The sequence below is a fragment of the Eptesicus fuscus genome, chromosome 10 (genome assembly GCF_027574615.1).
Source record: "Eptesicus fuscus isolate TK198812 chromosome 10, DD_ASM_mEF_20220401, whole genome shotgun sequence".
Classification (NCBI taxonomy): Eukaryota; Metazoa; Chordata; class Mammalia; order Chiroptera; family Vespertilionidae; genus Eptesicus; species Eptesicus fuscus.
In genome coordinates, this window is record NC_072482.1 from 6418601 (window position 1) to 6489389 (window position 70789).

At 49.2% G+C, this 70789-nt stretch overlaps 1 protein-coding gene and 1 long non-coding RNA gene across 2 annotated transcripts in view; both read left to right on the forward strand.

The window, feature by feature from the left end:
- The first annotated feature begins 12494 nt into the window (after positions 1-12494).
- Positions 12495-49538, forward strand: BRPF3 (bromodomain and PHD finger containing 3). Its single transcript, XM_028161229.2, has 13 exons — positions 12495-12545; positions 15857-17333; positions 20031-20187; positions 22881-23012; positions 25972-26100; positions 26391-26703; positions 27420-27722; positions 29906-30412; positions 33636-33729; positions 37295-37392; positions 40835-40932; positions 44645-44799; positions 47386-49538. Exons 2-13 carry the CDS (start codon positions 15883-15885, stop codon positions 47567-47569), a joined length of 3621 nt encoding a protein of 1206 aa, XP_028017030.2. The 5' UTR covers positions 12495-12545; positions 15857-15882; the 3' UTR covers positions 47570-49538.
- A 19732-nt stretch (positions 49539-69270) lies between these two features.
- Positions 69271-70789, forward strand: part of LOC129150559 (uncharacterized) — a 3193-nt gene continuing 1674 nt past the window's right edge. Inside the window, exon 1 of the long non-coding RNA XR_008557270.1 lies at positions 69271-69324. This is a non-coding gene — a long non-coding RNA (uncharacterized LOC129150559). The remainder of the gene's footprint in view (positions 69325-70789) is intronic.

The following is a 70789-nucleotide window of genomic DNA, read 5'->3' on the forward strand; positions in this document are numbered from 1 at the left end:
CCCACCTTGGCTAGCAGCCTGGCGCTGCCCGCTGACCAGCCCCACCCCCCGCTGCCGCTGCCAGTCTCCTTCCTCTCGGGGGACAGACGCTCAATGCAGGAGCTGCCCCCACTGCATTGAGTGTCTGCCCCCTGGTGGTCAGTGCGCATAATAGCAACTGGTTGTTCCACCATTCGATTTATTTGCATATTAGGGTTTTATTATATAAGATGTATATGTTTACAAGAACTATTAAAAAGTAACAACTGGCCCAAAATGGAGTCACTTGTGCTAAGCCCCACATCAGTAAACCAAGACTTAGTTCCTAACCTAAGTGTAGTTTCAGCCTCTCAAGAAATGTACCCTTCAACCAGTTAACCTGGAATTACCTGGTCAGTATTAGAGAGGTACTAATCCCCAATGAGAACCCTTCTGTCCCCCATAGGCAGGTTCCCTAAGCCTAAAACAATCGACTCTTTGCTAGTAAACTTCCTTTTCCTGCCTCCTCCCTGCTTTAACCCTTTGCACTCGCTTGCTTTTTTCTCGATTCCTTTATTCTACTCGGGATTTAATTTTTTAAATACCCCAGATTTTACTAAGTGCGGCAGTAGAATAAAAAACTGGAATTTCTTTTCATACAAACTTATTTATTTGGATTTTTTTATATTTAAAATTATTGATACATTCAAAGAGTAATTTTAATCTCGATGCTAACTGTGTCGAGTCACACTCGACATCCGAGTGCAAAAGGTTAAAAACCGTTCCTTTGCTGTAGCCCTTTGGAGCACCTTTCTATTTGCTACGTGGGATGATGCCTAATTTATGTACCATTGAATAAAGCAAATTTAATCTTTAAGTATACTTAGTTGAATTTTTGTTATTTAACAGAACTGAAGGAAATCATGTCTAAATAACTAAAAGTATGAGAATGTCTCATTAAATAAAGAATATGAGTAAAGAGATCTATATATATAAAAGGCTAATATGCTAATTGTTCCTCCAACCATCCAACCGGTCGCTATGACACGCACTGACCACCAGGGGGCAGATGCTCAACACGGGAGCTGCTGTGACGCACACTGACCATTTACAAAGAAACAGCACTGCGGACCTGTTGCCCACAAAGCAACACTTGGCTCCCCCTAAGTGGGACACAAGTCCTGCCACCAACCTGGAGCGACACCCCACCAACTTGCAGCCAACACGACCAAGACCCCATGGTGCAAAATGTGGCCCACAGCCCAGCCCAGCCCAGAAATGGTTGCTGTGGGTGCTGGATAATGACATCATGCAGCAATGCCCAGCTTCATCTCCCTAGTGCAGTGATGGCGAACCTATGACATGCGTGTCAGCACTGACACATGTAGCCATTTCTGATGACACACGGCTGCTGAGGCGGCCGCATGCCGAGGATGAAACATTTGCGAAATAATGTTTTTTTCCTCAAAGTGACACACTACCCGAGTTATGCTCAGTTTTTTGGCGAAGTTTGACACACCAAGCTCAAAAGGTTGCCCATCACTGCCCTAGTGACTAGCCTCCTTGGAGTTTCTTCAGCCCAGGAACACAACTTACTTTATAGCCAGGTGCAAACATTTTACACTTTAATCAAATGTCTGTGAAGTGTTTTCCCGTGCCTCATCTCATTTGATCCTCACAGAAGTCCTGGAGTAGGTAGATAGGAGACTCGGTGGAATCCTTTTTTTGTTTTTTTCATTGGCTGGAAAACTAAGATTTCGAAAGCTTAGAAACTTGACCCAACTGAAAAGAAGTAAGAAATGGTAAACCTTGAAAACGACTACAGGTTTTCTCACTGTGCAGAATATAGTTAAATACTGCTGCAGTTAAATATTTTACTCTTTGTTCTCCCTGCGTGATCTACAATAATAATCTGCTTTGTGTTGATATTTATGGCTGTGTTGCTGACAATTACCTGAAAGAGAAGTTGGGGTGCTTCACTGGGCTGGAAAAAGTTTAGTTACATCAGAAAGCAGGTCCAATTAAGCAAGTTTATCTATATATATAAAGCTCTCCCTGGCGCCAATCGCACGTGTGTGTGTTTCCATCTGTCATTGTCGATGGTGAATTTGGTTGACATTTCTATTATAGAGAAAGGGCAAATAGCGATATTAAAGTATTTATTCTAATTAATTTCCTTTCAATGTGCATGGATTCGTGCACCAGGCCTCTAGTAAAATTATAAAAGAGAACCAAATAGAAATTCTGGAGTTGAAAGATTCAGTAACTGAAATTTTTTTAAAAATTACTAGGGGGACACCAACAAAGAGAGAAGAATCAGCAAACTTGGCAGGTCAATTGAGATTCTTCAGCTTGAGGAATAGAGAGAAAAAAGGAATAAAGAAAATGAACAGCTCTGGCCAGTGTGGCTCAGTTATTTGGAGCATTGTCCTGTGCACCAAAAGTTTCCCTGGTTCGATTCCTGGTCAGGGCACATGCCCAGGTTTTGGATTCAATCCCCAATCCGGGTGCCTGCAGGAGCAACTGATCAATGTTTCTCTGTCACATCGATGTTTCTCTCTCTCTTCCCCTTCCTCTCTCTCCAAATATCAATAAAAACAGTAAAATAAAAAAGAAAAATGAACAGAGCCTCAGAGACCTGTGAAACACAGTGAAGTGTACCAACATACATAATGGAAGTCCCAGAAGGAGAGGTAAGAAAGGAATAAAAAGAATATTTGAAGACATAATGGCCAAAAAACCTCCCAAATTGGGTGAAAACCATTAACCTATACACTCAAGAAGCTCAACACACTCCAAATAAGATAAACTCAAAGAGATCCATACCTAGACACATCATAAACAAACTGTCAAAAGCTAAGGACAAAGAGAGAATCTTGAAAGCAATAAGAGAAATGATTCCTCATATATAAGGGATCCTCAGTCAGATGAATAGTTGGATTCTCTTCAATGTCAATATCCTGGTTGTAATATTTTCTATCATTTTGCAAGATGTTACTACTAGGGGAAAATGAATAAAGTGTACATAAAATCCCTTTGTATTATTTCTTACAACTGCCTGTGAATCTACAATTATCTCAAAATTAAAAATAAACACACTTCAAAAGCAACAAGATAAATCATAATAGAAGTACAAAAATATTTAGAACTGAGCAATAATAATAATAATAATAACTATGTATCAAGACTTGAGAAACAAACAATAGTGGTAATGCAATGTAAACTTATAGACTTAAAGGCTTATATTAGAAATAAAGAAAGTCTGAAATTAAAGAACTAAGCACCCAACTTAAGTTAGAAAAATAATAGAATAAACTCACCAACAATGGAAGGAAGCAGATAAAAATTATTAGAACAACAATCAAGAAAATAGAATAGAAATCAACAAAGAAAAAATAAACTGGTTATCTGGGGGTAGACTAATAAAACTGATAGGGGTGAGGGGAGAGGGAAAAGAAAAGAGTGAGAAGAAAATATATTAGTCATGAAAAGGAGGACATTATAGATGCAGCAGAGATTTAAAGGATAATATTTTACAAAACTTAGATGAATAGATCCTAGAAAAATACAACTCAATAAATAAAGATCTCACATAATCCTATGCTCATTAAAGAAACTGAAGATAGTTTAAATTTCTTACAAAGAAACCATCAGGATTAAATAATTTATTAGGTGACTTCTACCAGCTTTTCAAGAAAGTTTATTTCAATCTTATACAAATTCTTCCAGAAAATAGAAAAAGGGGAAATGTTCTTAATTCATTATATGAGACTAGAGGCCTGATGCACGAATTTGTGCACGAATGGGGTTCAGCGGGGGGGGGGGGGGGGGGGGGGGGGCGGGCCAAAGGTGGTTGGCAGGCCAGCCCTGCCTCCAGGTCAAACTCCAGGACAAGGGGACAATTTGTATTTTAGCCTTTTATTGTATAGGATTAGAACTTAATTCCCCAAACAATCAAATTACAGTCAATCTCATTTGTGAACCTCGATGCAAATATATTAAAGTATTAGCAAACCAAATCAGTGATGTATAAAAGAGGCAATAAATCATGACAAAGTCAGGCTAATTCCAGGGATACAAGAATAGTTTAATATTAGAGAACCAATTCTCTAACAGTAAAGAAGAAAATCAATTATCACCCTAATAGATGCAGAAAAAGCAATTAATACAATTCAACACTAATTACGATAAAACAACTTTTAGCAGAGAAGGAATAGAAATGATCATTCTTAATCTGTTAAAGGCTGTCTAAATACTCCTAAAGCAAGCATCATTCTTAATAGGGAAATGTCAGAAGGATTCCCATTAAATTAGTAAGACAAGGATGGCTACTACATCTACTTCTATCTTGCTCAGATGAGAGAGAGAGAGAGAGAGAGAGAGAGAGAGAGAGAGAGGAGTCTAATGTTTGAAAAGGGAAGATCAGCCCTGCTGGTGTTGCTCAGTGGTTGAGCATCGACCCATGAACCAGGAGGTCACAGTTTGATTCTTGGTCAGGGCACATGCCCGGGTTGGGTTCTCCATCCCCTGTAGAGGGTGTGCAGGAGGCAGCCTGTCAATGATGTTTCTCTCTCATCGATGTTTCTGTATCTCTGTCTCTCTCCCTTCCTCTCTCTCTAAAAAGAAGAAAAGGGGAATATCAAAACTATTATTCACAGATAATATAATTATCTACAGATAAAACTCTTAAGAACCTACATAATTATTAGAAATAATAAGAAAGTTTAGCAAGTTGGCTAAATCTAAGATGAACATAAAACAATAATTTATATTTCCAATACTAGCAACTAAAAGAAAAACATTTTAAGATACTATGTACAATACAGGCTCTAGTGGCAATGACCTGGCTACATTATATTTGATTTCTAGCTTGCTTGCTCCTCCAGTCTCTTATCAATCTATGAGCCCTCCTTAAACCCTTCCAATAAATTCTCTTTTTGCCTAAGACAGCTGGAATTGGGTTTTGCTGCTTGCAAGCACACATTCTGTAATTACACTATTTTTAAAAACATATATTTATTTATTGATTTTAGAGAGGAAAGAAGAGGGAGAGAGAGATAGAAACATCAATGATGAGAGGGAATCACTGATCGGCTGCCTCCTGCACGCCCTCTACTGGGGACCGAGCCTGCAACCCAGGCATGTGCCCCGGCCGGAATTGAACCTGGGACCCTTCAGTCCGAAGGCCGATGCTCTAACCACTGAGAAAAACTGGCCAGGACTACATTACTATTTTAATTAAATATTTGAAGTAAAGTGTCAGGGCTCCGCAAGATCACTCCCAAATTCAATGATTCCCTAGAAGGAATCACAGGACTCAGCGTGCAGCCTTGTTTATTGTTATGACTTATTACAGTGAAAGAATACAGAACAAAGTCAGCAAAGAGAAAAGGCACATAGGGTGAAGTCTGGAGTAAACCAGGCCCAAGCTTCCAGAATCCTCTCCCAGTGGAGGCATGCAGGGAAACACAATTCCCTCAGCAATGAGATGCAATAACACGTGCCCAGTGTTTACCAGAGCAGCTCATTAGAGATTGTGCTCAGGGTTTTTATTGGGGGCTGGCTACATAGTCACCCTCTGCCTAGTGTGTACTCACATCCACCCTTCCAGAAGGAAAGCATAAACCATATCATTTGCACAAATAGTTTAGGCACAAGGAACCACTTTTATCAGTTGGTGAGAACCTTCTTGAAATTCAAGTTCCCAGATACCACCCACAGGCCAACCTCGTAAGCAGGCGTTTCAAAGGCTAGCAGTCAGGTCTGCTATGTTAATCCTTCTCTGCATAAGCTGCATTCTTTCTGCCACATTGACCTGGAAAGCTAATTTATCATAGCCACTTTTCATTCCCTTAGTTCTGGAATAATACCTTTTCACTTTAGTTTTCATATTAACTTTTATAGAACTACAGTTTTAAAAAGTCAATAAAACCATGAGGCTTAAAAATATATAACCATTGCCCTAACTGGTTTGGCTCAGTGGATAGAGCGTTGGACTGAAGGGTCCCAGGTACAATTCCTGTCAAGGGCACGTACCTTGGTTGCGGGCATATCCCCAGTGGGGGGTGTGCAGGAGGCAGCTGATCGATGTTTCTCTCTCATCGATGTTTCTAACTCTCTATCCCTCTCCCTTCCTCTCTGTAAAAAATCAATAATATATATATATATATATATATATATATATATATATATAAAACCAGAGATCCCCTGCTTCATCCCAACTCAGCTCCCCAATCCAAAAGCAACTATTTCAAACTCTTGAGTAGTTTCTTCCAGCGTTTATCTTTTATTTCTAAATAATGTGCTTTTACTGTTAGTTTTGTATTTTTCAATTTTATCTATCATCTACTTTCCTTCAACTATGATGACTTAATTTATATTGGCCACAACTCACCGCATATTCTCAATATTGTTTTATTATAATTTTTAGTTAAATCTCTATTTTGTCATTATCTCTATATATACAAGGCTAAGTGACCAGCCGACTATCCGACCAGCTGGTAGGTATGACATGCACTGACCACCAGGGGGCAGACGCTCAATGCAAGAGCTGCCAAGCTGCGGTGACTTGGCAGTGGCGGTTCTCGGGTGACGCACCCTGGAACCAGAGAGGAGGGAGCCTGATTTCTTGTAGGGCTGCGTGATTCCACCTTTGGCCCGGCCGTAGGTTATATTGTTGCTGGGACCGTGGGAGGTTGGCTCCAGGGCTTGTCGGGCCTGCCTTGCCCAGTCCCACCCCAACAGCCACCTTCTAATTAATTTCCTTTCAATGTGCATGAATCCGTGCACCAGGCCACTAGTTATGATTATAATGAAAAATAGATGTTTCCAAATGAGCCACATAGGTTCAACTGAAATTATACTTCTTTTTCCTGTGAGTTATTACATTTCCTAGATTTCATAATTGCCTATCTTAATATTTTCATCTTCTATGTACATATTATTAAATGAGATCTGATGAGATCTAACTGCCCTTTTTACAGATTTTTCAGCAATCCAACGTTCAAGGTCTATTCTCCATTCCTCACCTCCTTTTGAGAAGTACCTGCAGCCTCCTATTTCTAAGCTGGTCTTTGTGCAGGCTTGTTTACTTTTCTCTGATTTGTTCATCCATCAACTTCCATTCTCCAAAATTTGACAAATCTCATCTGCTGTTTTCTTTGCCCCATTCTCTTTGTTCTTATGAATCTTATCTTGTGTTTTTTAATCCTTTACTAACATATTAGTGAAGTTTAGGGGATAAATGCATGCTTAATCCACACATTTTAGCCATCTATCATCAAACTTTTCCAGAAATGTCTCTCTCATTATGACTACTACAGTGTACCATGTAGATTGAGTTTAAATCTGCCATCATTTCATTGCTTATCTACCTTTACTATGTTCCTTTTCTCTCTTGTCTTCTGACTTGTTTATTATTTCTTTTTCCTCTGTTTGTGAAATATCCTTTTTTTTTTTTTTTTTTTTTTTTTGGTTCTCTTAATGATCAGTCTAAAAATTACAGTCTTAGCTGGTTTGGCTCAGTGAATAGAGTGTTGGCCTGTGGACTGAAAGGTCCCGGGTTCCATTCCAGTCAAGGACACATGCTGGGGTTGTGGGCTCGATCCCCAGTAGGGGGTGTGCAGGAGGCAGCTGATCCATGATTCTCTCTCATCATCGATGTTTCTATCTCTCTTTCCCTCTCCCCTCCTCTTTTAAATAAATAAAAATATATTTTAAAAGATAAAAATTACAATAGGTATGCTCTTGTTATCAACTTAACTGTGGTATAATTTATGTAAAACAAATTACAGCTATCCAGTACTTCAATTACTTTTGACAAATGTATATACTGAAAGATGAGACAGAGGGCCGAAGACCAGGACACAGGCTTTATTAGAGGAGAAGAACCCTGCCTGGCTGCCTCCCAAAGGAAGAGAGCACATGTGCAGGGGTGAAGGTGCCTTTTGAGGGGAGGAAAGGGAAGGGATGGGGCTTAGGGTACTCGGCACACGCTGATTGGTGGTTTCATATAAGGCACATGATTAGGCACTTAGGGACGTAGGAATCGGGGGGGGGGGGGGGGGCTTAGGGTATTTGGCAGGTCCTGATTGGTGGTTCAATGTACAGTCCATATAAGGTGCCTGGTTAGGTGTTCAGGAATGTCTGTGCTGCAGGTGGAGTTTATGTCATTCTCCGTCCATCAGTTGGGGGAAGGGAGGATCTATCATATACCTTTTGCTTCTCCATACCAAAATCAACTGACAGAATTTTTCCATCATCCGAAAAGTTCTCTCATGCCCCTTCAGTCAGTCCTCTCCTCCACACCTCCAGACAACCACCAATCTGTTTTCTGTCACTATAGTTTGCATTTTCAAGAATTTCATAGAAATGGAATCACAGATTATGTTACAACAGGTATTGTTGACTAATCTAAAGCTAATGTTATCCCTAGAACTTTACCCTTTTCCCAGACAATGCAAGGATCTTAAAACACATTAATTCTGGAATTCTCTAATTATTCTCTAATCCACCACTTCTTAACTTTAATATGCAGGATTCTCCAAAGAAACATCTGTTGTAGATAAAATGTGTAGATTGAGCATTCACTTATCTCTCAATCTTCATGATATCTATAATGCAGATATTTATTATCGGAATTGATTCAAGCAATCATGGAGGCCATGAAGTCCTATGGTCTGTCATCTGCATGCTGGAGGACCAGGAAAGGAGGTGGTATAATTCAGTCCAAGGCAAAGACCTGGGAACCAGACACACCAATGTCCAAGAGCAGAAGATGGATGTCGCTGCTCAAACAGAGAGCAAATTCAAACCTCTTCTACTTTTTGTCCTGGTCAGGCCCTCAATGGATTGAATGATGCACATTGATGAGAGCCATCTTCTTTACTCCATTTATCCAAGCAAATGCTAGTCTCTTCCTGAAACACCCTCATAGACACATCCAGAAATGTTTTACTAGCTATCTGGGTAACTCCTAGGCCAGTCAAGTTGGAACATAAAATTAACCATCATACATCTGAATCACCTAGCTAGGGGAATCTTGTTAAAATGCAAGTTCTGTTTTGGGAGGTGCTAGTGTTTTTGTGTATTTTCTCTCTCTTTAGTCAAATTATACCAAATAGATGGCTACTTAGAAGGTCAGTCCTTTTGATAAAACACGGAAATAACATATCTTATGGTGTAACTTCACTTATGATTGAGTTTAGGATTTAATAGAAGTGATAATTATTTTTTAAAAACATATTTTATTGATTTTTTACAGAGAGGAAGAGAGAGGGATAGAGTTAGAAACATTGATGAGAGAGAAACATCAATCAGCTGCCTCCTGCACACCTCCTACTGGGGATGTGCCTACAACTAAGGTACATACCCTTGACTGGAATCGAACCTGGGACCCTTCAGTCCACAGGCTGACGCTCTATCCACCGAGCCAAACCGGCCAGGGCAGAAGTGCTAATTAAAAGTTGAAATGAAAAGACTTCAATTCAGGTTGAATAATTTACACTTGCCACTATTTACTTTCAGGCTTGTGGTATGTTCTAGCTAGAATACAAGTCCAAAGAGGATAATGTAAGCCATGCTAGATGGATAATATAAACCATGTTGTATCATGCTCTCTTGCCTGACTAGATCTCAGAACAAGGAACTAATCATTCCCCTGTTCCAAAAATCATCTGTGACACTGTCTCTTTGCATCCAGTTCCCTACCCAACAGCCCCATGCTCTGATTTTACTTTTTCATGCTTTTCTCTCACATCTCCCATTTGCAGGGGAGTAGGGGAGAGGACCAAATGGGGTTACCCACTGTTCCCTGAATCTACCTTAAAGGATGTTACACCTTCCTCTGCTCATGCTGGATCATCTAGCTCTAGGAGGTGTTTTTTTTGTGTGTGTGTGTGTTTTCCCCCCAGAAAACTTTAGCCAACTGCCCCGCAACTGATCCCTCAGAGGTTTCTTGCCTTGGTAAACTAAGTTAATAGCAAAGCATTGACAAAGCTATCCTGAGATGCTAATAGTAATAATAATACATTTTTTAAACGGGTAGGGGGGTGGTACTTTTTGTATTCATGTTTCCACTTTAGTTCTAAATGACAAAACATTCTCCTACTCCAATTAAGTTAGTTTCTACTTAGAAATGCAGGATTTTAAAACTATCTGGAATCAAAGGTCACTGCCTCTGTTAATTGAACTTAATTATTGTATGGTTTACTGGAAAGGCCAGGGACTGGTGAATTTAAACTCTTTAAAACAGATAAAGATTAAAGTGAGTTAAATTTAGTGCCTGTGGGATTTTTGATATGTTCCAAATTTGTTCTTAATAACGTAATTGTCCCATGTTACTCTTAAGATTATATCACAGTGAACTGGTTATTTGTGCAGTTACACTATTAGAAAACAATCCCAAATGTCAAAAATAAAAGTGAGGACAACTGTAATGTTATACTAAGAAAGTGGAACTTGGAAATGAATGAGAAACACTCAGGTTGAATGTCTTTCTATGAAACCTTTGAATAGAAAAACCTAGAAATTATATGTATTAGGTTAATTTGATGCTTTTACAATAGCATTAAAATAATTATTTTACTTACTGTTACAAATGGAAACCAATGCATTTTTTCTCAAGATATTTATTCATTAATTTTAGTGGAAAAAATATAGCCCCCAATCACACAAATGGAATTGTGTTAAATACAATTTGAGAAAACCCATCAAGAAATAAGTTACTAACCATATGTATAAATGGTTATATTTCACATTGTAAAAGAATAAGAAATAAAACTCAGTTTCCTTGTTTGCACTAGTCTTCAGTTTTTGGGTTTTTTTTTTTTTTAAAGTAATTGTAATATTCTCTTGCCTCTAGGGCTTTTCCTTCACAATTAATCCTCTTTTCTTCCACACCTTCCCTCCCAATGATTATTCCCTTTGGCCTCAGAACACATGACATTAATTCACAGTATTCTTCAGTTTTCAAAACATTGCCTTGCCCTTGCTTCGCTCCTCAAGCCACTCCCTTTTATAAAAAATTGGCTAACCGAAGCATTTTGGCTATCACTGCCAGAAAGAGCTACCACCTACCCAATCAGGAAAACATCTTTGTAATACAAATTAGCTTCCTTTTATCAAATTCGAAACACAATGTATTCAAATTCCTTAGGATAATGGGCATTGAAAAACTTCAAAAGGAGCAACACGTTTCAGTTCAAACCCTGGGAAGGCTGGATCCTGAGACTTCGTCCTGACTGCAGTTTGTGTCCTAGATCATCAGAACCCGCCAGAAGTTGTGAAAAGCTCCCCACCAGCGTGGGCCGAGGAGAAACTTTCAAAATCTGTCATTCATCTTCACATGCAAAGGCAGTTTATCCATCCGCCCTCTACGAACATCAGCAAAGGCTGGTGCTGCAGACTTCGGTCATGTGAGGTAAGCTTTCCAATTTACAGGTGAACGGGGGTGGCGACGGGGCCGGCTTCCTAAAATTACCCCAACAAAAGCCAGTGGGATCGCAGCGGAAAGCCCCGAGTTGCCTGTGGCCGGCATCTTTCGGGAGCCGCTATGGCATCAGTGAACCGACCGGGCGTGAGCAGAGCGCGTCTCCCGTCTCCGGTGGTGCCCGGGCTCCCGGCGTCCTCAGGACGGACAAACTTTTACGTTTCCTCCCGGTAAGCGGAGGGCGGCTCCGCGCAGGCGGGTCAGCCCCAAAGGAGGGTTCCGTGCGGGGCGCCGGGCGCTCACCTGTCCACAGCAGGTCTGGCCCGCTGTCCCCACCGGGAGGACCGACATCGCTAGATCGGTGTCCTCCCGACCCGAGGGAGGGGACGGCGACTTCCCGGGAGGGCAGGCACCTGCACCCCGAGAAACTACAGACCAGTTTTGACTTGACTGCCCTGGCTTCACCTTCGGAGGGGCCCTCGAGCTCCGCGAGGGGGGTTGTTGCCCCAGACCTGAGCCAACACCCCGCAGGCACAGGGGGAGGGGAAGGCTGACGGAAGTTCGGGGTCCCCGGCGAGACCCCAATGTCCCAGCTCCCTGGCCGGGCTCGCCCGCGCGGGCTGGGCCTGGGAGACTCGGGCGCAGACCCCGTCTCCGCTCCGCGCCCTGCCGGTCCGCACCGCCACCGTGAGGCCGCGCCGGGGACGGTGCCCCGTGGCGGCGGCGGCTCCGCGCTCCGCTCCGCGCCGCCCCCGACACGGGCGGGGGGATATCCTCCCGTTTCCCCCTCTTTCGCGCTCTCGCTCCCGTTCAGCGGGAGAGCCCGCGGAGCCGGGGAGGGAGCGAGGGAAGGGGTGGAGGTGGCGGGGGGAGGCCGGAGGGGCGGATCCTGCCTGGGGGCTGATCCCTCCCTCCCCTCGGCCGGGCTCCGTGGCGGTGGCGGCGGCGGCAGCGGCGGCTCCATTCCCCCTCCTCCCCCGGGAGCGGCGGTGGCGGCCGGGCTGGGGCCCCAGCGCGGGCCGGGAGGGGGCACGCTGTGGCCGCGGAGGCCGGCGCGGGAGGAGGCCGCGCTCCGCTCCCCGGGCCGCGCCGTCCTGCTCCACGGCCGGCCAGCCCGCGCCCAGGATCCCCGAACGTTGGGGCCGGGCCGGTGGCTGAGGTAATGGGGGCGGCAGCGGGGCCAGACGGAGCGGGGGCGGGGGCGGCGGGGCCTACGGGGACCAGGGGCTGCGCGGGTGGGGGAGGGAGGCGGGGGACTTTCCGAGCAGGGCGCGGGCGGGCGAAGCCCTCTCCCGGAGCGAGGGCGGCGGCGGGGGAGAGGTAGGCGGGTGAGGGGGGAGCAGAAAAGCGAGGACCCCCTCCCGCAGCCGCCATCTTGTTTTCCCCCGGCCCTGGAAGCGGAGCCCCCGAGCCCCGCCCCCGCCTCGCTCTCCAATTGGCCAGGCCTGAGGAGAGTTCCACCCCCTGAGTGGCCCTGGGCCCTCCGGTCTCCCCTAAGCGGCAGGTGAGGCGGCCAATGGGGGCTCGCCTTTGCCCCGCCGGTTCCCCGGTGCTAGCTTTCTGTCCGAGGGTCACACTTCGCGTCAGTCCGTCTGGCGCGCTCGCCCCCTCCTCTGTGGGGAGGTGATGTTATTTCCTCCTTTCTCCTCCGAAGGGTCAAGCTTCTCCTGGAAATGGTGCCCCTCTATAGGGGCGGAAGCCTTGGCTGCGGTCCTCGTCTCATGAGTACCTCATGAGGGGCGCAGGGGTACCGTCTACTTGCAGAAACCCCTCATTCCCTGGGACCTGGGTGACGTGGGCCAGCGGGGTCTCAGGAGCTGTCGAGAAGACCTCTGGGGGTGTTAGAGATATTTGGAGGTGTGGTGGTGGGAAGGGTTGTGTGGGATGAGAAACTCCCGCCAAAAAACGACTGTAAGCTCCTTGTGGGCGAAACTCATTTCCTTTTCCTCAGCAGCAGCCCTTGCCCCTCTGGAGTCTGCCCCTCGGTGCCCAGAAGCTTGGGTGGGCGGAAGAGGTCTCCCTAGACGCTCGCTGCTTGGTGGGGAGATACCCGAGCCGCCGGGAGGCAGGAGGGAGGGAGGGTAGAGTTGCCACAGCCTCTTGAAACTGTTTGAAGCTAGCGTTGAGGTGGATGTTCACGCCCGCCCAGGGGTCTCAGGCCCTTGAGGGGAGGAGGCAGTCAGCAGGGCTCTTGGCCCAGGCTGCCCCCCCCCCCCCCCCCCCCGGAGTTGGCATTTATCAGGCATGTCGTGGCCAAGGGCCTCTGGAACCCGGACAGATGTGATGCTTGTTTGCTTTGGCTCCAAGTAGGATGTGTGCCTGCCTGGCCGTGTTCGTTTTTTTAATGTTTTCAGTCACACTTTGGGATTGGAAGGCCTTTTATTTTATTATTATTATTTTAAATATATATTTTCAGAGAGAAGGGAGAGAGAGAGAGAGAAACATCAATGATGAGAGAGAATCATTGATCGGCTGCCTCCTGCACGTCCCACACTGGGGATCGAGCCCACAACCAGGGCATGTGCCCTTGACTGGTATCGAACCCAGATCCTTGGGACTGCAGGCCTCCGCTCTATCCACTGAGCCAAACCAGCTTAGGGCGTGGAAGGCCTTTTAAACGAGGATCTTAATACCGTACTAACGAATAGCAACCCTTAAGAGGTAGATGTTACTGATTTTGTTTTACTGATGGACTATAGAGGCCCAGAGATATTAAGTGACTTTTTTCAGGTCATGGAGGGGCAAGATTAGAGCCTCTTTTCTACCAGACCAGGGCACCTCTGTGGTGTTCTTACCTCTTAGTAAGTCAGATAAGTTGAGCAGGTCAAAGACCTGGGTTTGAATTGTAGCTTTATCACTTGGGTTGAGTGACATCTTTCAGATATTATCTCCATCTGTAAAATGCCTCCCAAACTGGTTGTGAGAAATATTAAAAGTGAAAGGGCCTTGTAGTTTGTAAAAGTGTGCTAATCATCACCATCACCGTCTCTGCTTTGTAGATAAGGATGGTAGATCCTTCAACCAATGTGACAAACTGTTTTTCTCCTTGAAATCCTGTCCCTGTTCATACCCTTTCAAGTCTCCACCCTCACCCCAGGGCAGCATATCCCCAAAGATCTTTCCTGGTAGTGACGGCCTCACCAACTGCTTACCACAGGCCCTTTGAGCTTGACATAGTTCCCTCCTTCCAGGGAACGATGTAGAAAACTTTAGGGCTCTCTCTTGGCTGCACAAGGGTAGGCTAGATATAAGTGTTTTGGGAGAGAGGGGCTTTTGAAACAGAATGCATTGAGAGTTTACCTCAGATATTGCCCCAGTCACCTTAGCCTTAGGTCCCAGCCTTAGGTCCCAGATAGCTCAGCTTACAGCTTCAGTGCCACTTGGGGCCACTTCCAGAGCTTCTGCTCAGAGATGTACTAGCCAGTGTGTCCTGAATGCTGCCTTTTGCAGATAAAACCCTGAAGACTGTAGTTTGAAATCTTTAGACTACATGAGATAGACATTTCATGTGCCTTCACCCCTTCATCCCTGGGCAGGGTCAGGGGGATAGGGCTTCTGATCATAGTAAGATGGCTTGGGAGAGGGCTCTAAACCTGTGAATTTTTGATCCTTGGATGGGACTGTGCATGTCCAGAGCTTGAAAATGCATGCTGTTCTTTTCTTTTCTGAAACCATAACTGCCCCTCCTTTTCCATAGATAGCTGTCCCACAGCCTTATGTTGCATTGTAATGAACTGTTTACTTTTCTGTCCCTTCAGTCAGACAGAGCTTCTAGAAGGCAGGGATCGTGCATGTTTGATTTCTCCTTTCGTTCAACTGTTACTTAGGAGCCAGGCACCATTCCAGGCGCTGGGGATATAGTGAATAAGACAGGCAAAAATCCCTCCCCTCATGGAGCTTACATTCTAGTAGGAGGAAGCAAACATACATGATAAAGAGGTAAATTCCATAGCACAGTAAAAGATGGTGAGTGGTATAGTGAAAAATAAAGCAGAATGAAAGATTGTGGTGGAAGAGAGGGATTTGCAATTAAAAAAACACACGTATTTTTATTGGTTTCAGAGAGGAAGGGAGAGGGAGAGAGAGACTGAAACATCAATGATGAGAGAGAATCATTGATTGGCTGCCTCCTGCACGCCCCCTGCTGGGGATCGAGCCCCAAACCCGGGCATGTGCCCTTGACTGAAATCGAGCCCAGGACCTTTCAGTCTGCAGGCCGACACTCTATCCACTGAGCCACACTGGCTAGGGCTGGATTTGCAATTTTAGAGAGAGTGGTCAGGGAAGTCTCACTGAGCAGTCATGTTTTCGGAAAGACTTAAAGGAGGTGAAGAAGTAAACCATGGGGACATCTAAGGGACAGAGTGTTTAGACAGGGAGTATCCAGTCCTCTTTCTTGGTGGCCGCTTGGTCGGATGGAAGGGTGAATAAGTGCATTCACTTCACGGTCTCCTGGTCTTCTCTCCTTAGGCCTGTCCCCCTGTTTCCCAGGTGCCATGAGGAAGCCTCGCCAGAAGTCACGGCAGAACGCCGAGGGCCGGCGTTCCCCATCCCCCTACAGTCTCAAGTGCTCACCTACTCGGGAGACCCTGACATATGCCCAGGCCCAACGAATTGTTGAGGTGGACATTGATGGACGCCTGCATCGTATCAGCATCTATGACCCACTCAAGATCATCACGGAGGATGAGCTGACTGCCCAGGATATCACTGAATGTAATAGTAACAAGGAAAACAGCGAGCAGCCTCAATTCCCTGGCAAGTCCAAAAAACCCTCATCCAAGGGCAAGAAGAAGGAGTCCTGTTCCAAGCATGCATCCGGCACTTCCTTCCACCTCCCGCAGCCCAGCTTCCGCTTGGTGGACTCAGGCAGTCAGCCAGAAGCACCCCCATTGCCTGCTGCCTACTACCGCTACATTGAGAAACCGCCCGAAGACCTGGATGCAGAGGTAGAGTATGACATGGATGAGGAGGACCTTGCCTGGCTGGACATGGTGAATGAGAAGCGGCGAATAGATGGGCACAGTTCGGTGTCGGCAGACACCTTTGAGCTGCTGGTAGACCGGCTTGAGAAGGAGTCATACTTGGAGAGTCGTAGCAGTGGGGCCCAACAGTCACTCATTGACGAAGATGCCTTCTGCTGTGTGTGCCTGGATGACGAATGCCACAATAGCAACGTCATTCTCTTCTGTGACATCTGCAACCTGGCTGTACACCAGGAGTGCTACGGAGTCCCCTATATCCCCGAGGGTCAGTGGCTATGCCGCTGCTGCCTGCAGTCTCCCTCCCGGCCTGTGGATTGTGTCCTCTGCCCCAATAAAGGTGGCGCCTTCAAACAGACCAGCGATGGGCACTGGGCCCACGTGGTGTGTGCTATCTGGATCCCTGAAGTCTGCTTTGCTAACACCGTGTTCCTGGAGCCCATTGAGGGCATTGACAACATCCCACCTGCCCGCTGGAAACTGACCTGCTATATCTGCAAGCAGAAGGGGCTGGGTGCCGCCATCCAGTGCCAAAAGGTGAACTGCTACACAGCCTTCCATGTGACGTGTGCACAGCGGGCCGGGCTCTTCATGAAGATTGAGCCCATGCGCGAAACCAGCCTAAATGGCACCACTTTCACAGTGCGCAAGACTGCCTACTGTGAGGCCCACTCACCCCCGGGTGCTGCCACTGCTAGGAGGAAGGGTGACTCCCCTGGAAGCCTTAGTGAGCCTGGGGGTGAGGAGGGGCTGAAGGAAGGCTGTGGGGAGGAGGAAGACAAAGGAGAGGTGGAAGAGGAGGAGGAAGATGAAGGGCAAGGTGTAGTAGGTGGCCCCCTCAAAGGAGTGTCTAAGAAGAACAAGATGACTTTGAAGCAAAAGATCAAGAAGGAGCCAGAGGAAGTGGGTCGAGACATGCCCTCAATTGTCCCCTTGGTCACCGTCCCACAGATACCCTCTTACAGGTAAATGCCCAGGAGGGTGCCCTAGAGACTAATGGTTTCTTCTTGGGCTGGTGGTGGCCTTTCCCATGCACTGTTGATGAACATCTGTTCTCTTCTGTGCCCTCAAATTTCTCCTTTGGGCCCTGGGTTTACCTAGTCTGGTTTGTGGTTTTGATTGTGTTCTCAGAACAATGTGTTTCCTTTGGTTCAAGGTGAAATAAACAATTAAGTTGCTTAGAAGCTCAGGTGACAGGATGTCTTAGGCAGTATTTTTCAATAGGGTCACAAGTGGCATTTTGGACGGATAATTCTTCATTATTAGGACTGTCCCATGCGTTTCTAGATGTTTAGCATCTGTGGTCTTTGTAAATACCAGTAGAACCCCCTCCTTCATTGCCTGGTCTTTGTGACAACATCAAACCCACCCCACATGTTTCCAAAGTTACTTCCAATTGCGGGGATCAGTATGGTTTTCTGCTGTCTAGAAAGCTTGGTCCTGGGAATGATAGGGATTTTCTGGGAGGGGTGGTGGTGTGTGGAGTACATGCTACTCCTCTTGAGAAGCTTTTAGATTTAGGATCACTTATACACAGTTCAGCTGTGTATAAGCCTACTAAGTGTATAGAGAGACCAGTGTACCTGTTAAACCACCGTAGATGTCTCTGGAACTGTTGGAGGGATGGGAGGTTGGTGGAGAACAAGAGACAGGAGATTTTCCAGCGGAGGCTCATCTCAAGGGTGATATTCATAAATAAGTATACAATGTTAGAGCAGGAAGGAATCCTGAAGATTATTCATCTAATGTAGTCCTTGCACCTTCTCCCACACCCCCAGATGAAGAAACCGCGGCCACTGGAGGTAAAGTTGTTCACTCCTTTATTTATTCATTGAGATATTTATTGAGCACTTACTATATGCCAAGTCCTGTTCTAAGGGCTGGAACCAGGTGGAAAGTGGCTGACTCTGGACCACAACTGGGGTTGAACTGTAGGTTCTATACCTGCTGTCTCTCTCACTTGATGAGAAGAATAGGGATAAAGGAATACTAGAGGTAGTGGGGAATGAGTTATACAAGGGAAACAGGCAATCAGACTTGTCATTTGGAAAGAAGACATAAGAGCACAGAAAGTCAGGAGGGAGAGGCTCTTGTTGCAAGCCATGGCTTGAGTTAGAATTCAATTGACTTGGAAATGTATCTTCTAGTCGCAGAACTGTTCCAGGCTACCCTGTTGCCTGGGATGAGTGGGTGAATGCTTAGTCCACATCTATAGGTGTTATGCCCTGGCGCTAGACCTTTTGCCATGTCTGCTCTTAAGATGTTTCTTGCAGGCTGGCTAAGGACCATACAGACCTACATTTGAATCCTGTTTCTATCACTACCTGTGTGGCCTTTGGCAAGTTACTTATTTATTTGTAAGTAAACCTACTTCATAGGGTTGTGAGAAATAAGATAATACAAGTAAAGCACTTAGCACAGTGCCTGGCAAATAGTAAGCTCTCAATAAATGGCTGCTGCTGCTATTTCATTATTATTCTTTTTCCTATCTGCACAAATGCTATTGGGACCCTCCATGGCCAAGAGGTTATAGAGGGAGGGGGCTGCCTGCATCTGGGCAGGTGTGCTTGGCATGGGCACTGGTGGGGGATCTGTCCTTTGGGGAAAGTCCTACCTAGGCCCTGATTTTGTAAGCTTGGCTTTGAGGCAAGAATGTCTGACTGGAAAGGCGCAAGGCCCAGGTGAGCTATGTCCAGTCCAAGATGCCCATTCTTCTTAGGTTCTACCTTCTTTAGCCATGCTTATCTTCCTTTCAGTGGAGTGAGACGAAGAGAAAAGCTGTGGAAACACCACAGGAGCACTGAGGCCTTTTGCTTACCGGGTAGATAACCAGTTATGGAACACTGCATGGAATAGCCAAGAGATCATGGTTCAGATCCCACCCAGCTCCATCATCTTATTAGCTGCATTAGTGACTTTGACAGTTTATTCAGCCTCTGTTCCTAAGCTGCCTTTCCATCTTTTATAACATGGGAATAATGTTGCCCACCTTTCAGTTTGGACATTAGGATAGAGATTGTAGGCTCTCATTAATTCCCTTCCTACCTCTTTCCCTTCCTGCCACACACCCCTACCGTAAGGCTAAGGCTAAGTTTTCAGATTCTCCATCCTCTTATACCTTTAGATCCATGAAAATACATATTTTGGTTCAAAATCAGACATTTTGGGGCTGCTGAGGTTTTTAATGAAAAACCAGAGGTCAGATGACTCCAAGGGGTTGCATTTGAGAGAAGCCTGCTAGTTTTCCTTCCAGCTTGGCCATGGACTACTCCCTGGTCTGGTGAGACCCTCAGCCACAGGAAATAGTGACTACGTTGCTCATAGCTTACTCAAGTTCCTATTCTCCTGCTGCCTTTATCAAGACAAGGCTGGGTTATTGGGGCACAGGCCTGTTTCTAGGAGTCCACAACTGCAGGAAACAGGTTTCCTAGAAGAGGGTTGTTTTGGAGGTTCAGGATTGCAATGCAGGATGTGGAAAGTCAAGTGAATCTGAGCTGCTTAACTTTGCTGTCCTTTTCAAGCCTTTCTCTGAGGTGAGGCATTTGGCCACTTTATTCTGTCTTCCTTTATAAGGTTCATAAATGAACCAGGGTCTGGAGAGGAGGCTATAATCTGGTCTGCCCACTGACCCTGTCTGTCACTTCCCTTTGCCTCTACTCAAGGTTGAACAAGATCTGTAGTGGTCTCTCCTTTCAGAGGAAAAACCAGTTCATGCAGCGGCTTCACAACTATTGGCTGTTGAAGCGGCAGGCACGGAACGGTGTTCCCCTCATTCGGCGCCTGCATTCCCACCTGCAGTCCCAAAGAAATGCCGAGCAGGTAGGTGACATGTTGATTTGGAGGTGAAGAGTGAAGAAGGAGTGATGGTTGGGGCTTCCCCTTCCCCCAACCCTCTGTGGAGCCTTTGCCTATATGTGATCACCCCTATAGGTGGTCTATCCCAGGGACGACCTCCAGCACTATAGAGCTCTTCAGACCAGACAGCATCTCCTTCTGGATGGGAGAAGCTTGACTTCAGAGCAAATTGTAGGGGATAGTGAAGAGCAAGCCCAGCTTTCTGTATATGTGGAGAAAACCCTTTAGATGTGGCAAAAAGGAAGAAGTGGGATGAATGAGAGCCAGGCGGATGAATGAGAGCAACTGAATTGCATGAATTAGGAAAAGGCACACTTTCCCTCAAGACACTGGATTGCCATGTGCCAAAAAAAAGTGTTTCATAGAAAATACACAAATTTACCACCTAAGTTGTAGTGCACAGCCTGCCCAATTGTCATGACCTTTTAGTCACTAGCAACTGGAATTGCTATATGTTTAATATTTTCTGCAAGGGTGGAGACTTTAAAAAAATACTTATTTTTTATTGAGAGGAAGGGAGAAGGAGAGAGATAGAAACATCAATGGTGAGAGAGAATCATTTATTGGCTGCCTCCTGCACACCCCCCACTGGGGGTTGAGCCTGAAACCTGGGCATATGCCATGACCAGGAATCGAACTGTGACCTCCTGGTTCATAGGTGGCCCTCAACTACTGAGCCATGCCAGCTGGGCCTGAGAGACTTTTAACATTTTTAGTTCTCTCTCCCTATTCATTGCTCCATTACTTCCACCTTTAAGTATTCCCACACATGCTACCCTCTGCGTTCTGTCTGATTTCACTTTTGCCTTTTGTAACTGAGTACTGAGGTGCACTTCTATATCTGGTCCCTCTTCAAAATGGTCCATTTGCTCCCCTGTACCTTCCCATGGAACATCAGTGACCTCCTCCCAGCTCAGCAAGTCTTTCCTTAGATTCTCACTTTATTGACTGTTGGGCTACATTTGATACGCTGGTCATCTTGTCTTAGAGCTTCTCTGTGACTTCATTTCCTATCTCCAACACCCCACAGACTGCACCCTGTGCCCATCCTACTTCTTACTCCTTAATGGTAACATTCCCAGGGGCTCAGTTGCCTGCATGTCTGATTGGAGAACTTGTACATTCGTAGCTGTAAATAACTGTGGAGTAGTTGCTCCAGATTTCTCGTCTTGTCCTCATCCTTGTTTTCTGCCCTCAGTCCCTGTAGGGCACAGGAACTGTAGATGTCCATGTAGATGTTGTTTCCTGTAACTCAGGTATTGGAAACTGAATTCATTATCTTCCTTCCTCTCAGTAAACATATTTCCCCATTATTGTCATGATCTCAGACGTTCCCCACCTTATAGTTACTCTTGACTCTTCCCTCCATAACAAGCCACAGTTAATCACAGTTAATTTATCAGTATATGGCCCTTTGTCTCCATTCTCCAGCTACACTGCTCACCCATATCCCTTTAATTTCAGCAGTAGCTTTCTATCTAGGTGGTCACCAGCCTCTCATTCTTTCTTTGCTCTATAACTGGTGATGTCTTACACACCATTTTCCATCCTGTCACTTCCTTTTCCAGAATATGTGCAGGCTCCAAGCTGTTTGGCCTGGCATTTGAGGCTTCTTGTCACCTGGGGTCTGGATCTTTCTTGGCTTTTGTGATTTTCCAGCTTCTCTCCTCTGGCCAGCTCATTTTTCTCACCAAGCAAAGAACCACTAAGTATGCCTCCACACTTTGGCTCTGTGGTTTCTTCAGTTCCAAAAGAGGCCTTCCTTGCCCAGCCGGCGTGGCTCAGTGGTTGAGTGTCAACCTATGAACCAGGAGGTCACGGTTCGATTCCTGGTCAGGGCACATGTCCAGTTGCAAGCATGATCCCCAGTAGGAGATACTCAGGAGGCAGCTGAGCAATGATTCTCATTGATGTTTCTCTCTCTCTCTCCCGCCCTCTCTGAAATCAATAAAGATATATATGTTAAAAAAAAAAAAAGGCCTTCCTTACTGCTTTATTCATCCATATCCACATGGGAAAATCTGCTAAGATTCCTCCCCCAAGAAGCCGTCCCTGACCTAACCCCAACCCACTCAGATCCTCTCTATTTTATATCCTCACAGCATCTTATATTCAGTCTTTCTGATCAGTTTTTGTTGTCTTTTTGCTACTGTGGCCTTGTGCATCAAACCCTTGACACTCTTCCCCCGACTACACCGTAACCTCTTCTAGGTCTGTAATCCTGTATTTGGTGGGGTGGAGGTGTTTTAAAGTCAGTTAGTACAAGCTTATAGTAAGAACACTTTGTTTTCTAGCCCAAAGTTGAAGCTGTAGGTTGAAATTCTATCCTGAGGTGTCTATAATAGTTTCCTTCTGAAATTCTTTCCAGCCCTGAGGGGCACAGGTGCTCTCTGGTGTCCCCAAGGGTAGGGGGAGTGGTCCCAGATCTCACCCGGGCAGTTACTGTGCTGCAGTGAAGAAACATTGCTATAGGGTCAGGGAAGCCCAGGAGGAAGGAATGGGGTGGAGAGGGGGTGGAGGGGCTTTGAGGGACTGTGGGTCAAGGGAGGGGTTGGGGCTCTTACTTGCCAAGGCCCCATGAAGCTTGACTGGGGAGAGGACTTGGGGCAGGAAGAAGGCCCCTAGCTCCTTCCTTTCCCTTCCCTTCCCTCCTGCAGCGAGAGCAGGACGAGAAAACAAGCGCAGTGAAGGAAGAGCTGAAATACTGGCAGAAGCTGCGGCACGACTTGGAGCGAGCCCGGCTGCTCATCGAGCTGATTCGGAAAAGAGAGAAGCTCAAGCGGGAGCAGGTGAGGAGCTCTGAGCCCCATGGCTCTCGTTCAGGAACTTTTTCTCCCAGTTAGTGTGTTACCAGGAGACCCGGTGTAAACTTTCTCCCCTTCTTGCCCGGCATTATGGGCTCTAAGGCCTGCCTACTCTGTGGTGCTGCTGCTGGCTTCTCTCTGGGGATTCAGCTTCTGGTGGCCTCAAGCACAAGCTCAATATCATACGCCTGGGCCAGTCCCTGGAGTTTCTGACTCGGACTCTAGGGAGAGCCTGACCTTGAGCATTTTAAAAAGCTTCTCAGGCTGTCCTAGCTGGTTTGGTTCAGTGGGTAGAACGTCAACCTGTGGACTGAAGGGTCCCAGGTTTGATTCCGGTCAAGGGCACATGCCCGGGTTGTGGACTCAATCCTCAGTAGGGGCGCGCAGGAGGCAGCTGATCAATGGTTCTCTCTCATCATTGACGTTTCTATTTCTCCCTCTCTCTTCCTCTTTGAAATCAATAAAAATATGTTTAAAAAAAACTTAAAAAAAGAAAAAGCTTCTCAGGCCATTCTGATGGCCATCACCTCTGGCCTGGGAACTTCTGAGGGTCCTCACTAGGCCCTTAAACACTTTTGGTCTTAAGTCATTTAAATTTCCCAACATCTACTCAAAGATATTTTAAGCCTTTGAGTATGGGGAAATGTTGAGATAGGTAGTGTGGCATAGGGGTTAGGAATATGAACTATGGCACTGGGTTTAAATCTTGGCTCTGCCACTTACTACTTGTGTGACATTAAGTTGCTTAATCTCCTTATACCTTAGTTTCCTCAACTGTGAAATGGAAGTAATAATAGAACGTACCGCTTGAGGTTGTTGTGAGGATTAGATGACTTGTATATACAAAGAGCATAGAACAGTGCCTGGCATATAGTAGAGGGGCTACAGCTTCTATCATCATTATTGACACTCTTTGCCTCCCTGAAGTAACTACTGCAGTTCTCTACACATGGCAGAAAGCAAATACTATTTTTTAAAAAATATATTCTTATTGATTTTAGAGAGCAAGGGAGGGAGAGAGAGATAGAAACATCAGTGACGAGAGAGAATCATTGATCGGCTGCCTCCTGCATGCCCAACACTGGGGATTGAGCCCATAACCCAGGCATGTGCCCTGACCTGGAATCGAACCGTGACCTCCTACTTCAAAAGTCCATGAAAGCAAATACTATTTTTTTTTTAAATAAATTTTTTTTTTCTTTTTCTAATCCTCAGCTGAGGATATTTTTCCATTGATTTTTTTTTTTTTTTTTAGAGAGAGGGAAAGATAGAAACATTGATGTGAGAGAAGCACATTGATTGGTTGCCTCCTGCATGCACCCCGACCAGGGCCTGAACCGGGGAGGAGCCTACAACCAAGGTATGTGCCCTTGACTTGAATTGAACCCAGGACCCTTTAGTCCACAGGCCGATGCTATATCCATTGAGCCAAACTGGCTAGGGCATAAATACTATTAATTCAATGAAGGATAAGCTAAAACTGTTCTCTCGTCCAGGAATAGCAGCTGTTACTGGAATGCTTCAGAGGCCTGGGTCAAAGATGTTCCTCTCTCTCTTTCTCCAAACTCCCACTTCTGTTAAGCCCCAGCGCAAAGCCTGAGTTTACCTCTGAGACCTGGCAGCTCTTGCCATACTTAGCATGGAGGACATCTCAGGACCTTCTGGATTCACACTGTTTGCCATCCCAGGCCTGGATTCGCACCTGAGCTTTTTTCCTGCCTCTGGTTCACAGAAATGAAAGGGGAAAGGAAGCAGCAGGCCTGTTTTAATGCAGCCAAGAGACAGGACTTTTCACAGTCTAATCCATGGCTTCCCAGCCTTTTCATAGTAGGACACACATGAATGTAACGGGGGAAAGCAAACTACTGTAAATATGCGAAGCTGCTTGCTGCCCAAAGAGATGAGCCTGGAGGCCCAGGTCAGCCCAGCTCTACCCAGACATTCCAGAGGCCCGGGGGGTCAATATCTCGGCACAGTAGGTGGGAATTCTGGCCCCAGGCACATTTTATATCATCACTGTGCCCCTGGGACTAAGTCAGACCCTGCTCTTCAGCCAGGTGGCCATGGGTTAATGATGATTCAGATTCCATATTTATAAAATGGGGATGATAAGTTTCTCCTTCAGGGTTGTTGTGTTGATTCACTGAATAGAGAGGCAGTGTGGCATAGCCATCCTGAGCACACGCTGCAGAACCAGGCTGTCTGGGATGTAGTCCCAGCTCTGCCCCATACTGGCTGTGTGTCCTGGGGCCAGTCACTCTCTCTGTGCCTCCATTTCCTTTTGTATGATAGCTCATCTGTACCTACCTCATGTACTCACTTATATAAAATGCTTAGAATGTTGCTTGGCACTTAGAATGGACTATAAAAGTAGTCATTATTATTATAGTTGACTCTTGAATAATGTGAGCATTAGGGGCTCTGACCCCCAGCGTAGTTTAAAATCTGCATATAACTTGATTTCCCTAAAACTTAACTACTAGTAGCTTACTGTTGACCAGAAGCTTTACTGCTAACAGTTGACTAACACATACTTTGAATGTTATATGTATTATATACTGTATTCTTACAATGAAATAAGCTAGAGGAAAGGAAATGTTAAAATCATAAGGAAGAGAGCATACATTAACAATACTTATTGAAAAATCCATGTATAAATGGAGCTGCTCAGTTCAAAGCTGTGTTATTCAAGGGTCAATTATATAATTATTATCACTCTTGAATTTTGGTATTGTGCTTGTTACATAGGAAACATCCATATAGTGGTAGCTCTTCGTATCTTTATTTCTAGGCTGTGGGTTAGGTGGTCACTCCTAATAAAATGGTCAGCTTAATAGCCTGTACAAATTTGTTATACACAATTGGTGAAAGTCAAGCTATAAAGAAAAATTTCAGTGCCTCTTCAAGGGGAGCAGTGTCCTGATTTCTCCCCACCTTCCCACAGATCAAGGTCCAGCAGGCTGCCATGGAGCTAGAGCTGATGCCATTCAACGTTTTGCTGAGGACAACACTGGACTTGCTGCAGGAGAAGGATCCCGCGCACATCTTTGCCGAACCCGTCAACCTGAGTGAGGCAAGTTCCCCCACCCCACTTTCTGAACAGTGAGCCCCTCAAGAACTGGGAACTATCTGCAAAGGCCAGGAGGGGTTGAATGACAGAGTGTACAAAAACTGGGGGTGTCTGGCAAGGCCAGTAACTGCCAGTGGTAAGGGGTCAGCCGACCAGGGTGGGCCAGGGCCCTGGGGCTCTGAGTGAGTCCAGAATGGTCAAACCAGGGGATGGGGAGGTTAGAGTGCCGGTGAAGGGTGCGCCTGTTTGGCTAGTAAATGGTTGTTGTAATTGTACAGGTTTTATATGTTTAGGTTCCAGATTACCTGGAATTCATATCCAAGCCAATGGATTTTTCTACTATGAGGCGGAAGCTGGAATCCCATCTGTACCACACCTTGGAGGAGTTTGAGGAGGACTTTAACCTTATAGTTTCCAACTGCATGAAGTATAATGCTAAAGACACAATTTTCCACCGAGCAGCTGTCCGCCTGCGGGACCTGGGAGGGGCCATCCTGCGGCACGCCCGGAGGCAGGCAGAGAACATCGGCTATGACCCCGAGAGGGGCACACACCTGCCCGAGTCACCCAAATTGGAGGACTTTTATCGCTTCTCTTGGGAAGACGGTGAGAAGCCTGAATGGGTGGGGAGGACAGGGGCTAGGAGGAGGCACAGGGACAGAGCCCAGTAAGCCAGGGATCAGAGTGGACCTTGGGGCTGTAGGGTAGATTCCAGGAGCAATGCTGGGGGTAGGCACAGGCTGGAATATATCTGCTTGTGGCTGGAATAGTTCTGAGGATTAAAGTTTAACTAATTCACTGAGCACTTCCTGAATGTAGGAAAGGGGAATCAGGTACTAGCTGTCTGGAAGGCTGAAGCATCACTGGGGTCTTCCTCTCCCGGACCCTCTGTATGGCACCGGGGCAGGGGTAGTGAATGCAGGCGGCTGTGTGTTTGGCTCATTCAGAGAGTGCAGAGAACGGAATTGCCTCGGAGCCCGCGCTCTGCCTGACCCTGCTCTCTGCTTTTCAATGGCAGCAGCCAAACAGTCACTCAGGCCAGGGAACTGCCAAGCTGCCTCGTGCCTGCTCCATAGAGCCCATAATCGTGACTGTGGAATGCTTCCTGCAGATGTTTCCCAGATTCTGACCTTGTCCTTGTGGCTGCCCTATGGGCAGCTGTGGTGCCAGGGCCAAGGCCCCACAGTGATATTGCTAGAAGCCACTGGCTCAGGCATTCCAGGAGAATATTTTGCATCCAAAGGATTCAGCCCTTTCCCCTTCCCCTTCCCCTGGGCTAAGCAGGTCCTTCAGCCCCTTCTCTCTTCCCTTCTCCCTGGCAGTGGACAACATCCTCATCCCAGAGAACCGGGCCCATTTGTCCACGGAGGTGCAGCTGAAGGAGCTGCTAGAGAAATTGGACCTGGTGAGTGCCATGCGGTCCAGTGGGGCCCGGACCCGCCGCGTCCGCATGCTGCGCCGGGAGATCAATGCTCTTCGGCAGAAGCTGGCACAGCCACCGCCACCACAGCCGCCCTCACTGAACAAGACTGTGTCCCATGAGGAGCTTCTCGCAGGGCCCCAGGGAGATGTGGCTGCGCTGGAGCAGGCCCTGCAGGAGGAGCCAGAAGACGATGGGGACAGAGGTGAGAGATGGTCACGGACAGGCAGGATGCTGAGGAAGGGGAAGGGAGCAAGGGTTAAGCTGAAATCCTGAGTAGAAGCGTCCTTCCTTGAGTTTAGGTCTGATCTTTGTGGACAAGCAGAAGCCCTTGGAGGGGTCACACTTCCGCTTATGCCCAGGGTTGATATTCAAAATATTTAACTATCAGTAGAGACCAAAGTTTATCAGTCAGAGTAGGTGTTGATTGTTATATTGGAATGAACTCCTGGTGGCCACTGATGTGGATATTTAGTTGCTGGATTGTGGGCAGGTTCAGGGAGTTTCAGAGGCTGGGGCTCAGCAGCTGTTATTAACCAGTAAAGAAATATTTTAGTATTTTGCACCTGATATGGTCATATTGCACATACCAGTTAAATATCAGCTCATCTATACCATCATGTAGAGAGGCTCTTAGAGCAGCTCACGTTGTGGGGGGCGGGGGCTATAGAAAAGAAAGACCCTAAAGATAGTCTGGGCTCTCAAGCTGCCTCATGGCTCTGACCCTAGCTGGCCGAGTCTATAGGTCCATCCCAAAGCAGAAAGGCCAGATTGCAAAGACAGCTGGGGAAGTGATTCTCAGAGACTCCAGGGCTTGAAACCTGAGCTGCTTCCCATTCTCCCGTGTCACTGGGTACAGAATTGTCTCCTTCCTACCTATCCTTGGATCTGAGCCTATGGCTTGGGAGGGACTGTCATCTACACAGTTCAAAATGTTGAGAATTATTTCCAGAGGGAAGGGGGCCAAATTACAGGGAATGGCCCATTTTAGATTGGCAAAGAATGGGGACATGGCTGAGAGGTCATATTTGGCTTAAAAGGACTTTGTGTCTGTTGTGATTCTTCCTCACTCCCCATGTGGCAGCCAGCATGTGTCCCCATGGCAGTATGGCCATCCCAGGTTGTGGCAGCATAGGGTCATGCCCAGTGGCCCAGCTTGCAGCAGCTCCTAGCGCAGGAGTGGGAAACGTCCGGCCCGCGGGCCATATAAGGCCCGTGAAATCATTGGTCTGGCCCTGCCAAGGCCTTAGGGGTGAGTGAATTACAGTTTGACCAAATACAGCAGGCCAATTTTTAAGGTGATCATTTGTATGGCCCCAGAATGATGTTACAAATATCCAGATGGCCCTTGGCAGAAAAAAGGTTTTCCACCCCTGAAGGATTTCGAACAAAATTCCCAGGGTTCACCTCCCAGAGATACAGATTAGGGCAGTCTCGGCTTTGGTTTGGAATCTGTTTTTAAAAGTTTCGGCCATGGCCAGGTAGCTCAGTTAGTTAGAGTGCAGTCGGGTACACCAAGATTGTGAGTTTGACCCCTGGTCAAGGCACATACAAGAATCAACCAACGAATGCATAAATAAGTGGAACAACAAATCAATCTCTCTTTCTCTCTCCCCCTCTTCTCTCTCTCTCTCTCTCCCTCTCTCCCTCTCTCCCTCTTTCCCTCTTCCCCTCTCTCCCTCTCTCTCTCTCCCTCTCTTCCTCTTTCCCTCTTCCCCTCTCTCCCTCTCTCTCTTCTTCCCTCCTTCTCCCTTTTGCTCTAAAAATCAACATAAAAATTCTTAAAAAATAAAAGTTTCAAGGTGGTAGGTGAACAGACAGGTTTGGGAATCCCCGATTTAACTTACTTGGCCTCATTTTTCCGTATCTATAAACTTATTCTTTCTGCTTGTCCTATTTCCTTCATTGGGTGATATGAACCAAAATACAGTGAAAGATGGGAAAACATTTGAGTCTAATGAGAACTGTAGACTCCTAATTTGTGCAGCTGAGACTCACCTAATTAGTGATGAAGCAGGCAGCCGTTGGCTTTCTCAGGTGTGGAGCAATGGTGTGTAACGCGCACCTCATCAGACTCCGCTGGTAAGCTTAAAAAGGAATGCCTCATCTTTAGAGGTTTCGTTTCAGTGGTCTGGAATAGGACTTGGGCATTGACATTTTTAAGAAACTTCCTAGGTGATCCTAATTCATGGCCAGGGTTGAGGACTACTAGTGTTGAGAAAACTTAGTCCTACCTTCTCTTCACCTCAGACTGAGACCTGGGATGCTTCTCAAGCCTGTACCAGCTAGTGCCTTTGGTTCTGGTTCTTGGTTATCAGTGTCATTAGCTGGCTCATAGCGGCAGACTTTTTCTAAAATGTTCAAGCAGGTTCTCTTTTTCTCTAACAGATGACTCCAAACTGCCTCCCCCACCAACCCTGGAGCCCACTGGGCCTGCACCTTCCTTGTCTGAGCAAGAATCCCCTCCAGATCCCCCCACTCTAAAACCCATCAGTGACAACAAACCTCCAAGCCGATTCCTAAAACCCAGAAAGGTGGAAGAAGATGAGCTTTTGCGAAAATCACCTCTGCAGCTAGGGAACGAGCCGTTTCAACACCTGCTCAGTGACGGTGGCATCAACAGACTGACCCTCATGGCCTCCGATGACCCTGACGGTGCCCCGCTCAGTAGTGTGGGCCGCCGCACCTCAGTCCTCTTTAAGAAGGCCAAGAATGGGGTTAAGCTGCAGAGGAGCCCAGATGGGGCCCTGGAGAACGGCGAGGACCATGGTGCAGCGGGCTCTCCTGCCTCTCCTGGCAGCATGGAGGATGAGCAGCACTCCCGGAAGCGGCCAAGGAGCAGGAGCTGTAGTGAGAGTGACGGGGAGAGGTCCTCCCAGCAGGAGGAAGAAGCAGGTGATCTGCCTGTGACTTCTCTCACTACTTTTTTCCTGCTTCTCTGCTTTGCCTTGCCAGCCATCACCTCCCCCAGTCGTCCAGCTCCCTAATAGCTCCTGTGGATGCCAGTAGTAGCAGTGAGGGCTCCCCGGCTCACAGTTGGGCCTGGCACATGATGAGTAGAGGCCTGGGGAAATAGGCTTTGAGCAAGTATTTTGAGAGGGCTAGCCTGTGTCTGGGGCTCTCTTTGGCCCTGATGGGGATGCAAAGTTGTACTTGGTAAAATAGGTCCTGTCTTCATTTTAGTTCATTCATTCATCAGGCATTTATATCAGGCATTTTTCTAGGTCAGGCGTCCTCAAACTACGGCCCGCGGGCCACATGCAGGTGTTTTTGCTGTTTTTTTTGTTTGTTTTTTAATATATTTTATTGATTTTTTACAGAGAGGGATAGAGAGTTAGAAACATCGATGAGAGAGAAACATCGATCAGCTGCCTCTTGCACACCTCCTACTGGAATCAAACCCTGGGACCCTTGAGTCCGCAGGCCGACGCTCTATCCACTGAGCCAAACCGGTTTCGGCTGTTTTGTTTTTTTTTTTACTTCAAAATAAGATATGTGCATTGTGCATAGGAATTTGTTCATAGTTTTTTTAAACTATAGTCCGGCCCTCCAACGGTCTGAGGGACAGTGAACTGGCCCCCTGTTTAAAAAGTTTGAGGACCCCTGTTCTAGGTACTGGGGCAAAAGTCTCCTCCCTTGGAGGGAAGATATATTAAAGGCAAGTGAGTGGGTTGTATCTTATATTAGAAGTTTGGAGAAAAAACTAACAGGGAAGGGGCATTAGGGATGCTGGGGTGGTATTAGAGAGTGGCCAGGAGAGGCCTTTCGAGGAGGTGACATTTGACTAAAGATCTGAAGGAGTTGAAGGTGTGAGCTGTTTGGAATCTGGGAGAAGAACATTCAAAAAACACAGAGATAGACTAGCAGGTGCACAGGCCCTGTGTGGGAACGTGCCTGCACGTCTGAGGAACAGCGAGGGAACCAATGTGGCTGTAGGAGAGTGAGCCAGGGATGGTAGAAATGCATCTCAGAAGTGGGTAATGGGGGCTCAGTCACTAAAGAATCCTTACTATGTGTCCAGCACCAGCTGGCCTCGGGGAGGGGCAGGTAATTAGGCTAGTTCCAGCTGCAGGAGGGTTCATAGGCTAGTGGGGAGGCTCTTGGGGTCAGAGGTGCCACAGTGCTGGACAGTAGGTGGTTATATGTCAGGTGACAGCACTGCTGGAGGTGTTCAGGGACCATGAGCTGGAGGAGTAGGGAAGGTTGCATGAAGAGTTGATGCCTGAGTTGTCCCTAGGGGCTGAGGGCAGAATGGAAAGGAGTAGATGGGACAAAGGGGTCAGGCCCAGGTGTGTGTGGAAACAAGGACAGTCTCTGAGAGGGACAGTTTGGAGAGTCGGGAGCCAAGGCTGGATGGTGAGGTGGGCAGGAATGTGCAGGGCCCACACTGGCAGACAGAGTAGTTGAGTCTCGGTGGGATATGGAAGGCCAGCTTGCTGTGTGGGGAGGGGCCTGCTCTTGGTTGTTGCTCCTCATGTCCCTCTCATGTCCTTTTATGTGGTGGCTTTGGGATGTATGGCCAGCACATGCTTTTTCTGCTTTTCCCTCTTCCTTCCTATCACTTTGTTACCAGTAATACCTTCTCTTCCCATCTGGCCCAAGCTTCTCTGTATTAGGGGAGTAGATTGGTATAGTCAAGAGCTTGAGGCCTGCAGTTAGGCAGACCTGCGTTCAAATTCTGTCTTCTTAGCAGCTGTGCATCAAAGTAATTAGCTGGGGCAAATTGAACAGGCTGTTTCCTTATTTCTAACTGGGGGCTAGTGACACCTGCTTTGCAGGGCTCTAAGGATGGGAAATAGTCTGTATGAGGCACTTGGCATGTAGCAGTAGATGGTAGCAGTTATCGCTGTCATCCTCTCAGCCACGTCAGGCACAGCCAAGCAACACTGAGAACACTGCTCTGAAAATGACAAGGCCTGCTACTGGGAAGGCGGGCATCAGGCTCACCCAAGCCGAGAGGGCCCCCGGCTTGGGGATACCGCTAGTCTGTTCTCTAGAGCGGCTGCCCTGTGCTCAGGAATGCTTCTGCACACCCTTCTTTGACCCTCATGAAAACAGGTGTTGGTCCTTTACAGATGAGGCACCTAAGTAGCACAGCTGGCTTAGTGACTTAAATTGAGGTCACAGTGTTAGAGGCAGCGCTAGGTCAGTGTCCAGATATCTTGGCTCAGACACCTGCTCTGCCAGGTATGACTTGCCTCACAGTTTTCTGGCCAAGGCGACTTAGAGCTCTTGACTTAGCGCTCTGACTTGCAGCACTCTGGATTGTGGTTAAGAATTGGGGGGACAGAGGAGAGTTGAAGCTTCACAGCCAATGAGAGTCATGTCCCTGAGATGAGCAGGTAGTCTTCATCTGCCTCCAAAGGGCTGCCTGCTGTAAACAGACCTCCTCTCATTCATACTTAATAGCATCCTCGGTGAGTGAGAACGTATTATCTTGACAGAAGGGGAGGCCAAGGCTTAAAGAAGAAAGGGAGGGGGCCTGTGCTTGAGAGCCCAGTCTAGACCCCAGGGAATGCTGACTCCCTGTCCCAGGAAGGGCTGGTCCGCTTCAGTTCTGCGGAAAAGTCCCCCATCCTCAAGTCTGACAGGCCCTGTTGGATATCTCCAGGCGTGGTTACACAGCCCTTATCCTGCCCAACCTCCCTGACACCATCCCCAAAGAATGAAGCTAGCTGTTGCCAGTGTGTGATAGATAGGATGTGTGAGTGTTTATCTGAAGAGGCCAGGCGGGTGGGCTCCCCAAGAGGCAGAGGAGACTCCCTGATAATCGAGGCTTGAAATGGGAAGCAGATCCAGGGACTTGTAAGCCAGCGGGGTGGGGAAGTGTTGGTGTTTCCCTTTGTAGCCAGATGACAGTAACTGGAGTGAGCTGTGTTTTCCTTACAGTGAAACCAGAGGAAGGGAAAACAAACGCAGTGTCTGCTCATTGTCCCCGCCAACATTTCCCCCAAATCTGTATCAGATTCTACCACCCAAGACCATTTCCCACAGGGGTGGGCACAGCATTCTCCACCCCTCCTCGCTGCGCCCTCCTGTGGTGGCCATGCTGCAGCGAGAGGCGGGGGCGGGAGGGGAGGGGTGCTGCACTCGGGCTCACTCTGTGTGTCCTTGGCAGGCGTAACCAACGGCTTCGGAAAACACACGGAAAGCGGGTCTGACTCGGAATGTAGTTTGGGTCTCAGTGGTGGACTGGCGTTTGAAGCTTGCAGGTAAGAACACTTGTCCCCAAAGCTTCACCACCTCTCCCTTTACTCTCCGTTCGGCTACAGCTTGAACCTCTTTCTGCTTATCTCGGATGTTTTCTTTCCCCACCCCTGCTGTTTCCTGAGGCCTCTGGTCTGTAACCGTGGGAGCTCCTAGAAAACAGCATGACCCTTGACTCTCAGGCCTGATCTGACTAGGAGGGGAGGGGTGATGCTGGTGCTTTACAGGGTTTATGGAGCTGAGTTTGGCTCTAGAAAGCGGGCCAGCCATATCTCTATTGCCCAGAGAAGTTAATATTTGAGCCAGTCCTCCACCTGTCCCCCGACCCACTCAGATAACCCAGCTCATTACAGACATGGGTTCATCCTATGCCTTTTGGGTCATCATAGCTATGGCCCCTTTAGAGGTGTGGTATAAGGATAATAAATGAGCTGATAGGAGATTTGAAATTGCCTTTTCTTAGCCAAAGGTCCCAGCTCAACAAAGAGTTTCTTTTCCCATTCTTTTAGCTAAAGGGAGGATTGCTGATACCAGAGCCTTAATGTTTCTTCCACATGCAAGAGTTCCTTGAGCCCCTGCTCTGTCTTGTGAGCTGTACAAGAAACCAGGGAGTGTGGGACTCTTGGAAATGGGCGACCCTCAGTGCCACAAAGGCTGACCTCACGGTCCCTCCATGTGGCTGCTGAATGGATTCTGCGTTCAGAGCAGGGGAGATGGTCCGGGAACGAGCACCAGAAGACTGTGTGTCTGTGCTTGAAGCACCTCCAAGGCAGGTTGGGTGTGCGTTCTGTAGTGCCTGTTCTAACCTGGCTCCTGGGCTCCTGGTGGTCCATGGGAAGCCCCCATACCCCGTGGGCCTGGACCGGTTCCCGCTGTTGCCCGGCCCAGCTTTCAGTGGCTCCTTTGAGGTTTCCCTCCCCACCAAACCTCAGAGTTGCCCTTTCTTACTCCCTCCCATGCTGCCCTCTACAGATACAGGGGGAGTAGATGGGAAAGAACACATCAGAGAAGAGGCAGTGATTTCAGGCTCTTCTAAGATGCTTCTAGTCTGGGCCTGGGGTGGGGTTCCTGCCTCCCTTCAAAGGTATCGTGCCTGGAAACCCCGTTCATTGGGGGTGGGGTAAGAGTGTCCCTTCCTACACCTTAACTAAAGGTCGAAGGTGTGTTGGGCTCTCCCCTCTGTGAAGGGCACTCTTCCCAGCTCTGGACAAGAAGCAAGCCAGGCCAGGCTCCAGTGTGCTTGCCTTGTGCAGCCTTCCAGCCAGTGCTTCTGGTCTGTCTGGGGCCCTACTCAACATGGAAAACATGCCCTTGGAAGGCATTTCCTCTTTAACTCAGTGGAATTTCAAGGTTTAAAACAGGAGATTCAGGGGCTCTGGCTGCAGGGTTTTTTCTTAATTTTTTTTTTCTATGCTATGGTGATAAGTACATAAAGGACAATCATTAACTCGATAATCATATAATCCCAGAATTAGAAAGAACTTCTGGTCACCAATTCTACCCCACCCGCCATGTGCCCCTTGGTTTATCTGTCCTAATGATTTTCTGAGCAGGTTAGGGCTGCACCATCTTTCTATGGGTCAGTCCTTCAGTTATTAATTGAGCACCTAATGAGCCAGGAACTATACTAGGCACTGATGAGGTGTCTGCTCTCATGGAGCTTATCTTCTGAAGGGCAGAGTTGAATATTAAACCAGAAGACAGAGTAATTCTGCTTAGGCCTGGGTAACATGGGAGAGAGGCTGAAATGCAGGTGATGGTTAAGTCACTTGTGCTTTTTTCTTTTCCTTTTTTTAAATTTTATTTATTGATTTGAGAGAGGTAGCAGGGGGAGAGGGGGGAAAGGGTTGGGAGGGAGGGAGAGAGAGAGAAACATTGGTTTGTTCCGCTTATTTATGCATTCATTGGTTGCTTCTTGTATGTGTCCTGACTGGGGATCAAACCTGCAACCTTGGTATATCTGGACAAAGCTCTAACCAACTGAGCTGCCCGTCTAGGGCACACTTGTGCTTTTTCCTATGAAACAGGAAAATACAGACCTAGTTTTGGTGTTGTATCCATTTTCTTTGAGCTTATCCTTCTCAGAATTCATCATTTGATAGTACATTAGTAGTTTATAATATTTAAAGTGAGACATTAAAATTTACTGCCCTTCTTATAATGTTAAAGAATTGCCAATTATTGAGTGTTTGGTATGTGCTGTATGTGCACTTCCTGAGTGCTTCCTGTGTATTAATCCATTAAGTCCTCACAGCAACACATGGGGGACACGAGCATCAAAGAGGCTGAGTAACTTGCTCAAGGTCACAGAACTATTGAGTAAAGAGCTGGGTTCTGAACCCAGGAAGTCTGGCTCCCCAGTTTAATCTCTTAATCACTTTGCTGGGCCCTCTTCTGTGGTATTTGAAGATGTCTTCTCAGATCCATGATGTGAACTTGTAGAGGCTTTCCTAATAAAACTACTAGTACCTTCTATTTTATAAGGCCTCAGAGTCTCTAGGCTCAGTGACAGATTTTTGTAGGGTGAGTGGGAACCGAAGCCTAAATGTGAATTGGGCGTTCTTTGTGTTTTTCCAAACAAGCCTTCATTTTGACTAGCAGGAAAAAAACTCCCAACCTACTACTTACTGAAGGATTATGGTTCATTGAGTTCTGGTTGTGCAGGTGTTCTGTATTAGACATGATACAGACAGTCCGATTCGATAAACCAGCCAGTCCTAACCCTGGCCGCCTCTTGTCCCACCAGAGGTCTCTTAGCATTTCTGTTCTTCTGCAAATTGTTGGCCTGTCTTTTAAGCACTTTTTTAGTTGGAAAAATTATATAGTGGTAATATTTTTTAAAGTTTGGATGGAAAGAAAGCCCTAGTCACATTATTTTTAGCAGAGACTCCCAACTATGGTTGTGCATTAGAATTGCATTGGGAGCTACTTAAAAACACTGATGCCTCTGTGGGTTCAAGTTATACCATTACTCTGGTATTACTGTTCTCATTTTTGCTTATTACCATTAGTCTTTGTCTAATTATTTTAATCTCCTTACAGTAGACATGTTAAAAAAAAATCCATCTTTGTCTAAGACAAATTCACACACACAAAGTGACAGTGAGAAGTGGAATTTTTCCCAATTTAAAAATGTCTTTTCTAATTAAAGAAGTAGGACAAGTCCTTTAAAAAATTTGGGAAAGAGGCAGATTTTTATACCTCTAAAAAGTAAATTGATTTCTAAAGAACAAGCAGTATGAGCCACAGAGCAAAGAATTCTGGGCAGATGTGAGATGGGCCTTCCTCAAGTTGCCTGGGATGAGCTTTGCTCTGGATGAAGTCCAAGGCCCCGCGGGCATGTCTTGCCAGGTTCAGTCCTTTCACATGGAGGAAATGGTTCCTCCAAGCCTCATGGGAACTTTCTGAAATGTATTATGGCTTAGTGTGAGTTTTTAGGGGAAGGTGAGAAACCATTCTCCTTGCAGGGTTTATGCAGCTCCACTCCTGTCAGCCATTAGGGAGCAGGAGTGGGGGTGTTAGTCATTGAATTGCTCCTTTCTTCCCCTTCCCTCCCTGCTCTGTATGCAGTGGTCTGGTGCCCCCCAAACGCAGCCGTGGGAAGCCAGCCTTGTCTCGAGTGCCCTTCCTGGAAAGTGTGAACGGAGACTCTGACTACAGCAGCTCAGGTGAGGAGCAATGTACAGATGGATTTGGGGGTGGGGACAGGCCTTCCGGAGAACCAGCTCTGTGGTCTGGCTAGACTGTGAGCTCTTCGAAATCCTTGGGCACTGGGCAGGGTCTTCCTTCCCAGGTCATTCATAGTCATTTTTATTTCCCCCCAATTCATCTTAAATTTGAATTGGTAATAGATGCCTATGATAACAAAAGTCAGAAAGGTATAAAAGGCTGCGTAATGGAAAACCAGTGCTCCCCTCCTGAGGACAACCTCTGCTGGCAGTTTCTTTTGTCTTTCCAGGTGTAACCCTTACACACACAAGCCCAAACTCCCGTGTACGTGTAGGAGAGTGACTAGAGAAGCCTACTCTACATGTGCCCCTCTAAACCGGGGCTGGGGACCGTCGGGCCCGCAGGCCGTATAAGGCCCGCAGTCATTTGGTCTGGGCCTGCCGAGGCGTTAGGGGGGAGCTAATTAAATGTTCGACCAAATACAGCAGGCTAATTTGTAAGTTGGTAATTTTGTATGGCCTGCGAATGATGTCTTAAATATCCAGGTGGCCCTTGGCAGAAACAAGTTTCCCTACCCCTGCTCTAAACCATGCTTTTTTCTTTTCAGTGAATAATATATCTTTAGAGATCCTTCTGTGGTTTTCATCGTCTGCCTAATGTCCCATTATATAGGAGTGCATCATTTACTTGGCCAGCTCTCTACAGATGCACATTTCGATTGTTCTCACTGATGTGCTATAATGAGTGTTGCAGTGAGCAACCTTGTACATGGATCATTTTGTATTTGTGGGGGGTGTATCTATAGAAGTGGAGTGGCGGCGCTGAAGGAAGTGTGCATTTGTAATCTCAGTAAATACTGCCTGTCTTCCCTCCCTGGAGTCATCTGTGATAGCCTGTATCCCTGAATCACACACGTGACCTGTCATTTCATGTGATCCAGTGCTTCCAGCCTTCTCCTCATGACACACACTGCAGCTGGTCCAAACAGTGAAATGCGTGGGTCTTTTCTCCTTAGATGGAGGGAATAAAGGGCAGGGCGGGCCTGGGTGCTGCTCAGGATGAGCAGATGCAGGTGTGTGCTCTCTGGATGCCTGGAGTGTGCTCTCTGGATGCCTGGTGTGTGCTCTCTGGATGCCTGGTGTGTGCTCTCTGGATGCCTGGTGTGTGCTCTCTGGATGCCTGGTGTGTGCTCTCTGGATGCCTGGTGTGTGCTCTCTGGATGCCTGGTGTGTGCTCTCTGGATGCCTGGTGTGTGCTCTCTGGATGCCTAGTGTGTGCTCTCTGGATGCCTGGTGTGTGCTCTCTGGATGCCTGGTGTGTGCTCTCTGGATGCCTGGTGTGTGCTCTCTGGATGCCTGGTGTGTGCTCTCTGGATGCCTGTCCTAAAAGCTCTCATCAGGCTGCAGGGCTTCTCTTCTCTTTCCTTTTCCCAGCCGCGTTATCTTCCCTTGGCCTCCCTGTTTTTCTTGTATGTGTTGATGAATGCAAGCCTGCGTGTTTCATTACTGCCGACTGTCAGCACCCAGGAGGCAAGGCTCACGTCTAGGTACAAAATTAGGAGAGGATTGGCATGTACTTTGTGCTTCTGCTGGTGACATTTTGATATTTTATTCTTATTTTAAAACCACATACTTATTAAAATGCCACTGAAGGAAATTGACCTCCCACTGTTTCATCACCTTAGCATAGTTGTCTTCATTTCTGTGTTGCCTTCTACACATTTCAGACACATTTTTAACAAAATGCTAACCTAAAACACATGCTCTTCTGTATTCTCCCTTTTTCAGTGTTTTCTTCATATCGACATAATCTTTATATGTCTTCATCACTAGAACAATGTATCTTTCAATCAGTTCATTATAATTAACCCTTCAGCCCTAGCTGGTTTGGCTCAGTGGATAGAGCGTCGGCCTGAGGATTGAAGGATCCCAGGTTCAATTCCAGTCAAGGACATGTACCTTGGTTGCAGGCTCCCAGCCTTGGTGGGAGTGTGTGCGGGAGGCAACCAATTGATGTGTCTGTCACATCAGTGTTTCTCTCTCTCCCACTTTCTTCTACTCTCTCTAAAAATCAATGGAAAAATGTCCTTGCGTGAGAATAAAAAAAAAAAAAAAAGATTAAAAAAAATTTTAACCCTTCAATTGTTAGACACTTGATTATTTCCGAGTTTATACATAGTAAACCGATATTTTTGTTCAAAATCTTTTTATTTGGTTTTAAAGTTATTTTTTTCGACTAAGTTTCCAGGGAAGGAATTTACTAGAGCAGATGGTTCATACTTTTTTTTATATCTTTTGAGACTTACACCAAATTGCATTCTGGGAGGATTGGCTGGTCTGCAGTTCCCTCAGCCTGCCTCTGCGGAATTGGGTGTTATCTTTTTGTTATTATTGCTATTGACTCAATAGGTAGAAACAATACCTCATTATTAGTAGTACATTTTTAAGAAATCATAAGTGGGGATGGTAATGTTTCCTTAGAAACATAATGTCCACTCTGAGATTTGGGCCTTTTTCCTTGGTTTCCCCGGTTATAGTTATGGGGAGGGGAAGGGAGGTTCCTCTGTGTGTTAGATGTTTTGTAAAGCACCCATCCATGTGTGCTAGTGCATTGGGTGCAAAACAGAGGAAACTGAAGGGACGTGCCTGCCCCGGGTGAAACACCCAGTGTGAGGTTTGATAAAAGTAGGCAGGGGAAGGCCCTGCAGACCTGCTTGGCCCTGCTGAGTGCTGTGATCCAGGTGACCTGTGGCCAGGTGTGGCCGTGTCAGAAAAGAACTCACTTAGCAAGTGGTTTTACTGCGAAGTCTGTCCCAGGCGTCTTTTTCCATGAACCCTCCATCGTGAGGACTCCACTTGGAGGTCCAGGGAGCAGTCTGTGGCTCTGCCCAAGCTTCGTGATGGTTCTTCTCCCGGGGCCCTGGTAATGAAGCAGTTACGTTTTCCAAGGAGCGCTATCCAGAGGTCAGCACAGTATAGCCTATTGCCTGCTTTTGTAGGGCCCATGAGCTAAGAATGGTTTTTATGTTTTCAGGTGATTGAAAAAACACACCAAAAAACGATATTTTGTAATATGTGAAAATTACAAGAAATTCAAATTTCAGTCCCAGAAATAAAGTTTTATTGGGATACAGCCACACTTATCCATTTACAGATTATCTGTGGCTGCTTTCTTGCTGCAAAGCAGAGTTGAGTAGTTGCAACAGAGACCATGTGGTCCACAAACGTAAAGTATTTACTCTTGGCCCTTTATCGACCAAGTTTGCCAACCCCTAATCTAGTCTAAGAGCTTCCGAGGAAGGGGCAGGGAAGAGGAAGGGTGGAGGGGATGTTTCTGACTCATTCCTAGGCTGCCCCAGTCAAATGGAGGCCACAGGCAGGCCTCCTGGGCAAAATTCCAAGTTCCCTTTGGGCACTGTCTCCTCCCCTCCCCCACCCCCAGGCAGAAGCCTCCTGATGCCCTTTGAAGACCGTGGAGACCTGGAGCCCCTGGAGCTGGTGTGGGCCAAGTGCCGAGGCTATCCCTCCTACCCTGCCTTGGTGAGTCTGCCCCAGATGCCACCTTCCTCCCTCCCTGGGCGATTCTGGCCCCTGCCTTGCCCCAGGGGCTTATCTGATTGGATCAAGCCATCAGAGTGTGGTGGGAGTCAGGGTGCCTTCCAGCCTTGGGTGGGTCAAACCAACAAGGCTCCCAGCTTGGGAAAACAGAGACTAGAGCTCTTAGGGATTTATTTGCTAATGCTTAAAACTAATATGTGCTCATTATAGAGAATCTTAAAAGCTGCTAATCATGCTTAGGTGTTTTATTAAACATTTCTCATGCTAATTGGAATACTGAGGAAGGTATGGTTATTTTCATTTTTATGGGGGAAAACTGAGGATCCATTTGTTACTCTTGTCATCTAGCTATTAAGTGGCAGGGTTGCAATTTGAGTTAGAGCTTAAAATGTGTGATGCCTGTGTTCTGAGCCACTGAGTTCAAAATCACCTATAGTCCCGTCTGTTCAGAGATAACCTTGGTGTATATCCACTCAGTCTTTTTTTTTTGGTTCAAAAAAGATATGTGCATATCTAAGACCATGGTCTGTTTAACCTCCCTTTCACTTAACAGCATACCATGCACTTGCATGTCTCATGCCTTCAAATACTCTTCATCAATATCACATTAATGACTGCATTGTCTTCAGTCCTGTGCATGTACTTACCTTATTTTAACCATTCCCTAACTGCTCATTTAAGTTGTTTTGGGTTTTTCACTATGATAAATAACCAGCAAGAAATATTGTGGTTTTGCCTTTTTGCACATCCCTGATTATTTCTTTACAGGGAATTCTTAGGAGTGCCTTCTTGAGGCAAAGTCGATACAAATTCTGATACAAATTGCCAGGTTGCCCTTTAGAAAGTTCCAGGTTATACTCCCACCAGCAGTAGCTAAAAATTCTATTTTTATAATTGATTGTTATTTCTTAGAGCTCTTTATGTATTGGGGAGGTCATGTCCATCTGGCCCTGGAAGATGCTGCTTTTCTAACTTTGGGGGCTTGTCAGAATCGTCCAGAGGAATTTTTTAAACAATGCAGATACTAATGGTCCATCTCAGAACTACCACATTCGACGCTCTGAGACCAGATTGACATGACTATTTCTTAAAAGCTTCCCAGATGATCTGTAGCCAAGTTTGAGAACCACCACCAACCTCGTGCGTGCACACAGAGCTCATTCATGTGTGTGGCTCTTTCCAGCAGCTCCTTAAAGGAGAGTAAGAGCCTTACTGGACAGGCAAGGAAACCACAGCTCCAAGGTTATACACCTTGCTGGAGCCCCACTGGAACCCAGGTGGCCTGCCTCACTGCCTTAGCAGTGGCAGGCGTTGGGATCCATGCTGTCATCCGCCACTGAGGAGGCTGGGCCCAGGGCTGTCCTCCCAGTGCTCCGTGCCCTGCTGTTCCTGAGACTCCCAGCTTGGTCCCTGCAGAAGTGACCAAGGCTGCGCAGGTTTTGTTGTTTTTAATGTCACTGCAAAAAAAAGCCACGAAAACTAATCTTTTTTTTTCTTTCTAATTACCTAATTAATGATACATTTTCTTTCGTGATTAAAGAAATTCAATCATCACCTGAATCCAATCACCTGAACACAATCTGTGAAATGCCACCTTCCAGCATTTATACTCTACTGTGCTTACCTAAATGTGTACAGTTGACCTTCGAATAACATGGGTTTGAACTGTGTGGGTCCACTCACTCTTGCATTTTTTTTCAATAAACACACAGCTGGCCCTCTGTAGACCCAGGGTTCCCATCTGCAGATGCAGAGGGCTGACTGTATAAGGGACTTGACCATCCTCGGATTTCGGTAACCACAGGGGTCCTGGAACCAATCCCCCATGGATACCAAGAGACAAATATAGTTAAGTTTTGGGGGAATCAGAAGCTATACTCAGATTTTCAATGGCACACATGGTCGGTGTCTCCTAACAGCTGTGTTCAAGGATCAGCTGTACTTGCATCCATAGTGGGTATACAGTTTTTAAATTTAGGATTTTTGTAATGGTTTTTGCTTTTCTATAAAGTAATGTATCTAATTATAGTAGTTTTGGAAAAATAGAGAAAAGCCACATAAATCCCCACCATTCTAACATGCCAACTATAAGCATTTTGTGTTCCTTCTGTTTGTTGTTTATATATTACAGCTGTAATAGTGAAGGCACACATTTATTATGTTAAAGTTTATCACAAACTTTATCTCCATGTCATTTTGCATCTGCATAACATTTGAGTGAATGGACCGTCCTTTATTACTTGGGGGCCCATTTGCCTCTGTCTGCTTTAAGAAGGGAGCAGAGCTCTCCTCAGCGGCAGCTGACCCACCTTGCTTCTGCCTTGAGGGACATTCCTCACCATCCACCCCACCGCCCGTGACCAGCATGGCTGAGTCAAGGGGAAACAGAGTAATGGAGGAAGCTCAGGAGGCTTGTATGTTGGTTTCCATTAGGACCCTGAGCGTCAGTCCCAGGAGGGACAGACAGGCTGGGAGACGGGGTTTTGACCAAATCACACAGCTGGGGACAGGGTAGGTGTGGTTCTTCCTTGGAGTAAACTCTTAACCAGAGCACCTGCGTTCAGCTGCTTGTCTCGAGAGGAATGTAGAGGCTGGCCGACACCCGAAGGTAACTGAAAGCGCTTTATTGTGGAAGAGGCCCCTAGGACAGGGCTGGAAGTTCAGATTGCTCCATCTCTGGAGAAAGCTGCTCCCTTAGGAGGTTTCCAAGTCCCTCTGGCCTTAGCACACGCGACGGCCAGCCAGTTGCTCTGGAGGAGGGGCTGTGTGCAGGCAGTGGGCAGCAGAGGCCCAAGCGGGTTCAGGTGCTTGGGTTTAGTCCCAGCCGTGGCCTCAAGCAGCTACAACTCCTTCGGTGCTTGGCGGTTTCCTCTCAGCTAATAGCTGTCCGAGACTTCTCAGCATCAGCACGAGGGTGAAATGAGCTGGCCACGTGTGACTAGTGAGGAGCTTTGGTGGCTTGTCGGTGCTCCATGACGCTGGAGAACTGGTGGTTGATTACCGGGCATTTCGCCGAGCCCCTGCCCTTGTGCCACATGCAGCCTTGAGGATTCATTAGTCCAGTGGCCCTGGTTTCAGCCACACCATTGTCCCTTCCCAGCAACCCAAGCTCAGTCTTCCAGCTTCTCTCTTATCTTACGTGGAGGTGCCACAAATGTACCTGGTCCACACACCAGGGAGAGTTACAGTCAGACAAGAAGGCGGTGGGTAACCAGAGGCTGTTAGGCTAGAACCGAAGGCTGGGCCCCTGTCTGGCAGAACCTCTTCACAGCTGGGGGCCTGGGAAGGCCCTGAGCATCCGAAGTGAATTGCAAGGCTCTAAAGGAAAAATGCCTCCACTCCCCTCCTCTCAGGGACACTGGGAGGAAGGAGTCTGCCTGTCTGCGCGGGACATCAGAGGCACCCACCCACTTGCCTCCCCCAGGCTGGGCTCCCGTCACTTCTGTTTCAGCTCCGGGCCCGGACAGTTCGGGGAGCAAGCTTCTCCCTCTGCTGAAGGACGGGGTGGGCAGGGCCAGAGGATTAGGACAGAGCTGGGGAAATAGTCAATCTCCATTTTGGGGTACTGAGAGTCGTGGAAGAAGTCTACCTCCGTCGCTTGGTTGTGGGGTGGTTTGGTGGTGAGTCCTGGGGTGGGCTGCCCTGCTCACCCCGTCCCCCCCCAGCTGAGTGCCATCTCCTTTCCCACCTCCAGATCATCGACCCCAAGATGCCCCGGGAGGGCCTCCTGCACAATGGCGTCCCCATCCCTGTCCCCCCACTGGATGTGCTGAAGCTGGGAGAGCAGAAGCAGGCCGAGGCTGGAGAGAAGCTCTTCCTTGTCCTCTTTTTTGACAACAAGCGCACCTGGTGAGTGGGCGCTGCTGCTGGGAAGGTGCAGGGTGCAGGCTGAGGGGCTGTGCAGTCTGCGTCGCTGAGAGATGCACAGAGGCTCAGGTGAGGCGCTACCTGCCAGCAGCTGGCCTGCACTTGCCATGTTAGCAGAAACTTAGTGTTACTAACAACACCGATTAGTAGTGTTAATAGTAACTGAGCCCAGATTCCCTGGGAAAACTCTGACATGGCAATTTTATTCAGGAGGCTTACTGGGCAGAGCTGTGGGACCAAGGGACACAGCATTGGGGGAGAGCCTTGGGGACGAGGGACGCAGCATTGGGGGAGCTGTGGGGATGAGGGACGCAGCATTGGGGGAGCTGTGGGATGAGGGACGCAGCATTGGGGGGAGCTGTGGGGATGAGGGACGCAGCATTGGGGGGAGCTGTGGGGATGAGGGACGCAGCATTGGGGGAGCTGTGGGGATGAGGGACGCAGCATTGGGGGAGCTGTGGGATGAGGGACGCAGCATTGGGGGGAGCTGTGGGATGAGGGACGCGGCATTGGGGAGAGCTGTGGGGATGAGGGACGCAGCATTGGGGGAGCTGTGGGATGAGGGACGCGGCATTGGGGAGAGCTGTGGGGACAAGGGACGGAGCATTGGGGAGAGCCTTGGGGACGAGGGACGCAGCATTGGGGGAGCTGTGGGGATGAGGGACGCAGCATTGGGGGAGAGCCTTGGGGACGAGGGACGCAGCATTGGGGGAGCTGTAGGATGAGGGACGCAGCATTGGGGGAGCTGTAGGATGAGGGACGCAGCATTGGGGGGAGCTGTGGGGATGAGGGACGCAGCATTGGGGGAGCTGTGGGGATGAGGGACGCAGCATTGGGGGAGCTGTGGGGACGAGGGACACAGCATTGGGGGAGCTGTGGGGATGAGGGACGCAGCATTGGGGGAGCTGTGGGGATGAGGGACGCAGCATTGGGGGAGCTGTGGGGATGAGGGACGCAGCATTGGGGGAGAGCCTTGGGGACGAGGGACGCAGCATTGGGGGAGCTGTAGGATGAGGGACGCAGCATTGGGGGGAGCTGTGGGGATGAGGGACGCAGCATTGGGGGAGCTGTGGGGATGAGGGACGCAGCATTGGGGGGAGCTGTGGGGATGAGGGACGCAGCATTGGGGGAGCTGTGGGGATGAGGGACGCAGCATTGGGGGGAGCTGTGGGGATGAGGGACGCAGCATTGGGGGGAGCTGTGGGGATGAGGGACGCAGCATTGGGGAGAGCTGTGGGGATGAGGGACGCAGCATTGGGGAGAGCTGTGGGGATGAGGGACGCGGCATTGGGGGGAGCTGTGGGGATGAGGGACGCAGCATTGGGGGAGCTGTGGGGATGAGGGACGCAGCATTGGGGGGAGCTGTGGGGATGAGGGACGCAGCATTGGGGGAGCTGTCGGGATGAGGGACGCAGCATTGGGGGAGCTGTCGGGATGAGGGACGCAGCATTGGGGGAGCTGTGGGGATGAGGGACGCAGCATTGGGGGGAGCTGTGGGGATGAGGGACGCAGCATTGGGGAGAGCTGTGCGGACGGGGGACGCAGCATTGGGGGAGCTGTGGGGACAAGGGACGGAGCTTTGGGGAGAGCTGTGGGGACGAGGGACGCAGCATTGGAGAAGAAAATGTTGAACTGCGATGTTCTCGCCATAGAGGCTTCAGCTGACCTTATGGGGAGCTCTGGAGCTGGGCGGCTCGGTAGCCAAATTAGAAATTGAGGCTGTGCCTTTGTACCCCCAGGCCAACTAGACATTGAATGCTGGCTGCCCCTGGGGAGGGAGGGACCTTGGGCCAGGCAGCTCCCTTCTGTAGGTGATTCCAGGAGACACCCCAGCGGAGAGCCCGTCAGCTGCCCGTCAGCTGCCGAACACCCAGCGGCTGCAGGAATTCTGCCTCGGTCCTGGGCCCGGGGCTGGGTGCGGGGCCACTGCAAGGCATGCTTGCTCGTTGCTGGTGAGCACTTCAGGCTTCTCAGCACCAGCAGGAGCTTCCCCTTTGCTTCCATAGAATGAGGCGGTAGGAGGAGCTAGTGAGAATGATAATATTGATGAAAATTTATGTGTTTCCTCAGTGTCCTTAATGTGAATTACTTGCATTTATCCTCATTTATATAGATGAGCAAAGCCAGGGCTCCACAGTCCAAACTAAGATACAAACTCGGATCTTACCTGAAGGATGGGCTCTTAGCCACAGGTTGGATTCACCTGGTGATATATTTTTAAAAAGTACCAGGTTCAGGCCCCCAGGGATCAGTTCGTTAATGCCTGGCATCAGCCCCACTTCCTAGCAGAGCTCCCCGATTCTGCAAGGGGCGAGCCCGGAGCCCTCCGATGGCTCAGCCAGTCCCAGAGGCAGCACATGGGCCTGCCCTGGCTCCTGCCCTGACTACCTCCCGAGCAGAGAGGGGGCTGACAGCAAAAACAGGTCCCTTGGTGGCCTCCTTTCTGAGGTGTCCCAGTCTGCCTGTCCCTTCCCTCCTGTGCGCTGGTCCTGGGCAAGCAGGCGCTGAGGGCACCCTCGTGGGACCAACTCACCAAGGCCCAGGCATCTTACTGTGATTGTATTTTAGGCAGTGGCTTCCGAGAGATAAAGTCCTGCCCCTGGGCGTGGAAGACACCGTGGACAAGCTCAAGATGCTGGAAGGTCGCAAGACTAGCATCCGCAAGTCAGTGCAGGTGGCCTACGACCGAGCTATGATCCACCTGAGCCGTGTCCGGGGGCCCCACTCCTTCGTCCCCTCCAGCTACCTGTAAGGGCGGGCCCGGCCTGGGTCTGCCTGCCCTGCCTCGGTCCCCTTCATAGCAGGCCAGGGGCTGCCTGGGCTGAGGCCCCAGTTTTGACAAACTGCATGGTCCCCCAGTTGGGCCTACTGTGTGCCAAAAACTCCCACCTGAGCTCCCTCAGGGGCTGGTCCACTGAAGAACCAGTTAGAAGTAGAAGCAGCTGGGAGCCCAACAAGGAGAGGGACCTGGCCTCAGAGGCAGGGGTCCCGTGCTCTTTAGGGTGTGCGGCCCCTCCACCCCACTCCCAGGTAACCACACCTCAGGTGAGCGAGGCGCTGACATTGACCCCAGAGGTGCTGTGGGTACACTCGGGTCCCGTGGGGAGTGTCAGTGAGCTCACCCGCCCCCCCAAATCCTCCAATCACCCCTCTTCCCTGTCCCACCTGCACCTCCGCCCGTCTTTCCCCTTCTTCCTTTCCTTCTCTTGTGCCAAACTGACAGAAACCGTTACCAAACTGGTCTTTGTGTTTTCCTTTGAGGCCAGCTGCTATGCTAGGTGGGGGCCTCCGCCTGCTCCTCGGGGCCCAGAACAGGCCAGCCTGCCACCCGGGTGACCCCTCCACCAGCACATGCCCCCTGCCCCCTGCGGCTCCCCCTCCCGCTGACCCTTACGTCTGCAGACACCCAACTGTGAGAGCTTCCCCCTTGGATTGTCTGGCCAAGAGGCAGGCTGAGGCTGGGCGGCTCCTGGCAGCAGACGGGCTGGACGTGGGAGTGTCCCCCTGCCCACTTGGAGGTCGCGGCTTGTTGAGGTGGAGCCCGTCTGCCCTTCCTTCTTCCTCTCCGCTCCTTGGGGCCTTTTTTTTCCTGCATCGGCGGCCTCTAGCCCCGTCCACCCCATGGACGGCGTGGTGCCTGCAGTGCAGTGTCTTCCGGCCCCGCCCCGCCTGGCCGCCCCACTTCCCAGCTCCAGGGAAGCCTGCACTTTTAGTTCAGACCCTCTGCCCCTCCCTCTTTCTCCTCAACCCCCTCCCACCATCACCTTCTCAAAAACGGAAGGACAAAAAGCTGTGAAATGGGAAGCTGACTGACAAAGCACGACTTTCAGAGGCTCCGATGTTCTCGGGTGTTTCCTCTCACCTCTTAGGCACCAAAGTCTCGGGCCAGGGTGCAGGCCACTGATTGCCATGTTGATTTTTAACCTGACGTTCTTTTTCATTGTTTTAAATTTTTCATAGGGGAGTTTTGGACAAAACGAAGTCACTGGGGAGATTACTGCCATTTTTACACACACGAGTTTTTAAAAATACAATCAACCAACCACCACAACTTCTTATACATTTGGGACACGAGCCAGAGTTTTAAAGGGAAGCAACAGAACTAGAACACAAAGGATGGGGTTTGGATTTTGTACAATACTCAGAATACAATGCAGCCCATGGCTAGGGAAGGACACGTGTATATAATTGTAAAATATTGCTCTAAATTATTCAGGCCTATAGTTTCCATGACTAGTCCTCCATTGTGTGACCGAGTATTTGAAGTGCACACAGTGTGGTATTTAAGGAGCCAGTGCACCCCTCTCCCCAGGTAGTCAGTCGGCTGTGGACTCTGTGACCTTCGTCTCAACCTGTGTTGTAAGATCTCGGGGCTTTCTCTATTTCTCCTCTTTCTGTGTGTATCTCTCCCCTCTCTCTCTCTGAACCTTTCTCTGAGTCTCATTTTGAAAACTGCGCTTTGGAATGGGCAACGGCTCAGATCCTGCTGTGGCGTGGGGCCTGCGTGCCTCGGTCGCGTCTGCTGTGAAGCACACGATGCTCTATTTATTGTAGAAAGTGACTTTATTTGCTTTCTAGAATTGTTTATAACAGATGGTATAAGAGAGGTAATAAACAGAAAATCTATGCTTGTAAAGAGTACAGAAGTTAATTTTACCTACTATAATATGACTGTCTGAAATTATTTTCTCTCTGAGAAATAAATGTTCTAATGGGCAGCAGTTGCCGTGTCGCGTTTGGTGTCATCTGTGGGCGGCTGCACCTCTCTCCTTAACTCCTCCAGCCCCGCCCTCCTCAGGCCAGGGCCGTCAAGAATGGAGTTGTCCAGCCCGGCTGGTGTGGCTCGGTGGTTGAGCCTCGACCCATGCACCCGGAGGTCACCTGTTGGATTCCTGGGCAGGACATGGGAATGCGGGCCCAATCCTCAGTAGGGGGCGTACAAGAGGCAGCCCATTGATGGTTCTCTCTCATAGATGTTTCCCTATATCCCTCCCCTCTCTAAAAATCAATTAAAAATAAAAAGACTGGGTTTGTCCAGCTGCTGCAGGCTCCCAGCTGCAGAGGGAGCCCTGGGACGGTGTGAAGATGGGCCCCTCTGGGGGCTCTGGGAGGCCAGTTTGCTCCCGGCCTCGGGTCCCTGTGGCTGTGTGCCTTTAGGAGCACGTGCTCATTCAGTGGGAGAAGGCCCTGTGGACATCTCCAGCCCCTGTTCACCGAGCGATGGAATTCGGATGCTCACACCTTTGTCCATTAGGGATCCTCGAGCCAATTGGGTCTTCCTTTTGCAGATGAGGAAAACTACCAAGATTGAAAGACTTGTCCACGGCCAGCCGGCCAAGAAATGGTGGCAGGATCCTGGGAAGGATCTGGCCAAGGCTTTTCTGGGGCTGCACTCATTTCAAGGCCGTGCTGGCCTGTTTGTACCTTTCTCCCCCTCAGCAGCTGTGGCTCCAACATTTCTGGAAAGGCACGTCCCGGAGAACAGCCGGGCCGAGTTCCCAGAGACAGGCTGCCAGGGGCTGGGCCTAGGGGGGCTTCTCCCGATCCCGATCCCGTGCTCTCCCCTCGGCCTGCCTGGCTCCTGTGCTTGTCTGGAGGGATGGCTGGAGGACACGGGCCTCCTGAGCACCTCCACAGGACCTATGAAATTCTTGACATTGAAGTCACTGAAGTGTGAATGTTCTCAATTTGTTGTAACATGAACAAGTACAGGCCCTGGCTGGGTGGCTCAGCTGGTTAGAGCGTCGTCCCCATATGTCAAGGTTGCAGGTTCTATCCATGATCAGGGCACACACAAGGATCAACCAGTGAAGGCATAAGTGAAACAACAAATCGATGTCTCCCCTCTGCCTTAAAATCAATTAAAAAAAATAAAGTTGCATGTATGGGAGTGGGGTGGGGTGGGGGGCAATGGTAAGATATGTGCACATATAATACCTTAAAAAAATGAAAAAAATTAAATTAAAAAAAATAAATAAAAATAAAAAATAAAGTTCATTGTGCTGACAGTCCTTATACATGTTGGGAGTGCAAAGCTACACTCCCAGGATGCCACATCGCAGACAACTCTGAGACAGCGGGAGGAGTTTGGGAGAGAGGTACCATGTTTGGTTGAGGGAATAAAAATTTCAAAAGAATGAAGCCTTGAAAAAAATGGGGTTAAAAATCCCTATTTAGAAATTAATATTTTGAATTTCAAAGGCAATTTAGAGCAAAATTACAAGCTCATCCTATAAAACATTTTGAAAACCAAGTGAAGGAAAAATGACCAGGTGGGTGGGATTTTAGCGGCAGAATAGAGAAGGCGCTGTCGATCCAGGCGGTGCTGAAGCAAAGGCAGGGCTCCGGGCGATGATTGCACATTCCAGCTAACGACCACCTCGTCCGTCAGAAGCCAGGAGGTGGCCAGGCAGTGTTGGAATCATGAGCCCTGTCACTCTGGCTGGGTGACCTCAACATGGCCTTTGACCTCTCTGCATCTCTCGGAGATTGACTTAATGGGACCCTAAGGCCAGGTTGGGTCATTAATGCCTCATAGGCAGCAGCATCCACTGAAGAATTGGAACAGGAAAGAGACTTGACTGGGACTTGGCAACTAATTAGACATCAGACTCAAAAAGGAGTATTATTAAGACAGGGCCTCGGCAGCTGGAGGGAGCAGCAGTGGGTTGCGGGAGGAGGGAGAGTTTTGTTTTTCTTTAATATATTTTTATTGATTTCAGAGAGGAAGGGAGAGGGAGAGATAGAAACAGCAATGATGACAGAGAATCAGTGATCGGTATTGAGCCTGAGAGACCCGGGCATGTGCCCAGACCGGCAATCCAACAGGTGACCTCCTGGTTCATAGATCGACACAACTACTGAGCCACATGGGGCCAGGCCAGGAAGAGTTTTGTTTCTGATGAGTTTGCCTACAGGACATCTGAGAGATGTGGGGGGCACAGGCGCCCCCTCTACGGCAGTTACAAGACTGGACAAGGAGAGAGGGGAAGGGCAGATGTAAAGACATTTAGGATGGAGGGGGTGCCGCTGAGGGGTCTGGTCCCGGGGAAGGGCCTCACACAGTGTCAAGCTCTAAGATGTAGGTCCACCGGCTCGCCTCACTGAGGCAGGTCAGACCTGCGGTCACAGAGCGGAAGAGGCGGTGCTGGATAGAACCCGGCATTCTCTACTCTGCAGGTGAGCAGAAGGGTCCTTATTAATGAATTTTACCAATGCTGAGATTAAAATTTATGTACCCAAGACTCAAATATGAGATTGGAGCACATGGGAGGCACTCTGACCGGAACAGAAAATCTCATTTTCCTAACAAGTTTGGCCACTTCCGTGAATGTGTCGGTTTTCCTTAACACCTGAGTGTGAATGTGCCTTTCCATGGATTCTCCTGACCTGGCTACCTGGCTAGCTGTGAGCTTCAACTGTGAGAGAAGAGGGAGGGGTGAGTGGTGAACCTGCCAGGGACTGGGAGGGAGCTGGAAGGCGGGGCCCAGCTACCCGGTCTGCAGGCCTCCCTCTATCGGGCACTGAGTGTAAACATCTGGTTCTGCCCGCTGCACCCAGTCTGGCCTTTACCAGAACTGGGACAAGGGAAGGGGGTCTTTAGAGGATGGAAATGGTTTCTCCAAAACCGGGGGCAGGAGTTTCTGCCTCAGTGTGTGGTGGGACGTGGGGCCGGAGAGGTGTGTGTCCGCTGGCCGGAGCTGGAGGCGAGCTCTGATTCGACCTTGGCACTTGGGGTGCCCTTCTGCTTGCTCTCCCCCTTCAAGGATGGCAGAGGGCACTAGGGGTGGAAAGGAAAGAAATATATATAAAGTATGTTAATATGTTATTATATATGTGTGTGCTGGTATTCTCTACAATTTTAATATTCTTAAGACGGTTGGGACTCACAAGCACACAGAGTAGAAAAAGCTAATTTTCTATAGTTAATGTACTATAATAATACTATATATTATTATAATAATACAGCTAATAATACTGTATAAAGCACTGCACACTTGAAAGTGGTTCCGACAGTAGTAAGTCTTCTCATCACAACAGGAAAAAAAATCTGTAACTATCGAAGGTGACGAATGCTAACAGACGTATTGTGGTAATCATTATGCAACATATACAAAATAATTATGTTGCACACCTGAAGCTAATAAAACGTTGCATGTCAATTATACCTTGATTTTTAAAAAAAAGCCAATCGTCCCCAAATTTCAGCAGAGTGGTTGCGTTGTTATTTCCGAGAGCGCTGTGAGTCCCTGGCCTGCTGGCCAGGAGTGGCGGCTGTCCGTCTAACTCCCTCACTTCTGAGGCGGGGTCCGAGTTCCTTCCTCTCCCTCTCTGCTTTGTATTGGCCCCTTTTGGGGACAGAGAGGCAGGACTGGGGATGCAGCTGATGGTTCCGGCTGGGCAAGGGGGCTGGGGGGAGGGCTTCCCCCAGCTTCACAGTCTAGAAAGACCCCTGAAGGATTTTATCTGAACTGCTCACAAAAGAGGATAAAATGTGTTCTTTGCTATCTAATTTGGGGAATTTTTAAAAGAAGTGCAAAGGAGAAACTAAGACGGTCCTAACCACCCAGAATCACATTCGCACATATTAATGACAGCCTTACAGTCCCTGGCTTTGTCTAGAGCACGCATCTTAGTTTCTCAGATGGGTAGCTGAGAACCGGCCGCTCTGAGAGGCTGTCAGCTGTCTGTCATCCCTGCAGAAGTTCTTTTTTAAAAAATATAATATATTTTTATTGATTTCAGAGAGGAAGGGAGAGGGAGAGACAGAAACATCAATGACGAGAGAGAATCATCAATTGGCTGTCTCCTGCACACCCCACACTGAGGATCGAGCCCGAAACCTGGGCATGTGCCCTGACCGGGAATCAAACTGTGACCTTCTGGTTCATAGGTCGATGCTCAACCACGGAGCGACACCAGCCGGGCACTGCAGAAGTTCTTGGCAGGACTGGAACTCAAGCCCAACACTGCCTCTGTCTAAGTTTGACTCATCCTCACTTGCTGTGTATGGTGAACTGGGTTAAGCCAGCCTTTACTTGTTATTACTTTGTTGCCCCCAACCTCCGCCACTTTGTTTTACTAAAGTATAGATAGCCCGGCCAGTGTGCTCAGCAGTCGAGTGTTGACCCATGCACCAAGAGATCACCTGTTGGATTCCCGGTCAGGACACATGCCCAGGTTGTGGGCTCGATCCCCAATAGGGGGCATGCAAGAGGCAGCTGATCGATGTTTCTATCTCTCTCCCTCTCCTCTCCTCTCTCAAATCAATAAAAACATATTTAAAAATAAAATATAGATAATTTCCAGCAGTTGAAATTGAACAGGAGCTATATATCTCCATCCCAAGAACTTTGCTATTGGGGGTGCATTTCCATGGAAATAATTCCTACACCAAATTCTGCCCCTTGTTCAAAAGTCTATGAGCGAGGGCCATATCCTTTCTCCTCGAGTTTGAGAAGCTCTGGCTCTTTGCCCTCAGGTACAGACACCGGCACCTGTACAGCTTCCAGCACCTGCACAGCCCCCAGCACCTGCACGGCCCCCGGCACCTGCACAGCCCCCGGCACCTATACAGCCCCCAGCACCTGCACGGCCCCCCGGCACCTGCACGGCCCCCCGGCACCTGCACGGCCCCCCGGCACCTGCACGGCCCCCGGCACCTGCACGGCCCCCAGCACCTGCACGGCCCCCGGCACCTGCACAGCACACCACTTTCAAGGGGGAGACCAGCAGCCCAGTAGTCAGGCCGGGCCAGGAGCAGTGGACTTTAGACCTGGAGTATTATTGTTGCTTTAGATACAACCTTACATAATTAAGGTGCACAAGCCTGAGTTTAACCTCCATGAATTTTTACAGGAACCCACTGCCCATCCCTTTTGTTCTGGAATGTTTCTGTTTTGCAATCAGCTAACAGTTTTATGGAAACTCCTTTGTAGGTAACTGTCTCTCTTGCTGATTTTAAGATTCTCTCTTTGTCTTTAACCTTTGGCCTTTTAATTATGATGTGTGCTGGTGTGGGACTCTTTGGGTTCATCTTGTTTGGGACTTTCTGTGCTTCCTAGACTTGTATGTCTATTTCCTTCACCAGGTTAGGGAAGTTTTCAGTCATTGTTTTTTTCAAATAGGTTTTCAACCCTTTGTTCTCTCTTGTCCCCCTATAATGTGAATGTTGTTACACTTGATGTCCCAGAGGTCCCTTAGACTATCCTCATTTTTTGAAATTCTTTTTTCTTTTTGCTGTTCTGGGTCTACAGCAGTCCCCTGTCTCACCTGGACAGAATCCCCACTGATATTCACAGCCACATACTATGGGGACTCCTCTTCCCAGCACTGGTGCTCGGGGCTGGGGAGCCTGGTGTGGGGCTGGGTCTCCTCGCTCCTCAGTGGGGACCTGTGTGATCCCTCCTGGTTCTTAGCCACCATCCATGGGTCTGGGACCAGCCCATTTCATGTCTCCACCCCTCCTACCAGTCTCAACGGCTGCTTCTTGTTCCTCGTCATAGGAGCTCTGTTTGGCTGATCTTCAGGTGGTTCTCAAGGTTGTTCTAGAATTTCACCGTAATACGGTGGTGGGAGGAGGCGAGCACAGCATTTGCCTGTTCGGCCATCTAGACCGGAAGTTGTGAATGTACTTAATCGTTTCTCCTGGTGTGTGTTCTTATGGGATGGGAGGGGGGACGCTTGGATGAGGATTTCCCCAGCGCATTTGCAGGGCTCTAGGGAATGCACTTGGCAATTTCAGTAGACAATGCCAAACTGGCCGTGTCATTCACACACCTGCCAGCATGTCTGAGAGTTCCCTTTGCCCCACTTCCTCACCAACAGTTGGAATTATCAGTTTTTAAAATTTTCCAGACTTGGGGGGCAGGGAGGGGGGTCAATTGGGGAAAAAGGAGACATATGTAAAACTTTGGACAATAATAAATAAATAAATAAATAAAATCCTTATATAAATCCTAAAAAAATAATAATTTTCCAGACTGATACATGTGAAATTATAACTCATGGGGATTTACATTTCCATTTCCCTGATTATGCACACCCCAGTTGACTTAAAATATGTTTGGGTGAATCAGACAGGATATATGTACCCCTATGTTCATAGCAGCACAATTTACAATAGGTAAGATTTAGAATCAGCCTAAGTGCCCACCAGCAGGTGAATGGATTAAAAAACTGTGGTACCTCTACACAATGGAATACTACACTGTGGTAAAAAAGAAGGAACTTTTACCATTTGTAACAGCATGGATGGACGTGGAGAGCATTATGCTGAGCAAAATAAGCCAGTCGGAGAAAGATAAGTATCACATGATCTCACTCATTTGTGGGATATAATGAACAACATAAACTGATGAACAAAAATAGAGCCAGAGTCATAGAAGCATCGAACAGACTGTCCAACCTCAGAGGGAAGGCAGGGGAAGGGGCTGGTAAGAGATCAACCAAAGGACTTGTATGCAAACATATGAGCATAACCAATGGACGCAGACTGTAGGGGGGTGAGGGCATGTGCTGGGGGTTGGGAGCAGCCAAGGAGAGGTCAATGGGGGGAAAAGGAGACATATGTAATACTTTAAACAATAAAGAATTTAAATTTAAAAAAATATGTTTGGGTGAGCTCTGGCCAGTGTGGCTCAGTTGGCTGGGCGTTGTCCAGTGCACCAAAATGCTGCAGGTTCAATCCCTGGGGGTTGCAGGCTCCATCCCTGTAGGGGGTGTACAGGAGGCAGCCAATCGATGTTTCCCTCTCATATCAATGTTTCTCTCCTTCTCCCTTCCTCTCTCTAAAAAATTCAATTAGACATCTTTAAAAAACAAAAAAGAAAAAGCGTGCTTTGTACACAGGCGGTAAAGTGTGTCTGTGCTGGCAGGTTTCTCACACAGACACCTCCTGAGATGTTTAGATGAAAACGGGAGACAATTTTTGCTTCCTTTTGGCCCTGCGCCTACTTCCAGCAAATTTGCTTAATTCCCAGTTCTCCAAGGTGGGAACCGGACTGCCCTGCCTGTGTCAGCACAGCATCTGTCCTCTCAGACGATGGCATTCACCTCCCACTTCCCTCTGCACAACCCACAGCCCACCTGACCGCCCCTGCACTGGCACCCCACGGCCGCACGGACCCTGCAGGAATGCTCCGGACCACGGCATCTCCTCCTACCGCCACCCCCACTCAACGTTTCTATTCCCCGAGGGGCTGGACTTGGCCTGGTCCTGAGGAGGGAAAAGAATCTGACCGCCACCCTCAGAGTCTGCGGGTGGCACAGAGCCAGCCAGCACACATCCCAGCCCGGCACCTGTTAGCTGTCCTGCAGGGCAAACCCCATGCCCCGGACCTCACTTCTTTATTAATCAGGGGTGAAGGGGCTGGTGTTTACGAAGCGCCTCACATTCATGCTCTGGCCAGTTAAGTTTCCTTGCTCTGGAGGATCCTTCTCATTCAAGGAAGCGGGGTCAGTGCTATGAGAGGCGCAGACTCGGGGTCTGAGCACCCGGAGGAAGGGGACGGAAGCTCGGATTGCAGGGGCTTCCTGGGGAGCAGGGGTTTGAGCTGTGTCTGTGCAGACAGGCATCATTTAAGCAAGTGGAAACTCTCAAAGGCGAGATGCTGGAAGTCAGAGGTATGGAGGGGAGGTGGAAGGGCTGGGGGTTTCTGAGGACTGGTGAGTCGTTTGGGGAGAGACATGGAGAGTCAAGGATGTGGGACTGAGCAGCGGACATGTGGCTGGAGCTCCATCTTGGAGGCCCAAGTGGGCAAAGTGAGGTGCTAGGTGGCCCGGAATCTGCCTGCACCAGGAATTCAGATGCACACTCGTGTTTGAGAGCTGCTGTTTCGAAAGACTGAAGAGGTGCAGCCCAGGGTGAGCGATGTGGGGACAGCAGAGCTGGGCCTGGTTACCAGGGAGCCAGGCCCGTCCATGGCGGGACTGGGAGTCATGCCGTCCATCCGATTCTAGAGCCACACACAGTGTTCTTCTCTCCCTCTCCCCACCCCATACATGTTGCATTACGCATCTCAAATCCAAAGGTTCCAGCCAATATGTAGTGATATCCCTCTCCCTACCCCAGTATCCCAGTTTCCTAGAGGGGAAATTAATGGGACTGGTTTCTTATAACTTGTTCTAGAATATTCAATGCATAAATAAATACATCTATACTAATAAAAGGGTAATATGCTAATTAGACCGGGAGACCTTCTGGACATCCTTCCGGAAAAAACCATGGTGGCAGGGCTGAGGCAGAGGCGATTAGGGATGGTCAGGCCAGGAGGGGAGAGCAGTTGGGGGTGAGCAAGCCAGCGGCGGGGTGGGGGGGAGTTGGGGGTGATCAGGTTGGCAGGGGGTGCACCTGGGGGTGAGCAGGCCAGCAGGGGGGGCAGTTGGGGCCTATCAGGCTGGCAGGGGGGCAGTTAAGGGCGAGAAGGCTGGCGGGGGGCAGTTGGGGGTGAGCAGGCCGGCAAGCAGAGTGGTTAGGGGCTATCAGGCAGGCAGGCAGGTGAGCGGTTAGGAGCCAGTAGTCCCGGATTGTGAGAGGGATGTCCGACTGCTGGTTTAAACAGGCAGTCAGACATCCCCCAAGGAGTCCCAGATTGGAGAGGATGCAGGCTGGGCTGAGGGGCCATCCCCCCTCTCCCCTCCCCCATGCATGAATTTCATGCACCAGGCCACTAGTATATTCTGTAACTATTCTCCCCTGTATTTTGGGCAACAAATGGCAGCATCCTATAGTCCTGTTCTGCACCCCGTTTCTCTCCACTCGGCGTTTCCTGTCAGTCTTTCCATGTCCGTTCAAGAGCTTTTCCTTCTGTTTAAGGCCCACTGTCCACCCTCCTTGTCGGTGGGTGCAGGGCTCCTGCACCTGTGCAGCCACAAACCCTCCGGGACAGCCTTGACCTCAGGTAATGTGTGAGCACAAACATCTGTCAGATAACTGCTAACCACAGTCGGTCCATTCATTATATTTTCCCAAAATTTGCTCATAGACTTAACTGTAAAAAGACTAAATACTTCTTCCTTTTGTAATCTTCCCCCCGCCCCCTTCCCCCCACCTCCCCGCCAGCACTTTCTCCCATACTCTGGTTATCTGGTCAATGTCCTGTCTTCTGGGTGCTGCTCTGGGGAGGGGCCGGCCGAACGTGAACCGCTGCGTTGCGCACACGTTCCCAGTAAGTAGCCATTTGCCTTCATGGAACATTTCCTCACTTGGTCCTCAAAGCCACCTTGTGTGGTCTGGCGGGATGGTGGTCCCCGCTTTACAGGTGGGCAAGCTGAGGGTCAGAGCCACCTACCTTGCCTTTGGCTTGCAGGCCGAGGAGGAATGGCAACCCAGGGCTCCTGACTCCCAGCACAGCCCCACTCCCCCCTCCCCTCCCGGGGCCACACTGCCTCCCAGCGAATGTTGAAATGCAGCCAATGGGGGAAGGACCTGCATCTCAGCTTCACTCTCTGGCCAGTTTCCACGCAGAAATGCTGGAGGCACAGGGCCCTGGAGCCTGTTTTTGGCAGCAAGGATGAGGAAGATTAGAATATCTGGCCAACACAGTGTGAGTCCGTACACAGACCAGTCTCTGCACGTTTTAGCTCATTTACGTCTCAGAAACGGGAGGGGGAGGGGCTGTTACTACCCGCGTTGTGCGGATGAGCTAAAATGAGTTAACTCCTCTACACATTGGCTCTCAATCGGTGGCTGTCCATAGATGACACTAATAAATTATCATTATAATATTATTTCAAGCCTCTTGAAATAGTGGCTCCATTCAGGGATGACAGGAAGTCCCTTCACCCTTAAAAAGCTGACCACCTCCCAGCAGCTTCGGCCACTTGTGTTTGCACCAGCAGAGCTCGTGCCCGAGGCGGGCAGCTTTGATCTTGAAGAAACAACATGCTCCGGGGCATTTCTCCACCTGAACCTCAGGCTGCTCCACCCGCCACAGCGCTCTCCTTTCTGTGGCTCTTACTATCCGAACAAAAGAGGTTCCTCACCTGTCAAGTTACATTGCACCATCGCTGTGTCTTCACAGGTTCCCAGCTCATGGCTGTCCCTGCTTACAAACTCCCAGAGAGTCTGGGCTCCCGTCTCTGCCCGCCCCAGCTCATCCTGCTACCCTGCGGGGCACTCTCTCCACCCACGTTCTTGGCCACAGATGCCCTGGACTATGGGTTCCCTTACCTCCTCTCCCGCTATGATCTCATCTTTCCTGGATCAGCTACTCCGCCCCACGGTCAAGCTCCCTCGAGACTTCTTTCTAGCTCCAGGCCCTCCAAAGAGCCCACGTTCAGACTTCCTTCTAGCTTGTTCTTTCAAACTGACATCTGATGGGCCCACGGCCTGCAGACATCACCACCTTTCACCGCCCCCTTCCCACCCCTTGCTCCTCCTTGCCCAGCCTCAAGGTCAGGGTCAGTTATCACAGCTCCTTCCGTGTCTGCTCCCCCTCTCCCGCACCTGGCGCTTGCTGATTGTGCTCACTCAGCAGAACCCGGCCTGGTTACACCCATCTCTCCGCCACACACTGCTCTGCTCTGCCTCCTGCTGTCTGTTCCGCTGTGGTCCGGGCCCACTACAGCGTCAGCCCCCCTCGGAGGGCTGTCCTCTGCTCACTCCCGGAAGATGCCTGGCACCCAGAAGGTGCTGAGCAAATTTTGGAATGTGGAGAGGATCTGAGAGCAGGTTTACGGTGGCATCTGGGGAAAAGGTGGAAGATGGAGTCACACTGTGTGTGTGTGGGAGGGGAGGTGGGGGGGAGGAGGAGGGGGTAGAGGAGGTGGGGATGGTGGGACGAGGAGGACAGGCCCAGCCCCTCACAAGGAGAGGCTGCCATTTCAACCTGACCAGCTCTCCTTGGTCTGGGAGGAGGTCTTAGAAGGATTCTTCATTCTCAAACCCAAATGACGGGACCCTGAACCTTCACTCAGCTGCTTCGAGTGCTGGTGGCTTAAGGCTTTCGAGAAGATGTTTGGGTGGCTGTGAGAGCAAGGACGTCGAAGGCCAGAATGACCAGACGGGTCACCTCTTCTACCCCTGCCCGCCCCCCCGCCCCCAGGTTCTACAGCAGGGAACTGACGCAGAGAAAGGACACATGGGCGCAGGTGGCAAGCCCGGACTCGAACCCAGGTCTCCTGTCCTGCAGTCCCAGGCTGGCTGCCACTGCCTGCTATGCCACCCCCTCTGGTGCCACATGTAGTCATTTGCCCCACTGTCCATGCCTTAAAAGAAGCAAAGAAGGTGTGTTGTCAAACCTGCACTGAAACTCAGATGAAAACCGCTGTGGGAGGGTCTGGGGCCGTGTGACCAGAGCTCAGCTGTGGGAGGGCCTGGGAGGTGTGACGTGTTTGCCACGTGACCAGAGCTCAGCTGGGGAGGTGTGCTGTGCTCGCCATGTGACCAGGGTTCAGCTGTGGGAGGGCCTGGGGAGGTGTGCTGTGCTCACCACGTGACCAGGGTTCAGCTGTGGGCGGGCCTGGGGAGGTGTGACGTGCTCACCACGTGACCAGGGCTCAGCTGAGGGAGGTGTGATGTGCTCACCACGTGACCAGGGCTCAGCTGTGGGAGGTGTGCCGTGCTCGCCACGTGACCAGGGCTCAGCTGTGGGAGGTGTGCCGTGCTCGCCATGTGACCAGGGCTCAGCTGTGGGAGGTGTGCCGTGCTCGCCACGTGACCAGGGCTCAGCTGTGGGAGGTGTGCCGTGCTCGCCATGTGACCAGGGTTCAGCTGTGGGAGGTGTGCCGTGCTCGCCACGTGACCAGGGCTCAGCTGTGGGAGGGCCTGGGGAGGAGTGCAGTGCTCGCCATGTGACCAGGGCTCAGCTGAGGGAGGTGTGATGTGCTCGCCATGTGACCAGGGCTCAGCTGAGGGAGGTGTGATGTGCTCACCACGTGACCAGAGCTCAGCTGTGGGAGGTGTGCCGTGCTCACCATGTGACCAGGGCTCAGCTGTGCGAGGGCCTGGGGAGGTGTGCTGTGCTCACCACGTGACCAGGGCTCAGCTGTGGGAGGTGTGCTGTGCTCACCATGTGACCAGGGCTCAGCCCACACAGTCCCCCCAACCCCCACTACAGCCCTGAGGTGGGGAGGATGGCTACCCCACTGCAGGGAAACAGACACGGGAGGTGACACACCTGCACACACAGTTAGGAGGCGACATTCTCAACGCGAAGAGCCTGTGCTTCTAACCTTCCCTGAGTCTAGGGTCTCCCAGGCCCATCAGAACGACTTCAGTTTCAGCAGACTTCTCCCTGAAAGATTCCGGTTCGGCAGACAAAGGGCCTGGAGGCTGGTGAAGCGGCACAGCGGGAGGGAGGCGCCGCCTGTTAACGGGGCTGGCGGAGGGCGCAGGGGACGGAGAAGGGACTGACGCTCACGGAGCCCTGAGCCCCGCGCCCGGCGCTCTCGGCGTGTGGGCCCCCCTTCTCACCGGGAACCAGGCCAGGGATCCCACAGTCAGCGGTGGGAGAGTGGGATTTGAACCCCCCACGTCGCACTCGGCCAGGAGGCTTCCCAGGCTGCGCGCACAGGCCGCGGTCAAACACCACGGAGAAGGCGTTCTGGGTCAGGAGCTGGAGTCTAAGTCCCGCCAGGCTTCCTGACCCCACCTTCCTTCCTTCTTCTGCCCCTGAGAACCGAAAACGACTGTGCGGACTGGAGTTCCCACCGACATGGGTCAAAGTGTGAGCCAACTCATCAAGTTTCCATTTAAGAAAAGGAAACAAGGTGTTCTAATTTGCCAAACATGTTTTTAAACCGAATTGTCCATAGGACCCCACGTTCGGCCATTTGTCTTTTCAAAGGTCGGTGAACTAATGTGCAGTTTCTGAACAGAGGCAGCCCCGGGACAGAAGCGTGGCCTGGGAGCCCCGCGTCCGGCCGGGGCCTGGCTCTGACGTGGGCTCGCTGTGTGACCTGGAGCTGCTTCCCTCCCACCCCTGGGCCTCAGCGTCCGTCCGGAATGTACCGGGCTCGGGTCTGATGAGCTAAAGTTCTAGGGGAGGAGCATGGGCTCTGGGGTCAGACCCGAGTTCAGATCCTGCCACAGCATTGACTAGCTGGTGATCCAACAGGTGGACAAGTTGCGTAATGACTCTGCCATTCAATTGCTTCCTATGTAAAACGGAGATGGATGATACCTGTGTCACAGGTATTGCGAAGAGTAGATGAGAAAATTCCTGCACTTTGCTTGGCAGACAAACAGAAGGTGTGCTCAATATTGGTTAGCCACAACAATGATGAGAATTCTTTATATGTTATTGAAAGTCAATGAAATCACTCTGCTGTACACCTGGAACTAATCCTACCTAATGAAAGGGAAGTATGCAAATAACCATCACTCCGCCACGCCCACGATTGGGCCGGCAGCAGGCTGGGGGCGGGACTTGGGGTGGCCAATTGGGCTGACAGGATGAGCGGGGGTGGGGGGCGGAACTCATGAGTCCCTGCCCCCCATTCCTCCCGCAGGCCCCAAGGGCCGTCACTGCGGGAGGACCATGGAGCCGGTGGAAGGCGCTGGTGGTGGAACTCGGGGTGGCCGATTGCGTGGCTGCTGGCACCAGTTTTCCGCCAGCAGCAGTTTTCCTCTGGCCACCCGCCCGATCGGAGCACCTCCCGATCGGAGTTCCTCTCGGGGTGGCCGATCGTGCTGGCGGGAGGCGCTCTGATCGGCGGGTGGCCAGAGGAAATCTGCTGCTGGTGGAAAACTGGTGCCGGCAGCCAGGTGAAGGAAGGTCTATTGCACGAAACTTCGTGCAACGGGCTTCTAGTATCAAATAATATTGAATATAAACTGTAATTGAAATTAAAAAAAAAAATCACTGAAGAACCAGGTCAAAAAAAGATGGACTTCCACCAGTAAATATTTACTGAGCACATTTCTTCATTTACGGTGATCCCTTTCGAATGGCTGCCCAAACCACTCCAGGCCTCTTTGCCAGCTCCAAGCACCGAGACTGTGAGAGGGCAGAGCAGGACAGCACAAAATGTCCTGTACCCTCCATCCCGTGTAACTATGTATATGACTTCTGCCTGAAGGTAACAGTTGCATAAACCTGCCAATCGGAATGTAGAGAAGTAGACTCAGTCCAAATTAGGCAAGCTGCACAGTACCCCCCCCCCCCCGTGTAACCAGACCCCTGACCCTGACCCCTGACCCATCAACGGGGCCACGAACGTTCCCCCCGCCCACTGCTTTGGACCCCCTTTAAGGCCTTTGTTCTCCCAAGGCTCCCTCTCCCCCCACCTCGCCGCTGCCCAAGTGTGTGTGCGTGTGGGACTGAGCTCAAGCTAGCTTGAATACAGACTCTTTGCTTTTGCATCGGACTCATCTGGCTCCCTGGTGGTTTTTCTTGGGGACCCTGAATTCTGGGCATAACAACTAGAAATTCAGACAACTTCTTTCCCGGTCTTGCTCGAAGCTTGGGATGGCCGTGCCATCCACGCTTTGGCCATGAGACATCCGCTACTGGTTGGTGGCTTCTAGGGGCCGTCACCTCCATTGCCCCTCTGTCTCTTCCCCTTAAATATGAGCGCGTGACGCGGAGCGGTGGCAGCAGTCCTGTGACTGAGGCACAATCACGTGGAGGAAAAGCCAACAAGCCCAGCAGGTCACAGTGTAAGGCGGGAAGGAGCCCGGGCCCTGGTGGACAGAACAGAGGAGCAGCCACAGCAGCTGCCGGCGGCTAGCCTCCCTGCCATGTGAAAATGCAAACTGTAAACTGTTTATCCCAGCTCCGTCAGCCAGGCTTCCTCTTCCTTGTAGCCGAGCCCATCCTATCTCATACCTCATTCAACAAACATTTATTACGTTCCTACTGGCGCTAGGCACCATTCTAGGTATTAGGTTTTACAGCCTATTCAGGCAGACAGCCAAGTTATTATTATTTTTTTTAATGCAATAAAAATGCAAGAGGTGGCACAATTGGAGTCTTTATATGGTAGCACAAGGGCATGAAGGAAAGGGCAGGCTATTCCTCTGGAGCGTAAGTGCTTTCGGAGCAGATAGTGTGTTTTTCTTACCAACACGGCTCCAGCCCCGCACCTCGCCAACGCCAGTAAATATTTGCTGAACTCGGTAACTTGGTGCTGCTCCCCCCACACAAAGAACGATCTCACCTTGGTGCCCCTTTCAAGTCAGGCCTCAGCCAATAAAATGTGAGCGGAACTGACACGTGTTCATTTCAGGCAGAAGCAGGGAAGAGCTGCTACACACTCCACCTCTCTTCCCCCTGCTGCCCTGGCAGTGAAAACCAGCCGGATGTTCCAAGCTACTGGCAGTTGAAGGTTGTTACTGGAACATAAGCTAGCCAAACATGATAGACTAATCCAATGGATGAATCATTAGTTAAGTTGACTTATCTATAATAATAAAAGCATAATATGCTAATTAGACTGGACAGCTGAACGACCTTCTGGACATCATTCCGGATGTCCTTCTGGATGAAGCCGCAGCGGTGGGGGCCAAGGCCGAGGCAGTTAGGGGCAATCAGGAAGGCAGGCGAACAGTTAGGGGTGATTAGGCAGTTAGGCAAGTGGTTAGGGGCAGTCAGGCAGGCAGGCAGGTGAGCAGTTAGGGGTGATCAGGCAAGCAGACAGGTGAGCAGTTAGGGGCGATCAGGAAGGCAGGCAGAGTGGTTAAGGGCAATCAGGCAGGCAGGCAGAGTGGTTAGGGGTGATCAGGCAGGCAGGCAGAGTGGTTAGGGGCAGTCAGTCAGGCAGGCAGGTGAGCAGTTAGGGGTGATCAGGCAAGCAGACAGGTGAGCAGTTAGGGGCGATCAGGAAGGCAGGCAGAGTGGTTAGGGGTGATCAGGCAGGCAGGCAGGCAAGCAGTTAGGAGCCAGCGGTCCCGGATTGCATAGGGATTGGTCCTAAACCTGCAGTTGGACATCTCCCGAGGGGTCCCAGATTGTGAGAGGGTGCAGGCTGGGCTGAGGGACCCCCACTCCCCTGTGCATGAAATTTGTGCACGGGGCCTCTAGTCCTAAATAATAAAGAGGTAATATGCAAATGGTCATTACACCATGACGCATAACGACCAAACAGCAGGAGGGCTGGGCAGCGAGCTACTCGCGCACGGATTCGTGCGCAGGGCTACTAGTAGATAGATAATGGCAGTGTTGGGGAAGGATTAAAGGGGGGCGGAGACCCAAGCAGTTTCCCTACCTTATGGAAACTGCCCCCTCACCCTTCTCTCCTTCCTGCTGTCAAAGCCTGCATCCCACCATAGAGACTGCACAGGCCTGCGATGGTTTTCCCAGCCTCCCTTGCAGCTCAGGCGTGGCTGTGGACCAGGGCTGGCCAGTGGACCCTGAGCGAGTCTCCTGGAGGGCTTCTCCCAAATAAAAAGAATCGTCTTTCCTCATGGTGTAGGCTACTCTGGAGTGAGTCGGTTATGAAAGCACCGTATCCGATACAGTGTTGTTAACTACAATGTTGTGGGAACCCCCCTGAGAGAAGAGCACAGCACTTCAGGGGGCTGGGGGTAAGAGAAAAGCTAGGAACTAAAATCAATAGGACTTGCCCTAACCGGTTTGGCTCAGTGGATAGAGTGTCAGCCTGGGGACTGAAGGGTCCCAGGTTCGATTCCGGTCAAGAGCATGTACCTTGGTTGCGGGCACATACCCAGTAGGGGGTGTGCAGGAGGCAGCTGATCGATGTTTCTCTCTCATCGATGTTTCTAACTCTCTATCCCTCTCCCTTCCTCTCTGTAAAAAAATCCATAAAATATATTTTTAAAAAATAAATAAAATCAGTGGGACTTGGTGATTGGTTGGGTACAGGGACTGAGCTGTGCTGTGCAGAGTGAAAAGGTCTGAAAACTCAGCCACTGATGTCCAGGACCCCAGCGGGAGAGACACCACCTTCACAAGGCAGCCCGCCGAGGCCCTGTGTCCGTGGGAGCTGTGCGGACGGAGAGCAGGCTGGGTCGATGCATAGTAACCTCCATCTTGTATAAAACTGCTGTTTGAAACTCTCTGCTATTGTTAGATAGTCCCTAGTCCTGTAAATGAAAGGGCAGAGCAGGACTGACTCTATTTTGTGCTGTGTCCTCCATCCTGTGTAACTATGTCCCTGATATGAAAAAGCACAGAATGTGTCAGTTACCCAGTCTGCCCTTAAATCAGCCAATAAGAATGCAAAGGGAGATAACCAAAGGCCAAAAGAATACTAACCGCCTTCTGTCTTTGTGTAACTGGACCCTAGCCCTCACCCGACCAGTCGGGGTCAACCAACTCAGGGGTCCAACCCTCCCCTGCCCCAGACCCCTTTAAGACCTTTGTTCTGTTGAAGCTCGCTCTCTCTCTCCCGCCGCTGCGCCGGTGATTGCTGGAGACGGGAGCTCGTGCTAGCATGAATAAAGGTTCTTTTGCTTTTGCATCGGGCTCGGCTCCTTCCTGGTGGGTTTTTGGGGATCCTGAACACTGGGCATAACATAAACTCTGTCATTGTAAGCTCTGTCACTTTAACACAGTCTCTTATTCTATAAAATGAGTTTGTTTTTAGTTCAAATAATAGAAAAAGATAAACTTAACTGTCTGACCTTGCAAGCTAGCCATCCAATGTAATAGACTAATATAGACTAATACTGATAATAATTCCCGTATTCTTATGCCAAGCACTAACTCATTATGTATTCAAGGTTACAACTATCTGTAACAATAACTCACACAGAGCCCTTTGTAATATCTGCAAACAAAGAGGCTCGAAAAGTATAAACACGGGAAGCTTCCTGTATGTGTTGCTCAGAGATTTGGAAGAGACACCTCCCCCTGGGCCGTGAGCAATAAACGCCTCCTGATTAATTGGCTCATTAAGGCGCCTTGTATCTCGCTCGCTGACTTACAATACAACAAGGTCAGGACAGCTTCTTGGAGAAGGCAGGACTTGAACCTGGGCTTTGGGTTTGGATGGATAGAGGTGATCATAGTCTAGGCAGGCCCTTCCTAATATATCCGAAATTATAGCTAGCGTTTTACAAATAATCTTTGCCTTACAACCTTCTTGTAAAACTTTCTTTCAAACATCTTCATGTATTAGATCAGCAATTTTCAACCTCTTTCATCTCATGGTACACAAACTAATTACTAAAACTTGCGGCACATAAAGAAATATATTTTTTGCTGATCTGACCAAAAAAAAAAAAAAAAAGGTATAATTTTGATTCATTCACACCAGGGAGCTTTTGTTGTGTTGGCTGTTGTCATTTTTTTATTTGACAACCTAAGGGTCAGTGCCTGGGACTAAATAGTCAGGTATTGCATGCTTTAAAAATTCTAATGGCACACTGGTTGAAAATCGCTGTATTAGATGGAAAGGCAATAGAGAACAATCTAGTTCAATACCAAATATACTTTAAATGTGAATATCATTTAAAACATGGCGACTTCGAGTATTATTAGGCGAATATACTGTGGGCCATTCCCTTGCTCTCAGATGCTCTGAGCTTCCAAGTCTGACGTTAAGATAGTGCTGTGATGAGCTCTTCAGCTAGAGCTTTTCCTGTGCCTCAGATGATCTCCTCAGGATACATTTCCAGAAGTAGAATCACGAATTCAAAGGCAGATTGAAAGTGGTCAGCTTCACCCAAGACATAACTGCTACGATTCTTCATAAACAGCCAAACTGTTAGATAAGACACGGGTCTCAAGGTCGGGGCAGTTCTGATTGTTATTTCTTGCTACATGTTAAAATGTAGCCCAGTATTTTACAGATGCGGCAGAAAACAGGATGAGCGGACAGGAACAGCTAGATAAATGTAGCCAACTGCAAGGAAGAAATCAACATGCAATTAACAAAACAGTGCACATCAGCCACTGAGCTTCCGGTTGGGGAGGCGGAGCTTTGGCCAGGAATCCCCTACCTCCTTTACTTGCTGCAGGTAAAATCCACCACCACCTGCCTCACTTTTTGAATAGAGTTCCCCAAGGGGCGAGCCCCTTGAATTCGGTAACAAAACTGTTTTCCAAAATGGTTCTATCATTGCAGGTGAGACTTTTGTTTATTAGAAATGCAAGACGGGACCACCTGGCCCAGGAAGAACCTGGTACCTACTATGGTAATGCCCAGTGTTCAGAATCCCCAAAAACCCCCCAGGAAGGAGCCAACACCCGCTGTAACTGCAAGAGAACCTTTATTCGTGCTAGCACGAGCTCTCATCTCCAGCGCTCACCGGGGACCAAGAGAGCTTCCCTCGCCAACACAAAGGCTTTAAGGGGGTTTCGAGTAGTGGGCAGGGAGAGTGTTTATGACTCCCATGATTGGTCAGGGGTAGGGTGAGGGGTCCAGTTACACAAAGGCACACTGGGCAGCTTGCTTAAGGTGGACTGAGTCCACCTCTCTACATTCCTATTGGCAGGTTCATGCAATTGTTACATTCTCGCGGTTTTCTAAGAAAAAGGAGTTATATACATAGTTACACAGGGTGGAGGGTACAGTACATTTTGTGCTGTCCTGCTCTGCCCTTTCACTATGGCTGCTTTGCCCGGTGAGCTGAGCCCGCAGGACCGGCCCTGCTCACAGGTAAGTCTGCTGCTTCTGTTCCGCGCTTACATGGTCTGAAGAGGGGGCTTATGTTGCAGGTCCTGCTAACTGAGCTAGAAAGCATTATGCTCCTCATCTTTCCAAAAAAAACACAAAGTCACAGCCCTTTACCAAACAGCTGAACAAAGTAACCATTAAACAGTAAAAACGTAAATAACCCAACACCATGAATTATTTTAAAAAATAAACTCTTAGATTGAAGTAATAATTTAGGTTCTTAAGAAATAAATGTCTCTGTTCTTTTCTTACTAATCCCCAATTATTGTCAATCACAGCCTATTGTTATCCTAGTCTTGGTCCTCTGATTATGATCAGGGTGGCTAGCTAGCTTAATCAGGTAGACAGGAAGGCGGGGGGCAGGAGGGGGGGGGCAGTGTACAGAGAGGCATCTTGGCCTGAACAATTAAAGCGGCCATAAGTTAGATCAAAAGCAGCCATAAACCAAGGACAGAGGTATCTCGGGCCTGAGCAGCTGGGAGAGCCTTAAGGGAGATCAAAGCAACTCCAACCAGCAAGATAAGCGGGGAGGAAGACACACAATCACAGAGAATAACGAAAAGTCACAGGAAAAAAAGAGGTTGTTTTACTCTTTGAGCAGAGAAGCCAGCGGTTTCAGTCTCAAGGCTTGGCAAGATAAGGTTGCTAGGTCACAGGGGATAGAAGGTTGCGAAATTAGGGAAAAGAAAGGGGGGGGGGGCGGTCACCATGTGGCTTGGCCTTTGAAACTGGTACTATGTAGCAGATTGACCAATGAGAAAAGCACGGGGTCCTAGGCTGAGGGAGGGGTCGCTAGAATATCTAATACCTCAAGACAAAGAGAGCAGTGGCACCCTCTTTAGGGACACCCCCCGTCTCTCCTTAGCCTTAGGAATAGAAACTTAGAATTAGGAGTTTTAGAGATAGAATCTGCTTGCAAGAACGTTTCTGTGCTTCTCACCTACCACCTTTTGTCCATGACTTCCTTCTTTGAATCGATCTGGACAAGAACCCGGGGAAGAAATCACCCCTGCACCCTGCTCCCCGAAAACAACAACAAAATACCCACACACCCGGATCAATCCGGATGGGCCATTCTAGCTGGAGCGGCAATAAAACGTCCTTGCGGGTTGATGTGAGGACCTGTCTGGCTCCCCGCACCAGGAGCCATTATTCTGGCTCTTCAGTGTACGTAACCCCGAGCTGGACCTCTCTGGACCCTGGATAAGCCGGCAGGAGGGGCTGGCGTATGACCTGGACTGCCATCTCCCTGCTCCTGGGGGACAGGACAGCCCTGGACCTTAAGAGAGGAAGGAGCACAGGCCTAGAGAGACTGGGAAAGGACGCTCAAAGGAACCCTCGGCGCCTTCCCTCCCCGTTTGGCTAGATGTCAAATGTCTGCAGCATCAGAACCGGTGGCATATGGCAGTGAACTGGCAACCTCCCCCAGCTACAGGACCAGCAGCAC

Bases quoted from the DNA above. Each gene is read 5' to 3' on its own strand.
- BRPF3 (XM_028161229.2), top strand. From the start codon at position 15,883: ATGAGGAAGCCTCGCCAGAAGTCACGGCAGAACGCCGAGGGCCGGCGT. The intron at 30,413-33,635 runs GTGATCTGCCTG...TGTCCTTGGCAG, and splicing joins CCAGCAGGAGGAAGAAGCAG to GCGTAACCAACGGCTTCGGA. The intron at 33,730-37,294 runs GTAAGAACACTT...CTCTGTATGCAG, and splicing joins CTGGCGTTTGAAGCTTGCAG to TGGTCTGGTGCCCCCCAAAC.